The sequence below is a fragment of the Furipterus horrens genome, unplaced genomic scaffold, assembly GCF_987537825.1.
Source record: "Furipterus horrens unplaced genomic scaffold, mFurHor1.1.pri manual_scaffold_11, whole genome shotgun sequence".
NCBI classification, from domain to species: Eukaryota; Metazoa; Chordata; class Mammalia; order Chiroptera; family Furipteridae; genus Furipterus; species Furipterus horrens.
In genome coordinates, this window is record NW_028327181.1 from 51,867,663 (window position 1) to 51,920,199 (window position 52,537).

General features: G+C 50.3%; 1 long non-coding RNA gene across 1 annotated transcript; it reads right to left on the minus strand.

Annotated features, from left to right (window-relative positions):
• Positions 1-13,218: 13,218 nt before the first annotated feature.
• LOC149997570 (uncharacterized) lies at positions 13,219-42,654 on the minus strand. The gene is made up of 3 exons (XR_016514084.1): positions 42,514-42,654; positions 24,304-24,441; positions 13,219-13,313 (listed from the first exon to the last, which is right to left on the minus strand). It is a non-coding gene; the product is annotated as an uncharacterized LOC149997570 (long non-coding RNA).
• Between the last annotated feature and the right edge of the window lie 9,883 nt (positions 42,655-52,537).

Below are 52,537 nucleotides of genomic sequence, written 5' to 3' on the forward strand. Positions count from 1 at the left end.
GCTTCCAAGGTCCTTCCTAACCTGGCCCCATCTACTTCATAGCCTCCCCGTCCTCCCTCTCCCTACCCTGTCTCCTCCCCGCTTGCCTTGTTTTTTCTTTCTGCTTGGCCTGTGCACTTGCTGGTCTTGCTGCCTGGATTGCCCTTACTACACCCCTTTGCCTTATTAAGGCCTGTTATTTTTCAGATCTCAATTTAGATGTCATGGCCAGGAGACCTTCACTGACATTCCGCCACCCCTTCTGGGGCCCTCGTTACTCTCCTAGCTGCCCCATCCATCACCGACCCTACCTCAGTCCTTATCTTGCTGAATTTTATTGACTGGCGCTGTCCAATAGAAGTATATATTCAGCCTCATATGTAATTAAAAATTTTCTAGTAGCTAAATTAAAAAAGTAAAAAGAAACAGGTGAAATGAACTTTAATATATTTTATTTCCATATTTCCATATATTATCATTCTAACTGTAAACAAGAAAAATTATTAATAGTTATTAAAAAGAATTTGCATTCTTTTTTAGCTTACTGAGTCTCTGAAGTCCGCTATGTGTTTTGCACTGACGGCGCTTCTCAGCGTGGATTAACCAGATCAGGTGCTCAGCAGCCTCATGTGGCCGATGTCCCCTGTACGGACGGTGCAGATATGCTGTTCACTTGTCTGTCTCCCAGATTAGACTATGACTTATTTGAGAGCAGGGGCTGCATTTTGATCGTCTTCGTAACCCTAGTTCTTCACCTGGTAACTGGCTCATAAATGGGGCTCAGTAACTTTGTTAAATCACTGAGTAAACAGCCATTGTTTGACAGTGTTACCCCCTTTGTATAGGTGAGGACACTGAGGCTCAGAGATGGGAGGTGAACAGGTCTGGGATCCACCAGAAGTACCTGATTGAGCCAAGATTTCATCCGGGCCTGCTGACTCCAAAGCCGGGTTCTCAGCACCCTGTCCTGCCTTCTGACTAGTTCTCTGTACCCATTCTGACAGGCTTCTGGGAGGATTTTACAGAACTGCTGGTACTTGAACTGGCCTTAAAGACTGGCAGAAATATCCTGAGAGATTGGCTCTCCATTAGGTGGTCACAGAGGAAGGGAAAAATCCATAGACTAAAAATCACCTCATCATCTGCTAATGAGAGCACTCTCCTGCTTGGTAATTTCCAAGCCCCAGTTTTAGAGACTAAACTGGAGTCCAGTTTGTCCTTAGACTTTTGTTGAATTAAGGTTCGTGGTGCGTCATTCTCCCTAAACCCGATCACCTGTGGGTGTCCCAGAGCACTCCAACCTGGTGACATTTAGGCCCAGATCCGGGCCCCGGGGGCCTCACCCAAGCTAAAACCTTTTATTAAGCCCTACATGGTGGTGTTGAAAGAACCTGGGCTTTGTGCTCAAATGACTGGATCTGAATCCTGCTTTAGCCAGCTACTTACTAGCTGTATTGCTTGAGTAATTTACTTAATCCTTCTGAGCCTCCGTTTCTCTTCGGTGACTTTATCTGTGTAGATATTACCGGATAATATCTCTTTTATTTGGGTGTCTGTGTAGATTAATGGAAATTATTAGAGCCCGGCACATACTGGGAGTGTATTAAATGTTAAGTTGTTTTTCTTATATCGCTACCGTGTTGCACTGTTTCCTGGACAGAATCGTCCGATCCTCACCCCTGGGTCAGTGGCTTCGATTTCTTGCCCAGGATTCTGCCTCTCCCTAACTGAGCTTACGAAGACCCGGGCTCAGTTTGTTCACCTATAGGTCCCTCCGTCGTGTGGCCACTAAGTGCTTGCTGTCTGCTTAGGGGCAGACCAACAAAGAAATGTTTTCTTATTAGTTTGTGTTTTCCTAAAAGTTTGTACACGGTTTGTTCTCCATCAGACAGAGGGTGCCTTTGCGGAATTTTGTAGAAGGGGGTTGAGAAAGGGGATGGTGGAAGGGAATTTTCAGTGAAGGCCTACGAACTTGATCCTAGGCTGACCTTGGATCAGGGGTATCCCTAGACCGTGAGGTTTGAGGGGAGCACTCCTCATCACCCGTGTAAACTCTGAGGACAGTGGCACGCCTGGCTTGTTGCCCACTGTATCTTTAGACCCAGGACCATGTCTGGCACATAGAGGCTCAACAAATATTTGTTGAATGAATCAATTTTGTTCATTCTCTGTGTGAAAAGATAAACATTATGTAAATATAGGTCGGTTATTCAGTAGTGAAATGCTGCTTTGTAATCACTGAAAAAGTGCAGTGTCAACTTATACAATCTTTCTGGAACACAGCTTGGCATCTATTAACATTAACAATGTGCCTGTGTGTTTTTAAATAGCTTTTTTGAAATATAATTTATATGCCATAAGGTTCATCCATTTAAAATATGCTATTTAATGACTTTCCAGTATTTTTACAGTTGTCCAACTGTCACTACAATTTAATTTTAGAATTTTTCATCACCCCCAAGATATGCCCGTTAGCAGTTGCTCACTGTCTTCGTCGGCTTGGGCTGTAAAAAAATTACCAAAGGCTGTGTGACTTACAGGCAACAGGAATTTATTTCTCATTGTTCTGGAGGCTGGAAGGCCAAGGGCAGGGTGCCAGCACGGTCCGGTCTGGTGAGACTTCTCAGGGCTGACTTCTCATTGTATCCTCGTGTGAAAGAGAGTAGAGAGGAAGCAGGCTCTCTCTCATCTCTTCTAAGGACACTGTCCCACTCCTGAGGGCTTTGCCTTTATGACCTCATCTAATCCTAATTCCCTGCCCAAAGCCCCACCTCCTAATGGCGTCACATGGGAAGGGTAGGGTTTCAGCTTGAATTTTTGGGGGGACACAACGTTCAGTCCATAACATTCCCCATTCCTCCTCCTTCCCCACCTGAGTCCTAGGCCACCGCACAATCTACTTTTTGTCTATAGAATTTCCTATTCTGGATGCTTCATGTAAATGGGATCTTATGCTCTGTTGTCTCTGTGAGACGGATCCATGTTGTAGCATGTATCGGTACTTCATCCCTTTTTATGGCTAAATGATCGTCGTCGTCGGCAGCCGTCCGTCTCGAGAGATGATGGTGTAGCTTCTTAAGAGTCTATCTGCACCGCCGAGAATGGCTGTGCAGTCCGACTCGGGAGTGACACGGTATCTGTCTCCTCCTGTGTTGAATCGACATCTTGCGATGACGCTGAAGCTACAGAGCCTGGGCAGGGTGATATGGAGGGTCTGCTGTTGCCCATGCAGCAGACCCCCCCTCTCTTCGCAGCTGAAGGATCCAAGGGAAAGACGGAGTCAATACAGCTTGGCTTCAGGTGCGCCGCAGGAGTTGCCGGTGTTGACTACAACGTCAAACCGCCTTAGGGACTCCGGCTCCGGATTTTCTGTCGGGGTTTACTCCCTTAGCCTTTCCCCTGAAGAGGTATGCCGCAAGGCAGCGGAGGTTTTTTGGAGTCAGAGTTTTCCTTCTCTGATGTACCCTGACTGGAAGATCGAACCAGCGACACTTAGCTCGCAGGCCGACGCTCAATCCACTGAGCTAAACCGGCCAGGGCCTGGCTAAATGATACTCCATTGTATACTTGTGCCATGTTTTGTTTATTCATTTATTGGTTTGTGGCATTTGTCTTGTTTCTACTTTTCTGGCTATTATGAATAACATTGCTATGAACATCTACTTGTATACAGGTTTTTATATGGACATATTTTTATTTCTCTCTAGATATAAACCTGGGAGTGGAATTGCTGGGTCATATGATAACACTATATTTAACATTTTAAGGCACTAACTCTTTTCCAAAGTGGCTGCACCATTTTACACTCTGATTGGCGGTGTATGAGGGTTGTTATTTCTCCATACTCTCACCAACACTTGTTACTGTTTGTCTTTTTATTGCAGCCGTCTGTGAAGGTATGGCCTGGGATTGATTTGCATATCCCTAATGACTAATGATATTGAGCACTTTTTCATGTGTTTATTAGCTATTTGTATATTTTCAAATCCTTTGCCTGTTTAAAAAAACTTGAATATGATTAGGTCTCGCGGTTCCCCTTGCTCTCTACCCACAAGAAATCCTCATGCATGTGCACAAGGGGATCTGTATGAGGATATGTGTCCAGCATTGTTTGTAAAAGGCAAACTTGGAACAAATTGAATTATCATGAGGGTATTGTGTAAATACAGATCCTTTCAAAAGTATCTTTCAGACTGTGGCCCATAGCAGCTCATGAAATTCAGTTGCTTAGGTTGCAATCAGAATTTTACAAGATGCAGTAGAATAAAACAGAAAATATTTCAAGAATGAAGGGTACTATGTTTCCTTCTATGGGTTGTGGGCAATAAGTTTGGGGAAAGCGTGCTTTAGAATGCTCTGTGGGAGTGAAGAACATTGAGGGAGATCTGTTCGTACCATCATGAAAATATCTTTTGGACGCATTCAATGAAGAGAAGATGCTGCAGAATAATATGTAAAGTTTGATTGCATTTATTTCTTTTTAAACCACAAAATAAAACTATGTCTGTCTCTGTAAACACAGACAGAGGTCTGGAAGGATACATGTCTGGCCGCCAGCAGCGGCTACCTCTCAGGAGGGGCTGAGATGGGAGTGAGGAGTGGTCAGGGAGAAGTTTAGGCTTATCTGTGTTGTGGTATTTATATATTTCTTCTCTAAGGATACATAGCATGGAAGGACGAATGTTGAGAGGCAGACGGAAGCGCACTTGCTGGCGTGATTGTTTGCTGAAAGGGACGTCCAGACCCATCCGCAGCTCTCACAGCACTTTACCCGTGAAATGCTCAGGCCTTGCTGGGTCTGTGGGGTGAACGGACAATTGTTGCTGCACAAACAGACACAGGAAGAGATCGCTCCTGTCGGGTGGCCGTAGAGCGGGACAGGAGGATGAGATGGAGGAGCTCGGGCGAGTGGCCATTTATTCGTTCAACAAACAGCTGGCAGACAGCAGTCGGGGTGGCTCTGCGCCGCGGTGAGCGAGCACTACAGACCTTCTGCCTCGGTGCATTCGGCCCTTGCCACGGCCGCCGGAGGAAGGTGCGAGGGGTGCCAGGGTGGTTGTAGAGGTTCAGAGCATGGAGTTTGAAATCCGGCCAGCTTGGCTTTTGCGGCTCATTAACTTTACTTGGCCTCTGTTTCCTCATTTAAAAAAATGACAGCATTTAAAAACTGCCACTTTGCCCTGGCTGGTGTGGCTCAGTGGATTGAGTGCCAGCCTGTGAACCAAAGGGTCACCGGTTTGATTCCCGGTCAGGGCACAAGCCTGGGTAGCGGGCCAGGTCCCCAGTTGGGGGTGCATGAGGGGCAACCACACCACACATTGATGTTTCTCTCCTTCTCTTTTTCTTTCCCTTCCCCTTGCTCCAAAAATAAATTTCAAAACCTTTAAAAAAATAAAAGTAAAAACTGCCACCTACCACAGAAGGGCCATGGTGAGGCTTAAATGGGAGGCTGCCTGTCCTGCCCTGTCCTGTTCTGAGTGTGGTGCCTGCTCAGCGTGGGTGCCCCACAGGCTCAGCTTGTTGTGTTTTGCTGGATTTGATCTCAGCTTTGCCACTAATGCTTTGTGATTTTGAACAAATAAATTCCTCCCCTTTTCTGGGCCTTGGTCCCTTCAGTCTATACCGTGATAAAACCATATCTGAGCCCTCTTTTTTGCTTGCATAGTTTTGATATCTTCTGAGGTTCCATGACTCCCCAACCTTAGTTCTCAGGCTAAAAACAAGTCATCAGAATGGGAAGAGCGAGCTACTTAGAGCTGAAGGGGTGATTGGAACCAACTGGAGTGTGCAGGTGACAGATTTATAGCATCTTAAAAGTGGGTAAAGTGTCCATCAATAGACGAGTGGGTAAAACAACTGTGGGACGTTTACACACTGGAATATTACTCCGCTGTAAAAAAGAAAAGTTTACCCTTTGCGACAGTATGGATGGACCTGGAGAACATTATGCGGAGTGAAATAAGCCAGTCAGAGAAAGGCAAATGCCATATGATTTCACTCATATGTGGAATCTTATGAACAAACCGAACTAAAAAGCGAAACAGAGACAGACTCCCAGATGGAGAGCAGATGACAGCTATGGTGGGGGGAGGTGAGCGGGTGGCGGGACTGAGCAAAAAGGAAAAAGGACCCATGGATGTGGACCACAGTGTGCTGATTGCTGGGGGTAGGGGGATATGAAGGGACTAAATGGTAATGGAAAAGAATACAATAAAGATTAAATAAAAATAAATAAATTTTAGGAAAAAAAAAGTGGGTAGGTAAAGCCGAAGTGGAAACTGGGCAGGAACCAGACGGGAATTTCTGCATCACATAGTGGTTTCTTCTAAGAGCTGGGATGTCAGATGTCATTTTTCACACTTCAGTGTTTGCCTGTTGTCTCAGACCGGATTCTTTGGTTTTGCCTACCAGGTAGTTTTCAGTCATGATTGATCTTGGCTTGAGTAATCGATGGACATTTCAGCCAGTGGGAGTCATTCAGTGACCGTGCTGGGGAGAAACCAGAGGGGGAGTGTAGAGACTAGACTAGGCTGAGCTTGACCGTCACCTGGTGTGTGCCCTTGGGCCTTTGGGCCACCATCTGCCAAAGGTGGCGATTAAACTTGATTTTAATTTTTAAGAAAATTCAGTTTAGAAAATGGAGTTTGTCTTTCTAGTGATGCTTATTAGAGGAAATTGAGAATAATAGAAAATAAAAAGAGGAAAGTCTCTCTCATTTCCATAAATTATGATTTTAAATATTTACTTTGTCTTGTTAATATTTTTATACCCCATCTAATTTCCAAGAAGGATTAGAGGTGACTTTAGTGTACATGTATTTTTTTAATTTTAATAATTGAGGGCATATTCTACTTCAGTTTTTTCCCGTTATCTTTATAGCAGACACATTTTATGTAATCATTCTCTTGATGTTGGAATTTTATGATATCCATTTTTTTTTCATTTGCTTGGCACTCATCTTGGAGTTGCACGCCAACTTTATAAGTTTGGTGATCAGGCGAAATGGGCTTCGGAAGAGAATGGATTTAGATTTAGAAGTATGGAAAGAGCAAGCTGCCAAGGAGTCAAGCTGAGCTTCCATTAACTCCTGTTTACAGCTTGGGACAGAGGTGCATCATTGGGGGTTAGACACAAAGGGCCTGGATTCTGGACTTGGTTCTCTACCTAACTACCACACAGCTCTGGATAGGCCACTGAAATTATCTGGGTCCTAGTGCCTTCCTTTGAAAAATGCATGGACCCTCGAGGAATTGGGTAGTTCTTGTGATTGTAAATCCTTTATAAACTATAAAGCGCTGTATGTCTCTAGCTGACAGGGATATTTTGCTTCCGTTTCTGGGGTACCCAGAACATGCAGGTACCTTGCTGGGCGCTTGTGTCTTGTTTAATTGTCAGTTTCTCCTTTCATAGATGAAGCAGGGCCTGGAGGGGTATGTGGCAGAGCTTAGAATAGAATCCAGGACAGTGTCTTTCATGTTAAATCACTCCTTCTGTCATGGTTGAGTTTTCTGACAATGTCCCCAGATCTTCACTGAACCTATTTTTATTTATTATTAAAAAATGTTTTATTTATTTTTAGAGAGTGCGGGAGGGAGAGAGGGAGAAAAACATAGATGTGTGAGAGAGACATCTTTCAGTTGCCTCTTGCACACCCCCAGCTGGGCACCTGGCCTGCAACCCAGGCATGTGCCCTGACTGGGAATCGAACCAGCGACCTTTCAGTCTGCAGGCCGGCGCTCAGTCCACTGAGCCACACCAGCCAGAGCTGAACCTCTTTTTATATCAACATTTCACGTAGTAACACTTCCTGAATCAGTAAATTTTGCATTTTTGTTTGACAGTCTTAAAGCATCTGAATTGGTGTCTGATTCTTGGAAGCTGATTTTTGGTTGTGATAGATATATTAATAATAGTAATGACAAAAGAAATAGATGCCACTTATTGCATGTTTACTATGCTCTTTGTGTTTGTTAACTCATTTAATCTTTACAGCTAGAGGGTGGTATTCGCATGTAACAGGTTAAGAAAGTGAGACTGCATCTATCACATATATGGCATACAGAACACTTGGTGTACGAGTGAGTGAATGAATGAATGAATGACTGGCCTTCCTGAAGGTCACTCTGCTATTAAGTGTTAGAGCCAGAAATCAGCTCCAAAGTCCAAGTTCTTAACCTCTGCACTGCATGCCTCCCAGGTAGCTCAGCTGTGTGCCCCTCCTTGGCCATGGCCTGATGATTGTCATCTGCAGTCTGGTCAGTCTTCACAGTCTCTGTTGTTCAAACACTAACTCATCTCTTATGCATATATTCTCTCTTGGTGGCCTTGTACCCAAGTTACCAGATGACCTGAAAGGCATCAGCCCCATTGCTGGTTTAGGAAATGGTGGTAAGTATGCAAAACTGGGCATGTTTTTATTTTTATTTTTAATTTAAATTTTTATTGAGAACAAGGGAAGTAGATACCAGTCCACGAGGGCCTTGAGGCCTTGAGCCTGGGAAGGGGCTGTGATGTCTCTGGGACCCAAGCCTACCCTTACCTGCTAGGTACTCACCGTAGGTGCTCAGTATTTTATGTATGTGTTGATCCGTTATTCATCGCCTGTCATAAACAATGGACCAGAGGGATCGATGTCCTCTAGGGCATATTTCACAAGTTTTTTTCTTGCTACCAAGCTTGTCGGGATTCAGTCTGTGTTTGCTAAACTGAATGACGGCGTGGAGGCTGGACATGGGGTGGGTGACTAGGGCAGGCACGGAATGTCTGTTGTTCAACAGTATTACTGAGATGTCATTGACATTCAATGAAGTATACATATTTAAAAAGCACAATCTGAGGGAGCCCCTCTCTATTATGCACTAGATGGGATGCTGTCCAATTCATGAATTGTTCAAGAAAGCCCATTAGGTCTCTAAATTCTAAAAATAAAATAAAAAATAGAACGTACAATTTGATAAGTTTTGACATATGTATACGCCCATGAAGCCATCACCCCAATCAAGTCAGTGGCTGTGCATTCATGACCCTCAGAAGTTTCCTCCTGCCCTTTCATCCCTCCTTTCTGCCCCCAGGCAGCAATTGGTCTGCTCCTGTCACTGTAGATTTGTTTGCATTTTCTAGAGCTCGGTATAAATGGAATCACACAACATGTGCTCCTTCTCCATCTGACTCCTCTTGCCCAGCTCGCTTATTCTGAGATTCATCCACATGGCACCTGCATCAGCGCTTCATTCCTTGTTATTGCCAAGGAGTATTTGATCGCATGAATGCACAGCACAAGTTATTCATCGATTCACCCTGTGATGTACATTGGAATTCTTTTCAGTTTGGGGCTCTCATGAATAAAGCTGCTGTAAACATTCATGGACACGTCTTAGGTGAACTGAGCCTCTCTTTCCTCTTGGGTAAATTACCTAGGAGTGGACGGGCTGGCTGATGTTTTACTTAACTTCGATTAACTTCTTTTTTGTAAATCCTCACCCGAGGACATGATTGATTGATCTTTTAGAGAAAGAGAGAGACATCGATCAGTGGCCTCCCATATTTACCCTGACCGGGGATTGAAGTCATCACCTTTTGGTGTACGGGACGATGCTCCAAGCAGCTGAGCCACCCAGCCAGGGCTGCTTTGATTAACTTTTTAAGAAACTACAGTCTACTTTCTAAAATGGTTGTATTGTTGTACATTCCCATCAGCAGAGTCTGAAAGTTCCATTCCTCTATATTCTGATTGCTTTAATTAGCTGTCCTAATAGGTGTGCGGTAGCAGCTCACGGCAGTTTTAATTGCATTTATTTGCTTTTAATGACTAATGATGTTGACCTTATTTTAATTTTTTGTCATTCATATATCTTCTTTGGTGAGATGTCTGTTCCTTTATGTTATTTTATTTATGGTAATTATCAACATAATTCACATGCTTGGATATTGTCTTACCACCCACCATCCATAACACTAAACTGAAGGGTCCATGAGGGCGAGGGCAGGATATGTATGCCCCTGTGCCCCAGCACCTAGAATACTGCCTGATGCTTGATGGGCAGATACCTAGGAAGCACTTGAAAGAGTGAATGAATGAGTTGGGATTCTAGCCCCTGTTCTCTCTGACTCCATGTAACCCTGAGCAAGTTTCCTGACTCACTGGTCTCAGGTTCCCTGCCTGCAACATGGGATGGGGTATTGAACTAAAAATCCTGAGCCCCCCCCGCCCCCCCAGCTCTGACATGGTCTGTGTTTGAGGCACATCCCCTCATCCCCCAACCTTGGTAGACCAGGCCATGGCTCTCCAGATGGCCTCACTGTGTTGACAGGAAAGGGAGTGGTACCCCTTCTGGGTCTCGACCCTGGAGCCCACTGCCCACCCTGCAGCATCCAACCAGGGGCATCAGCCACCCCTGAGGCCCCAGGCCTGCTGCCTTGGCCAAAGGAGCCAGCATGCTGCCCGGGAATTGTTATAGACCTGGCGGCTCCGTACTCCTTTCCTGACTAACAACCCCAATCCCTCCCATGCCTCACGTATACAACCAGAGCCCCCAGGGCCAAAGAGTCTCCCCTCTGCTGCTAGATCATGAGTCATGGCACTCTTTCATTTCACCAGGTAACCCCAGTGCGGGGCCAACAGGCTGGAGCTTGAGGAAGACAGGAAGGGAAGAAAGTCTTTATTTCAGTAATAAGTCAAAGAAAAAGGCCTGACCTGGACATTCAACATCTGAGTTCCAGCCTTTCCTTTCCACCCTGATGTGTGATCTTGGGAAGTCCCTTCCATGGCCTGGCCTCAGTTTCCCCATCAGTGCACCGACACCGAGGAGGAGGACATATGTTTCAGGACCTGTTTCGTGCTGACACCTACCAGTGCAGCTCCATCACAGCTGGAGCCAGAATCGCAGAGGCAGCAAGGTGCAGGGCCTTGCTCACGTGGGGACAGGGACCACCCACCATGTCAGGTCAGGGCTCAGCTTGGCTGGAGAAAAGAGGCCAGGGAGGTGGCCCTTCCAAGAATGCCCAGGAAGCTAGCCACCCGTGGCCCAGTCTGGATGCTGAGAGAGGGTGGGGCCTGCTGCAGCTCCTGGGAACGGGGAAGGTGGCTTTTCCACCTCTTACTGCCTACTGCCTTGAGCCAAGGAAACATGCCAAGGCCCTGCCCAGGGAGGCCGCATGGGTCAGACAGGAGGTCTGGAGTTGGCAACTCGGAACTAAAGAGGATTCCAGCAGCCTGGGGAGCAGCTGCCCTGGCTGAGGGCTGCAATGCTCTGGAAGGGGTGAGATGGGAGGAGGGAGCAGAGGCACAAGGCGGGCAGGGAGTGCTGAGGGGTGGGAGACTGAGAAAGAGATGGGCGAGCCTGGCATCTTGGGGCAGTGAAGAGAAGGAAAGCTGGAGGTGGGGCGAGGGTGGGGGAGAGAAGCAAGGGGAAGGAAGAGACAGAGATGGAGGGCCTCCAAGAGGAGAGGCGAGAGGGATGCGGCCAGTTGGGAACTGCAGACGGAGCAGGGAGATGACCAGAGGGGAGGACAGAGAGCCGCGGGGGGCAGTGCTGGGCTGGGAGGAGGGCAGATGCATGTGTCCACTGCCGCTGGCAGGTGAGCAGGGCCTCCCCACCCCGACGCCGCCCCATGGCAGCAGAGCTGACCGGCGCCGCCCACACAGGCCTCCGGCGGGGGCCATCACCGTCCTCTGGGAATGTGCAGCCTTAATGAACTGCACAAATATTTTAAATAAATGTGCTAGAAGCATCAAAGTATTGAAGCCATTGTTGTCACACACACTCTGGCTTCGTTGCTATGGAGGAACTCAGCCCTGGCAGCCTCCAATGGGAGACAGGAAATGGGCCCCAAATGGGCTGGTTTAGGAGGGCTCCTGGGCCCAGAGCTGAGAATGAGGGAGGCTGGAGCCAGACAGCATCCCACCCCCCAGCCGTGCTTCCCGAAAATCTCCAGAACTGGGTCTTCTCCATTCCTGGAGGCACAGAGCTAAGAGGGAAGCTGAGGTCCAGAGAAGGTAAAAAGACTTGCCCAAGGTCACAAACAAGTCCATGGCGTGGATGAGCCCATGTCTCAGGTGGTTTGCTCTGGGTCCAGATATCTTCCCAGCAGAGTCTTTTTCTCTTTCAAGACCCCATTTTGCCAGGCATTTCAAAGTTGGCCCTGTCTCGGGAGGAAGTTAACCCCCAAATAGGGTGACTTCCCAGAGGGGGACCAAGCCACCCAAGTGAGAACTGGGGACCCTCCTGGGACATAGAGGATGCCCTTGTTCTCCTCACCCACGCCCACGCAGCCCACGGGAGCACAGCTGTGAGGGTCCTCTCTCCTCAATTCCACACAGACCCTGCCTCCCGCGGGTCCCCACACCTGCCCTGCACGGCCTCCCCTCTGAGCCTTTGCCCAGGCTGATGGCTCTGCCTGAAATGCCCACCCGGTCTGCTGCCCTCACATCCAACGTTCACAATGCTGCTTGTTCTCCCGTGGTCGCTTAAAGAGCGCCCCTGGCTGAGTCCTGTGGGCTGGCCAGACTCGGCCCTGCGGCGCAGAGGCGACACCCTGCCCGCCATCATCTCTCATCTGAGCAACCGCCTTTCTAAACTGGTCCCTGCTTTCATCACAGCTCCCCTCCCGTCCATGAGCTAATCTTTTGAGTCACTTACTGGGTCCCAGGCAGCCTCATGTCTCCTCTTCCCTGCCCCCTGGGCCTCCTTGTTCCTGGGTTGCCCCCATATTTCCTGCTTCAACGCCGTCACACCTGTTTCCTGTCTAGAAGGCTCTTTCTCCCGCTCCTCACCGAGCCAACTCCTTCCCTCTGTTCCACAGAGAGGATGTTCATGACGTCCCCACCCCTCCCAAGTCAGGTGCCCCGGTCTCGCTCGTTCTATGAGCAGCTGGCACTTGCTACGCAGTGACATTGTTCCCCATTTGGGACTGCGTTTCCCTTTGGGTAACTGTCTCACGTGCACGTCTCCCACCAGACGTAAGCTGAGGAGGGCACTGAGTGAGCCCACCCATTTACTGCGGCGGCGTGAGCACCTCGCACAGCTCCTGGAATACACCAGGGACTCAGCAAATACCCCAAAGAGTGCGGGAGTGGGTGAGAGCCCTAGCCCTCAGGGAACCCACGGACTGCTAAGAACGAAGTGTGCAAGGAACTGCAGTGTCTGAGTGGGGAGAGATAATAGCCCCCAGTGGAGATGCTTTCTTGGGGCTTCCAAACAGATCAGCCAGCCAGTGATGGGAAGGTGGGGTTCACTCACCTCTTGCATCAAAGAATTCATCATCCGAGCTCTCCACTGAGTCACTGAGGACATTTTGAAGGTGCCAGGGGGCACCGCCGCCCGGGGTAGGGCCACCTGCCAAAAGGAACACATCTGTTAACCAAGCCTGTGACTGCGTCCTGGCGTGAAGGAGGTAAGCCAAGGCAGCCTCTGGACCAAGGGTCAGTCAGTGCCCTGCACGTCCCTGCCCTCTCCCTCCTGGTGCTCAGTCCCTCAGAGCCCTGCTACAGCTGTGGTTTCTTTTCAGCCGCCACACCTTCCTGAGACAGCTCCTTGGGGCAGCAGAGTTTTCTCCTCTATGGAGCAAGAGTCTGGAGGGAACGGGGGGGGGGGGGCGGGGGCGGGGGGCACCTGGGGCTCAGGAGAATTGTTCCAAGTAACTCAGATCTGTTGGAAGCCAAGTTGGCAGAGCAAATGAAAATACAATAGATAGCCAAAGCTATTAATCACCGATTAGTTCCTAAATCAGGGAATTAATGGGCATTTAAATGACATATTTATGAGATACCAGCAGGTCTTCAAAAAGCATATTTTTCCCAAAGCAACTGATTTGGCCAGCTGTGTGCTGCTGGGAGCCCAGGATTCTAATCCCACTCCCCTTGCTCCCCTCCTCCTCCCCCAACCCCAAGGAGCCTGACAGTGGGCAGTTCAGCTTCCTCCTGGAGCTTCCCTCTTCTCACCTGCAAACAGGGGTCAGGGCCCTTCCTCACTGACCCCACTGGGCCGTCGTGAAAACACTAAGGAGTGAAGGCCACGCGAATCCCTGGCAGTGGTGGGAAATGCCATACAGATGCCCAAGAGGGTCAGGAAGCCTCCTGAGGGGCAGGGGACCAGGCCAGCTGTACTAAAGGCCGCGCACAGCCTTGAGTGTCAAAAAAAGTTGGCACCATGATCCCAAAATAGCAAGGGAAAGGCCCAGAAGCTCAGTCACCTTGAAGCAGGTCACCACCCTACACGTCTCTGCATTTTCTTTTCTATTTTTTTATTGTTTTTCTATTACAGTTGCCCCATTTCCGCCACTGTCCCCTGCCCACCCCTCCCGCACTCGATCCCCGCCCTGTTGTCCGTGTCCCTGGGTCCCTCACGCCACTTCCTTCTCTGCATCTGCTGTGTCCGTTGTCCAGGCCCCGGGGGAACAGAGCCAACAAGTGTTTTTGGCAAACAAGCAAATTAATAACAATGATCTGATGAGTAAATACACTCTGCTAGTTGCTTCACAGGTATTAGCCATCCTAACCAAGCCCCACGGAGTGAATGTCATGCATCCCCATCTCACACCCAAGGAAATAAAGCCTCACGGATGGGAAGTCTTCTGCTCAAGGTTGTAAAGCCAGTCCTCACGTGATGGAAGCAGGATCTGAACCCAGATCCTTCTGACTCCAGGGTCTGTGCTCAGGACCACTATGCTGGGTACTCAGCATCACTGTTCAGGGTCCCAGATGTCCTCCTCACTCCTGGCCAAAACAGCCCTCCCACCTGCTGCTGGCCAGCTGGGCAAGGGGCTGGAGGCCTGTCCCTGGCTGTTCTCGGGGAACCCAGCCCCGGGAGCCAGCTGTCCTACTTCTAGAACCATCCACCCACCAGTCTGCAAATCAGTGTGTGCGTATCCTTGCGACTGTGTGAAAACCTAGAGGTGTGTCCAGATCCTAGCCATGGGTGAAAATTTAGCAGAAAAATGGGCTTTGGAGCAACACAAACCTGGGTTTAATGCTACCACTTACTAGTTTATGACCTGAAGCCAATGAGCCTCTCTGAGCCTTGCTCTTCTCATCTGTAAAGTGGGGGTCATAAGTCTTGACTCACCCTTCGGATATCTAACTAGGATCACCCACCAGAGGGCCCAGCACGCTGAGCACTCGGGAGGCGGCAGCCTCATCAGCTGCAGGGCCGAGGTCTGGGCAGGGCCCTGGCGCCACCCGCACCCAGCAGGCCTTTGAGTAGCCCCCACGGGCCCTCCCCAAGGCTGCAGTTCCCTCTGTATCTTCGGAGGCCCCCCTACACCCTCTAGCAGACTGTCCTTCTGTCCTACCTTCACTAGCACACTTTTTTAAAACTCAAAACCAGGATGAGAGAGAAAGAGGACTATCTCGACCGTGCCCAGCAGTCCAGAGAGAAATAAACGATCCTTCCCTGCCCATGGTGCCCCAACCTTCCCTCGGAGCTCCAAGCTGGAGCCCACCCTCCCCCTCCCGGCCCACCAGCACACCACCCGCAGGTCCAGTGTGCTCTCCGGGACCTGGTCACAGGCCTGGGTCTCCCCACAAGCGGGGGCAGCTGGGGGCGGCCGTAGGCCCTGGCTCAGGCCCTCCAGCGCACACGCCTGCCTCGCCCGTATCAACCCTGGCGCCCAGGCACACAGGAGCAGGCAGGGGGAGGGGAACCTGCTGGGGGTGCGGCGGCACCCTAGACCAGGACCCCAGCCTGAGGGCAGAGCCCCACCAGAAGGAAGCTACCAGCTTGCTCTCAGGAACCCGGTCAGAGGGCAATGCCATGTCTCAGCAAGACAGGCCCTGGCACAGCAGAGAAAGGGCTACAGGCATTGGCCGACTTCTCCTGGGCCAGACCTCAGACCAGATGGTGTGAGAGGAAGGAGCTGGGGACAGAGCTGAACTGGATCGGTCCCTGCCCCTGGGGTGCTAGCCTTGGGGCCCTGTCCTGCACCACCCCTGCACAGAGCACAGGCCAGACCCCTAGGCTAAGAGGCACACACACCTTGCACCCCACAGGCGTGGAGAGCACCTCTCTGAGGCAGAGACCCCGCAGGTGGGGTGCGGGGAAGCAGGCCTTCCTGGGGAGGGGGTCGAGCCGAGCCTCAAAAGAAGGGTGAGCAGAGTTGGCCAGGCTGGGGCAGGGTGGAAGAAAGGACAGACACAGGTCAGAGCGATCAGGCCACTTCCAGGAGAAGCTGGATCTAGAACTTTCTCCTCCAGGGTAAGAAGTCTGTCTGGCTCATCAGAGCCAGGGAGGGAACATGGGTGTCTGCTATGACAGCCACAGCCCTGAACTACTCAAGTAACACCTGCCAGTTCCCAGGCCTCCAGGGATCCAGGGTGCCTCTGAACGGGCCAGGCCTGGTGTCCCATGCTGGGCCTTCCCCCCATGATGACGGCCACAGCCCTGCCTGAGGCTGACTCTGAAACACTGGCCTGGCAGGCCTGCTGGAGTCCAGCGGTCGGTGCCTCAGAGGCGACAGGGCTGAGGGAGAAGAGCCTGGGCTGCTTGGTGTAGGCTCATCCAGGTGGGCCCACATCTTCCCTGTCGCTGTCGCCGTCACCAGCCTCACACACAGTCTCATACACAGCCTCACACTCACATAACCTCACTCATACACAGCCTCACACACACACACGCAGCCTCACACACACACACAGCCTCACACACACGCACAGCCTCACACACACACACACACAGCCTCACACAGCCACACACACAGCCTCACACACACACGCATGCAACCTCACATACACACACAGCCTCACACACACACACACGGCCTTGCATACACACACACACAGCCTCACACAATACAGCCTCGCATACACACACACAGCCTCACACACACACAGCCACATACACACCCATGCAACCTCAAATACAGCCTCACACACAGCCACACACACACACGCGTGCAGCCTCACACACACACACGCGTGCAGCCTCACACACACACACACAGCCTCACACACACACACGGCCTTGCACACACACACACACAGCCTCACATACACACAGCCTCACATGCGCACGCACACACACACCGCCTCACACACACAGCGTCACACGTGCAGACTCACACACAGCCTCACATACACACACAGCCTCACACACACACGCGCAGCCTCACATACACACAGCCTCACACACACACACACACGCGTGCAGCCTCACATACAAATACACACAACCTCACACACACAGCCACACACACAGCCTCACACACACACACACAGCCTCACACACACACACAGCCTCACAGCACACTCTTAGATCACCCTTCACTGCGTCTCAGGTCTGGCCTGGTGTCCCAGAGGCCCAAGTGCAGGATGTAGCACATGAGATGGTGGCGTCCGTGTGAGGCTCCACAGGCAGAGGGCCCCTCAGGGCCGTCCTCCTCTCCGCAGCCCCTCCAAGAGCCCGGCCGGCCTCCCCTGTCACGGGAACCACTGTCCCACTCCCACTCCAACTTGCGGCTAGCTCACACCCCAGCTCTGCCACTTAACAACTGATGATTGTAGTAAATGTCACTCTGCACCATGCTGTGCCTCAGTTCCCCCCTCTGTAAAAGGGGAGTAATGGTCCTTACATAGTCCTTGCATAGGGTTGCAATGAGGATTAAATGAATGAATATAGAGGGTCTGTTAAGGAACATAAGTTATCATGATTATCCACAGGCCTTTCTTTACTCCTTTCCTAGGCAGAAGCTCCCCTTTCCTCCTCAGGCCCCTGGAATGGGAAGCCAGAGGGCAAAACTGGAACAGCCTCCTCCCCCTGAGGCTGGGGGTGCCTGTCCCCCAGTGCCCACAGGTTGCTTCCTGCTGCGTGGCCAGTCCCTCTCTCCTCTCCCCAGCATAACTTCCTAGGGCTCTGTCCTATGTGCCTGGAGCTACGTCCCAAAACATCCTTTGCCTGTGCCCACCGGGTCCAAGCCTGCCTGCCCCATGGGGCTGCCTGCACCCCCAAGACAGGCAGGGAGCTGGCAGGCATCTTTTCCAGGCTCATAGCCTTAACTGGTCCAGGGATAGGCACAGAGAAGGCTCTTGTTATGCTCAGCATGGCCGAGCGCAGGGTAGATCCAGGAGGGCCCCCTCGAGGAAGTGTCCCATAGAGCAGGTCCTCGGCCTCCTCTCTGGGTCAGGATGAGTGTGGGGACCAGACCGAGCCAGGGCCAACCAGCCCATGCTCAGACTTAGAGGGGCTGTGGGGCCCACCCAGGGAGGGAGAAGAGGCCCGGAGAGATGCTACTTCCAGAAAAAGGCATTACTGAAGGAAACCAGTGCTGGTTGGGGGTTGGTTGCTAGAGAAACACGTCCTAACTATCTCCCAAACTGCTGTATGCGCCACTGATGAGCGTGTTTGCTCAGCTGTTTCAGGGTACATGCCAGGAGTCCGAGAAGGACCTGTCTGCTGCAGTACAGGAGCCCAGATCCTGAAGGACTCGAAAGGAATCCTGCTTCTGCGGCGACCGGGCTGCTCCGTCGGTCCAGGCCTGGTACTCAAGGATTGCGGCTGTGTCCCCAGGCTGCAGGTTATCCTGAGGTTACCCACAGCCCCAACCTGGACTTCAGCCGCAGCCTGAACCTTGAGCTCGCCACAGATCAAGTCCCGACCACGATCTGAGAACAAGCTGAGACCCAGCTGCAGACCAGGCTGCGAGCCCAATCTCAAACCGAGCTAGGAAGCCACAAATTGAGCCTTTACTCAGTCACAGCCCCAGCCACACATTCGACAACCACCAAGCAGTGACTGCAGCCACCAGCTTCATCCTGGCCCCCTTGGCTATGAACAGCACAGGGGGCCAGATTTCGTAACTCCAAGGATGTTTTCAGGGCTCACACTAAATTCTGTACAGCATTTCCCACCACTGCCAGGGATTCGCATGGCCTTCACTCCTTAATGTCTTCACAAGGGCCTAGTGAGGTCAGTGAGGAAGGGCCTGACTGTTTGCAGGTGAGAAGAGGGAAGCTCCAGGAGGAAGCTGACTGGCCCCCTGTCAGGTTCCTTAGGGGAGGGGTGGAGTGGGATTAGAATCCTGGGCTCCCAGCAGCACACAGCTGGCCAAATCAGTTGCTTTGGGAAAAATGTGCTTTTTGGAGACCTGCTGGTATCTCATAAATATGCCATTTAAATGCCCATTAATTCCCTGATTTAGGAACTAATTAGTGATTAATAGCTTTGGCTATCATACTTTCATTTGCTCTGCCAACTCGGCTCCTAACAGTTCTGAGTTATTGGAACAGTTCTCCTGAGCCCCAGATGCCACCCCTCTACCCCCGGCCCTCCAGACTCTTGCTCCATAAGGAGGGAACTTTCTCCTCCCTCTAAAGGGAGCTCCCATAGCATCTGCTACTGATGGCTCTGCCACCTGCAGGCTCCTCAGGAGGGCAGCCAGGAGCAGGGGGAGCCCCAAAAGAGGGGACAGAGGGCCCCCTCTGCCTACACAGAAGGGCACCCCCTCCCATCATTCCAGGACCCCTTGTGGGACATGGAGATCAGAGGCTAGGGACTGAGGCACCCAATAGGGAGGCCCAGTTGGGGCCACAGACTCAATGGAGGGTGCTGGGGGCGCTTTCAGAGACCCCCTACCTCAATGACTGGCCAGCTCTCTGGTAAGCAAGCAGCAGGAAAGCAGCCCCTCCCCCAGCGGGGTCTCCGATGACTCCCCTGGGATCGTTCCTACCACCTGCCACTCCAGGCTGCTGCTGTTAAGCAAAGATGGGGCCCAGGTGGCCTCTGTCCCCAGGCTCCCCATTTGGTGCCAAGCCCCAGCACCAAGGATCAGGGCCGGGACCTGCTCTCATGACTGCTTCAGGTCACACTGTGCAACGGAAACAAGCAGGCAGCAAACGGGGTAAACACCACCACCGCCCCCCACACTGGGCAACTATGGGAAAGCTGAAAATAGCCTTTTTTTTTAACCACTAGGGATGATTCCAGGGTTGCTCAGCTGGGACCAGCCCCAAGGGAGGCAGGAGGCGGCAAGTGGGGGTGGGGAAAGGAGAAGGAAGCCACAGGCCAAGGGAGGCCCCAGGGAGTTCTGATCAGGAGGGTAGTGATCGAAACCATTCTGGAGCAGTCCAGAAAAGGTCAGAGGTGGGTGAGTGATGGGCGGCCCCAGATGCCCCACGCCTCGCAAAGGCAGACTGCCAGAACAGCCCAGCCCCTGAGAGCTCACAGTCCGCAGCCGCACACCTAGGTCCCTCCCCAGGAGAGGAGGTCAGGGGCGCAGGGCATGATGCGCTCGGCAAACACTGAGAGCCAAGCAAACATGGTATCAGCAGCAGACGGCTCAGAAGAGGCCTCTCCATCCACCAGAACTCGGCGCCCCTCCCAGACACAGCCCGACGCGTTTCTATTTTTGCTTTCAACCCTTGTTCGCCATCCCCAGCTAACAGTTGGCTAACTGCCCCTCCCTCCAGAATAGCAGGTCATCTGGGAAGGAGAAACGCCTCTTCGCTGGCCTCCCCTGCCCCAGGTCTGCACACAAACAGGCTGACCCTCACAGAGGAGAAGCCCTCACACCCCCCCCCACCGCAGGCACCTTCCGTGGACAGAGCCGCAGCTCTGAGCCCCCCAGCACGCCAGTCCTGGAGAGGAGCCTCACCAGGACGCTTGGAGAGACCAGCTTGACACTCAAGAACTCTGGTTTTCAGGTGCAAAGGCGCCTGCTCCCTGCCAGTCCTGGCCGCACACACTGACCTCACTCCCCAGAGCCACAAAACCTCCCCTCACTGTCCTGAATTCACCCCAAAGACAGGCTACGGCCCAAGCCCCTACATGCCACCCCATCTTGAACCAAGCCCTCTGTGGGCCACATGCCTGGGCCATGGTCCCATCTCCAAGTGAACCTTACAGATGCAGCCCTGGACAGAGCCTGGAGGAAGCAGGGTGGGCCCCTCTGCGAGGACCCAGCTCCCCCACCCCAGAGCCACTGACGGGCAGGAGGCTCCCCCACTCCTCCTCCCTCTTCGCACATGATCTCCACGGGGGCTGGTGGCCACACAGCTGTGCGGGCCTGCGCGGGCAGACGCAGAGCCCTGGAGGTGGCGTTCACCTCCGGAGTGACTCACTAAGGCTCCCATTCCTTTGTGAAAGGGGGTGCAATTTAGCATTTTCTTTCTCCTTAGAAAATAAGAATTTTAAAAGCAAGAGTGTAGAGGGATTCAAGGGGGGGGTGGAGCTCAGATCTCATTTGATTTCCAAACTCACTTGTTACGCATTCTCTCCTGCCCCCTCCTTCCCCCAGCCCTTCCCCTGGGGAGCTCTGGTCCCCCTTCCACATGGCTCCTGCTGGAGATCTAGTGATGATCTGGGGCCTGGAACCGCCAGTAGGCCCTCTATGTTCCAATCCTCAGCGTCCCAATTGTTCCCCATCCCTACCACCCTTCTGGGAGGGTCCTTTGGGGTAAGAGATGGGAGGAAGTGGGATCCCTTAAGGCAGAGTAAAGTCAGCAGGGAGAGGAGCCAAAAAAAGAAAGAGCAGTGTTAGAGCTGGAGCTGACGTAAAGCTCATTCTGGCTCCCCACCTCTTCCCCTTTTACAGATGAGCAAACCGAGGCCCGGAGGGGCAGTTCAAGGTCAGCCAGTGACAGGGCCAGGCCTCTTCTTTGTTACAGGTGGATCAGGCCGACTTTATTAATTCAGGACCACTAAGCAGAGATTCTGGACCTGACGTTGTAGCTCGAGGGGTTAGAAAGCATTCTCAGTTAGTTTGGTGCGTTGGACCAAAAGGGGATGCACACTAAGTGAAGGTGAAACATCGAGGGAAATTAGCCTGTTAGAGTGGGTTTGTCATGTAGGACCTGCCCACCCATGCCAGGAGGACCCAAAGGACGCACTTCTCATAACTGGGAAAAATACATGTGTGAGGGGAGCTCCAGGGTCCTTGAATAGCCCTGGGGCTCCTCTTTTCTGTAGTGAGAAGTTACAGTGAAAGCTAGGGCCACTGAACTGGGATCCTTCATCGCAGGAGGGCTAATTGCGTCTTGGAATGGCAGGGGCCAAATAATGGTCCTCACCGGTCAAAGACAGAGGGTGGCGGAGCCAAACACATCACCAGGACAATCTCATTCACAGACGCCTTTGGCTCTGGCTAGTGGATCATGGTGCTCCTGGAAGAGAAGCAGATGAGCTGTCTGTTTGGTTCTTTTGAAGATTTTCATTTATTTGTTTTTAAAGAGTGGAGAAAGGAGGGAGAAAGAGAGGGGAAAAAGATGTGAGGGAGATACATCCATCAGTTGTCTCTCACACACACCCCCAGCCAGGGACCTGGCCTGCAACCCAGGCACATGCCCTGACCAGGAATTGAACCAGCAACATTTTGGTTCACAGGATGACACTCAGCCCACTGAACCACACCAGTCAGGGCTAACATGGGCAGTCTATTAAACTCCTACTTAATCTATATAAGCAGAAGAGTCCTAGGTCAAATAAGCAGAAATATCAATTGAACCACCAACACAAAGAGTCATGGCTCCTTAACTGTGTTCCTGACTGAGCCAGTCGGCAGACCCCTTGAGGAAGGACCCCAGTACACTACCCAAACTGTATACTGTTAATTTTTCTCCTGGCTTTCCCCCAAGGCACCTACAGTCTTTCACCCATGTAACCCTGCCGTGGGGAAAGGAAAATAATCAGACTCGGGAAATTCCTGGCCCCTGCCATTCCAAGACGCAATTGGCCCTCCTGCAATGAAGGATCCCAGTTCGGTGGCCCCAGTTTTCACTGTAACTTCTCACTACAGAAAAGCGGAGCCACAGGGCTATTCAAGGACCCTGGAGCTCCCCTCACACATGTATCTTTCCCACTTGTGACAAGTGTGTGGTCCGCGCGGCTGCGCGGCGAGGCCCGACGGCCCGGTGCGGCGCGCTGCGCGGCGGCCGGCGGCGGCACCATCCACGGCGGGCTCGGGAGACGGAGGCCGGGCTCAGCGCGGGCTCCCCGGCATGCCCCGGCCGGCCGCCGCCTCAGAGCCGGGCCGCGTACGCAGGGTGGCTCCGCAAGCGCCGGGATGCGGGCCGGGCCTTCCCTCGCACCACGGTGCTCCGATGCACCGCGCGCCCGGGCACCTCCGCCCCGTGCCCCGCGCCCCCAACAGAGCGCGCGGTCCCTGCCGCCCGGCCGTCGCGGGCCCATGGACGCGGCCTCCTGGGCCCGCTGCCTACCTGCGCTCGGGCCCGCCTCTCAGGTGCCGGGCCGCTTCGGGTCCCTGCGGTCGGGGCGCCACCAGCGCCCCGGGCGCCCCGCGGCCGCAGCAGATGCTACTGGAGCCTCTACGCACTCCCGGGGCGGGGCAGTCTGGTGGGCGGGCGCAGGGGAAGAGGAAGCCAGAGGGGCAGTGATCGGCGGCCCTGTCGGCCAATGGCAGCGCCGATCTTCGCCTACCAAAGGAAGCCCTCGGCCAGTGGCAGCCAGGGGCGGGGACAAAGGGCAGGGCGTAAGGTCACTTGCCTACGGTGGGGCGCGGGGATGGGGCCTTCAGGTTGGGTGGGCTATCCACTATCATACTGTGTGATCTTGGGCAAGTCACTAAGCCTCTCTGAGCTCCACTCAGCAAGTATTTATGAAGCACTTGCTATGTGTCAGTCACTGTGTTAAGTTCCAGGAAGGAAAGGAACTCACATTGTGGTAGTTGAAACAGACATGTAGCAAATATACACGACAGAACATAATACAAGTTGTGATTAGTTCCATTAAAGAAAATAACAAATTATGCAAAAGAACAGCAAGCAAACTGTATTTTTCAAGACAACCAGAGAAAATTAGGTGTGGCCTGAGTAAAGACAATGTTAAGGCATCATTGCTGGGGGTGATAAGACATTGAAGGTATATTTTAAAGACCCTATATGTTAGGGATTCATGATTTAGTATTTACAGGTAAGTGACATGAGTTCTTGGATTTGCTTTAAAATACGTAAGCTAAAACAATTGGTTGGGGAATAGAAAGGCATGCTTTTAAAGCTGATCTATTATGTTATCCTCTCTATGTCCAATAATTCTATAATAAAAAGTTTCAAAAGAAAGGGAGAACAGACAGGACAGGGAGCCTAATTCCCCCTGGGCAGTCAGAGGAGCCCTCCGACATCTGGGCTGACACTCAGTGTTGGGTAGGAGGAGGCCAGGGAAGAAGATGAGCAAATGCTTTTCATGTGCAAAGCCCGGAGGTGGGAAAGAAGGCAGCATGCGCAAGGAAATGCAGAGAGGCCAGTGTGGCCACAGCAGAAAGATGAGGGTAGAGAGATGCCACACCGTACGTGTCCTTCCACAACCCCTCCTCAGGCACCCAAGAGCAGTGGGGCCGGAGGGGCCGCTGGGAAGCCATCCCCTTGGCTCAGGCCCCAGAACTCACTGCAGAACGCTGTACAGGAGCGTGGAACTGGATGACTGCACATGGACTTGCAGGAGACGCAGATGTTCAGCAGGGTGTCCCAGCATTGTTCTTTGGGGCACAGCTCCATGGTGACCCCCATCAGCAGGCCCTGTGGAGCTGAGAGGCAGCGAGCATGAGGACAGCTGGCACCCCACCGGAGGTGGAAACAGGCAGCCTCTCCCGTTCACGTCCACACTCTCTGTCTCAGTGAGCAAAAGGAGAACTAGATAATACTGGCTTCCACCCACTGCTGCAGTTGCCAGGGGGTCTGGGGCAGCCACCTCAGCTCCCTGAGCCTGCGTCTCCAATCTCCCCTGCATCACCAGTGCCCTGCTTGATGCTGCTCGCTGCCCTCTTGAACGTGGCGTGCCTCTTCCTACCACAGGACCTTGGCACATGCTGTTCCACTTACATAAAATGTCCTCTTCCCCTCCTGGCTGGTTATTTCCTCCTCATCCTTTAGATCTCTGCTTCAACTTCATTTCCTCAGGGGAGCCTTTCTGACTCCCCCACCCAGGCAAGGAGACACCCCTTCTGCATACAGATATGCCCTTTACTTGTCACTTCACTTTTATGAGTGTGATTATTTGATATTAACTGTGAGCATCATGCAGCAGGGGCTCCGTCTAATTTTTTGTTCACTGCTGGGACCTGAGGACCTAGATAGTGCCTAGGACAAGTAGGCGCTCATTAAATGAATAAATGAAAAGAAAAGCAGACCTAGTGTCCAGCATACAGCAAGCACTCAATAATTGACAATGTCCCTCCATTTTTTAACTGGGTATGAAACACACGCAATGTTGTGTGCAACACACACAAATCTCAAGTGTGCAGCTAGTTAAGTTTTTCTTTATGTATACAGTGGTCCCTCTTTTTCTCTGGGGGATACATTCCAAGACTCCCAGGGGATGCTTGAAACTGCGGAGAGTACCAAATCCTATATATGCTGTTTTTTTCTTACACACACATACCTATGGTATGTGTTTAACTTGTAAATTAGGTACCGTAAGAGATTAACAATAACTAATAATAAAACAGAACAACTATAACAATGTACTGTAATACAAGTTACGTGAATGTGGTCTCTCTCAAAAGGTTTTATTCTACTGTGCTCACCTTTCCACTTCAAGAAACAAAGTTACGCGTCTCCTCGCTGTGTCTGCCTGGTGGGCGTCACCGCCTTTGTGCTTTGGGGCCGTTACTAACTAGAACAACGCAGCTGTGCAGCGCCGCCACGGCTGCTCCGCTAATCCGCGTGACCAGTGGGTCAGGAGTGCGCTCTGCGGAGATGCTGGGCAAAGGGCGGTTCGCGTCACAGCAGGACGGAGCTGCGCAGTGTGAGAGAGCATCACGCTACTCAGAACGGTGCACAGTTTGAAACTATAAATGGTTTATTTCTGGAATTTTCCATATAGTATTTTTGGACCATGGCTTACTGAGTGGTGCTGAAAGTGCTAAAAACAAAACTCTGGGTAAGAGGGGCCACCGCACGTCTCTGACGCTACCACTCACATGAAGGCACAGAGCATTTCTTGCACAATAAAGAGTCCCTTGGGCCCTGCTTCCAGAGGTAACTTCTCTTCTGTCTTTTATCACTGTAGGTTGTCCGTTCCTGAACTTCTTGTCTGTTTGCATTGTCCCCACGAGGGATCAGGGACTCCTTCCTGTTGCGGTCGGTCAGCTTCGCATCTGTGCTGGCGCTGGTGAACTTCCCCATGGTACGAACGCGTCGCCTCCACCACAGTGTTCTGTCTGATCCCACGACAGTTGCTTCCCCAACAACTTGGCCTTTTAAACATTCTGCAAGGTGCTTGTTTATTTACTTACTTTTTAATGAAAGGAAGCTGAGAAAAGGCCGGTGGCTCCCTGTTTAACATAGCAACTCAAACACACGGGTTTACCTTCCTGCCCTCTTGAAACCCTCCTAAGAGAACAGAAAAAATATTTGTTCTCAAAGGCAATGGAAGAAGTTACTACAGCAGGGGACAGATAGCAGCAGCGTTTTGGAAGCTGGGAGGCAGATGGTGGGGTGAGTGACTTCAGTCTAAGATGTCTCTACTCTGATGTCCTAGAGGGGACGGAACCCTAGGAGCTTTCTTGAACTGAAGGCACCAAGTATCTCTGACAGTGGGGAATGGGAGGACAAAGTAATGAAAAAAGTATTGGTTAGATATTTACATAAAGAGGGCTTGCCCTCAGTCAGATTCTCATCTCCTGGCAGGCAATGGCCCTTGTCCCCCAGGCAGAAGATCAGGGGGTCTCCTCAGACACTCTCTCCCAGCCACTAGGGGACCAAACCCACAACCCAAGCATGGGCCCCGAGTGAGAATCCAACCGGAGACTTTTCTCTTTGCCAGACGACGCCTAACCTACCGAGCCACTTCACACCAGCACAGTGCGGCCAGGCTTTTAAAAATGTCTTCTTTCCTGTCCCACTGTAATGGTGGCAAGGCCCCTCCGCCTGCAAATGGGGAGGGGTGGGGAAGCACTGAAGACTGCGGCGCATGCGTGCGTTGCACCGCCCCAGCAGAACACAAAAAAGGCGTGCTGCAGTGGTACCAAAACCCAGGAAGGTGGTTGGAAGAGAGGGACATACCCTCCTGTCCACTTCCACAGCACAGGGGTTTATGGGGGCGGGGGGGGTGTCTTTCACATCCTTGGTTCCATTTATTCCTAGGTATTTTGTTCTTTTTGAAGCAATTGTAAATGGGATTGTTATCTTAATTTCCCTCTGATAGTTCATTTTTGGCATATAAAAATGCAACTGATTCTGGATATTAATTTTGTATCCTGCTACTTTATTGAATTCATTCATCAGTGCTAGTAGTTTTTTGGTGGAATCTTTAGGGTTCTCTCTATAAAGTATCATGTCATCTGCAAATAAACATAGTTTCACTTCTTTTCCAATTTGGACGCCTTTTATTCTTCTTGTCTGAGTGCCATAGCTAGGAATTCCAGTGTTATGTTAAATAAGAGAAGTGAAAGTAGAAAGACAACCCACGGACTGGGAGGACATATTCACCAATATATCTGATAAGGGATTAATAGCCAAAATTTATAAAGAACTTGTAAAGCTGACCAAAAAAAAAAAAAAAAAAAAAAAAGCAAGCAATCCAATTAAAAAATGGGCAAAGGACCTGAATAGACACTTCTCCAAAGAAGAGATACATGTGGCCAACAGACATATGAAAAGATGTTCACTAATCATCAGGAAAATGCGAATTAAAACCACAATGACATATCACCTCACACTGGTCAGAATGGCTATCATCAATAAATCAGCAAATAACAAGGTCTGGCAAGGGTGTGCAGAAAGGGGAGCCCTCATGCACTGTTGGTGGGAATGCAGGCTGGGGCAGCCACTGTGGAAAACAGTATGGAGATTTCTCAAAAAAATGGAAAATGGAACTGCCTTATTACCCACCAATTTCACTTCTGGTAATTTATCCAAAGGATCTCAGAACACTAATTCGAAAGAATATAAGCACCCCTATGTTCATTGCAGCGTTGTTTACAACTGCCAAGATCTGGAAGCAGCCCAGGTGTCTATCATAGGTGAGCGGATAAAACAACTCTGGGACATCTACACAGTGGACTGCTACTCAGCCATAAAAAAGAAGAAAAGTTTACCCCTTGTGACAGCGTGGATGGACCTGGAGAACATTACACTAAGTGAAACAAACTAGTCAGAGAAAGAGAAATACCATATGATTTCACTCATACGTGGAATCTAATGAACAAACTGAACTAAGAAGCGAAACAGAGACAGACTCATAGACGGAGAGCAGGATGACAGCTCAGCTGAGCGGGGGGGAGAGGCGGTGGAGGGATCAAGCAAAAAGGAAAAAAAGACTCATGAACAGGGACAACAGTGTGGTGATTGCAGCAGGGAGGAGAGGGTATAAGGGGGCTAAATGGTAATGGGAAAATTACAATAAAAGAGAGCAAAATTTCTTTTAAAACTTTCAATTTTGAAAAAATATAATACTCAGAATGAAAGCATCAGGAGAAGGTCTGTAAAACGTAACTGAAGTAAGTTCCCAGAAAATAGGGATAGAAAAGACAAAAAAATATGGAATCATTTCAAGAGGTCCAAAGCTTGACTAACAGGAATTCTGAGAAAACAGATTTAAGGGACATTAGCTTCCAGATTCAAAGTGCCAATCAGGGATCTGGTACAACAACTTCTCACAAACCAAGATTCATTATCATGATGTTTAAGAGCCTCGGGTATTTAGAGCAGATTCTAAAACCTTCTTGAGAACAAGCAAGTGACCTACAGAGCTTGGATAGCTAGGAAGTAAGTGGCCACCTCAAGTCAAAACTGAGCTGTGAAGAGAATGTTGTCAGGAAAGATGGCAGAGTAGGACGCTCCCGTGATCTGCCCCTCCACCTACTGGGCTGGTAGCATCTGTCTGAAGTAGCTGTTTTGGAGCTCTGGGATTGAGAAGCTAGCAAAATTTTGGTGCATTTCAGCCTATTTCATGGTGGGGGTTAGCTCTGTCCAGCTCCCAACATATAGGCATCAATGGGGACAGCTGCTCATGTTCCTGGTGCAATCTGCTGGAACCTGAATGGGCAATAAGGATGTTGTCCTCCAAATATCGGGGTTGTAAGTTCTGATTGCCTTTGCTGCTTTTGATTTCTGAGGGACCAGCACAGAGGGTGGTGGCCATTGTTTCAATCCCTAACAGCTGCTGTGGCTTCCAGGCTATTAAAGAGATACTACTCAATCCTCTATGCACCTTTCAGGAGCCGGACATTTAAAGATATTTTTGTCGCATCACCAGCTGACTACAGAGATAAAGGAACAGAAACTTCAGTGGCCACACAAAAGGAACACATACTTGGCAAAAATAGTTTGGAAAAGTCGCAAATGAAGCCCAGCCCTCAGCAATCCCTGAAGAGTGGGAGAACTAGATGTCCAGAGTTACCGCAACAAAATGTCTAGTTCTCAACAAGGTGCAAAGTATACAAAGAAATAGGAAAACATGGCACATTCGCAGAAAAAAAGAATATGTCAGAAACCATCCCTGAGGAAGTCTCAACAACGGAAATGTTGGTCAAAGATATTAAATCACCTGTCTTTAATATGTTCAATAAGCTAAAGAAAACCATGGACAAAGAACAAAAGGAACTCAGAAAAATATATGAGCAAAGTGAGAATATGAATTTAGAGGTAAAAGTTGCATACAAGGAACCAAAACCTCTAAGCACCCTTCAGTAGGTGAATGTATAAATAAACATATATCCAGACACTAGAAGGAAATGTTAGCAAGTCATGATAAGACATGGAGGAGTCTTAAATGCATATAGCTAACGAAGAAGCGAAGCTGAGAAGCTACTGTATGATGCTAGATATATGACATTCTGGAAAAGGCTAAATTATGGAAACAAAAATCAGTGGGGGTCAGGGATTGAGGAGAGGGAGAGATAAAGGCAGAGCACAGCGGATTTTGCAGGGCAGTGAAACTATTCTTTATGATACTATCATGATGGATCTATGTTATGCATTTGTCAAATCCCAGAGAATGGACACCACCAAGAGTGAACCCCAATGCAGACAATAGACTTGGGATGCTAATTACGTATCATTGTGGGTTCAACAATTGTAACAAATGTACCACAGGGCACAGGACGTTGATAGTGAGGGAGGCTGTATGTGTTTGAGGGGAGGGGATATATGGGAATTTCTGTACTTTCCATTCATCTTTTTTGTTAAACCAGAACTACTCTTTAAAAAGTCTATTAAAATGGAGACAAAAAGAAATTCTGGAATTGAAAAGTCCAATAACTGAAGTAAAAAAATCTCTCTGGAGGCATTCAATAGTGGATTTGAGCAGGCAAAAATAGGGTCAGTAAACCTAAAGGTAAAACATTTGAAATTATTTAGCCTGAGAAGCAAGTGAAAAAAGAATGAGGAAAAATGAACAGAACTTGAGGAACTTGTGGGGCCTCATCAAACACACCACCATATGCTCATAGGAATTCCGGAAAGAGGAGAGAGAGAAAAGGGGCACAAAAATTTAAGAAACAATGGCTGAAAGCCTCTCAACTCATAGGAAAGTCATAAGTATGTATACACGTTTAAGAACCTCAATGAACTCCAATCAGGACAAACTCAAAGAGACCCAAACTGAGACACATCATAATAAAACTGTCAAAGCCCAAAGAGTAAGAGAAAGTTGAGAAAGCAGCAACTTGTTCTCTACAGGGGATTCTTAATAAAATGAACTGATTTCTCATCAGAAACCACTGAGGCCAGAAAGCAATAGGATGATATATTTAAAGTCCTAAAAGAAAAGAAAAAGAACACTTGTCGATCAAGAATTGTGTATCCAGCAAAACTAGTTTTCAAAATTGGAGAAACTGAGACATTTCCAGATAACCAAAAGCTGAGGCCGTTCATTACCAGTAGATCTGCCCTTCAAGAAATGTTAAAGAGCGTTCTTCACGCTGAAGCCATTAAGAAAAATAAGGAACACTGGTGAAGGCAACTATACAGATAAATATAAAAACCAGTGTTACTGTACTTTTTGTGTAGTTTGTATCTCCTTTTACTCTATATGACTTAAGGGACCAATGCAATGCATAAAACCTATGTCAGTGGACATAAAATGTACAAAGAAACACTGTGTGACAATAATACAATCAGAGGGGACAGAGATATAGGAATAGAGTATTTGTAAACCACTCAAACTAAGTTATTATTTTTCAAACAAGATTCTCATAAATCGAAGATATTAATTGTAACCCCCAAGTCAATCACTAAAAAATAAATTTAAAAAATACAGAAAAGGAAAGAAAAAGAGAATCAAAATGGTGCACAATAAGTAATCAACTAAACACAAGAAAGGGCAGTAATGGATGATGTCAAAAGCATGGTGGTGGGAGAGATTCTGCTGGTCTTTCCCCTTGAAGTTACAACAAGTTGAACATCTATAATTCAGCAAAGGGTTCCCTGCTCAGCACACAAACACATCTGGGAGATCCACACATTGAAACATCCGAAGGTGGGTAAACCAGAGTGAACAGGGGAGAAAGAAAGAGAGAAGAGCAGAGACGGGCAACGGACACAGCCAGGAGCTCGCTGTGTGTCTCAGGAGAGGGGAGGAATCAGATTGCAGCAGGCACTCCCTGAAAACCTGTGGAGCAGAGAGGGAGAGGAAGCGCCCCTGCCTGCATGGTCAGCACATACTGACCCAGTGACCGGGGCAGAGATGGAGAACAGAGGTGTGGCCATGGTTGTCTGGTAGCTGCCATTGCCAGGCACAAATGCAAAGCCACAGGTCCTGGCTGCCTCCCATCACCCTCTGAGAGCTAGCAGCAGGCCCCTAAAAAGCTGTAACAGCCCTGAGACCTGCAGAGACAGAAGCATTTCTCCTTGGGTGGCAGGCACATGCTGTGGCTAATCCCAGGGACCGGGTGGAGCTAGAGAGGTCTGGCAGTCACCATTAGTGGGAGGAGAACAAAGCCAAAAAGGCACAAGCCAGTCTCTCCCCACCCACCCTTCCCCAACGCACCTGTCCGTGCGCGCCCAGGGCGAGGCCCATGGGACAGCTGCAGCAGTGCCGCACTGCTGGCAGCGTCCAGTTGCAGAGGACAATGCTGGCACGTCATGGGCTCTGGACCTCATGGGACACAACATTCCCCCCCCTGGGGGTGACACTATGAGACAAAGCCCACCTGGTCACAGAGAAGATGCTCACCTCCCAGGGAATACGGGGCATTTTTCTGCTCCCCTGCTGAGATCTGAGACGCCAGAGCAGTGCAAGAGAAACTTCAAAACTTGCGTTTCTGTGTCACCTACTGGGAAATAACAGAAAGACCTCTTCTAATCAACTTACTAAATACAGAAGTGGCACTCTTACTTTTTTCTTTTTTTTAAAAAGCAGATTTCATTCTTATAAATACCTGTGCAGAGAAAGAATCCATCAAATACCATGGTAACCAAGGTGACAAGGCAGCGCAGAAAACATGAAAACGCTCCAGAAAATAAATTTAAAGATGTGGAAATATGTGATTTTAATGACAGAGAATTCAGGATTACAGTTCTGAAAAAACTCAACAAGAGGCGAGAAAACACAGATGGGCAGTTTAATGAACACTGAAATAAGATAAAAAAACAGAAGGAGTGTTTTGCCAAAGAGATTGAGACCTTAAAAAAGAAGCAAATAGAGATTCTGGAGATTAAAAATTCAATAAGAGAGATGAAGAATGAATTAGAAAACTTAGGAAATAGAGCTGACCAAATGGAAGAAATAATTAGTGATATCAAAGATAAAACTCTGGAAGTGATGCAGATAGAAGAGAGAGATTTTAGAGTAAAATAAATAAACAAGTAAATAAATAAACGCTATGAGAACTACCTGACTCCCCCAGAAAAAGCAATATAATAGTTATACCAGAAGGGGAAGAGAGGGAGAAGGGAACAGAGAGCCTACTCTAATGAATGATTGATGAGAACTTTTCAAACCTATGAAAAGAGCTAGATCCTCGAATCCAAAAAGCAAGCAAAGTACCTAATTATCCAAATCCTAAAATGCCATCTGTAAGGCACATTATACTGAAACTGTCAAAAGTTAATGGCAAAGAAACAATTCTCAAGTTAGCCAGGGAAAAGAATATAATAACCTATACAAGAAAGCCCATTAGGTTACTATTGAATTTTTAAGCAGAAACCCTACAAGCTAGGAGAGAGTGGAATCAAATATTTAACTGATTGAAAGAGAAATTACCAGCCAAGGATAATATACCCAGCAAAGTTATCCTTTAAATATAAAGGAGGACTAAAGACTTGTCCAAGCATACAGAAACTGAGAAAGTTTACAACCACAAGACCTGCCTTTACAGGAAATATCGAAGGGGGTTATTATAACTAAAACAAACAAAAAAACAAAAGGATACAGAATTATGAGTAAGAAGACTAACAGAAAGAAGCAGGGAATTGCAACCCTGATTCAGAATAGGGTATTATACACTTAAATATAAACATAAAAGGGGGAGGAGGTAAAGGTCTGAAATTGCAAAGGGGAATGGAGATAAGATGCACATAGAAGAAAAGAACTACAGTATAGATGAAACCTTCTTTTGCATAAGCCTAAAAGTACCCCCCCACACACACACAAAAAAAGTTTTTTTTAAAGCAGTACTGAGACACATGACCTAAAAAAGAGAAAACATAGGGGAAAAAAATCATAGGATACCACCCAATTAAAACACACAGAAACACAAGGGAAAAGAAACAACGCAGACACAGAGCTATCAGAAAACAAAAGATAAAATGGCTATAGGAAATTCTCATACGTTGAAAATCACCCTAAATGTAAAGGAATTGAACTCTCTGATAAAAAGTCATGGAGTAGCAGACTGGATTAAAAAATAAAATCCAACCATATGCTGCCTAAGAAGACACATCTTAGCTCTAAGGAAAAATATAGATTCAAAGAGAAAGGGTGGAAAATGATTCTCTCAGCAAGTGGCACCCAGAGAAAAGCAGGTATGGCCATACTTATATCTGACAAAAGAGATTTCAAGATAAAAAGGTAACAAGAGACAATGATGGATACTTCATAATGATAAAAGTGACAACAGATCAAGAAGACACAGCAATTATCAAGATATATGCACCCAACTCAATAAAGGCAACCAACCAAATGGGAGAAAATATTTGCAACCACCTTCCATAAAAGGACAATATCCAAAATAGATAAATAAATCATACAATTCAACAACAACAGAACAATTTAATTTTTTAAAAATGGGCAGAGAACCTAAACAGACAATTCTCCCAAGAAGGCATACAAAAGGACAACAGATATATGAACACAGCTCAACTTCATTAACTATTAGGGAAATGCAAATCAAAACTAAATGAGATACCAACTCACACTGTTAAAATTGCTGTTACTAGTAAGACGAGTAGTACTAAGTGGTGCAGAGGTAGTGGAGAATAAGGAACCCACATACACTGCTGGTAGAAATGTAAATTGATATAGCCACTATGGAAAACAGTATGGAGGTTTCTCAAAAAAATCGAGTCATTACCATATGAACCAGCAATTTCTCTTCTGGGTCTCCACCCAAAACATGTAAAAACATTTATTCAGAAAGATATATATGTACCCCTATGCTCACTGCAGCATTAGTCACAGTAGCCAAGACGTTAAACAACCTAAGTGTCCTCAGATAGATGACTGGATAAAGAAAACGTGGTACATACATATAATGCAATACTACTCAGCCACAAGAAAAGATGAAGTACTGCCACTTGCGACAAATAGATACATCTTGAGAATATCATGCTAAGCAAAATAAGTCAGCTGGAAAAAGTCAAGAACCATATGATTTTATTCATGTGGGATATAAAACTGAAAGCAACAAACAAACAGATTAAAAACTCATAAGCACAGACAACACTACAGTGGCTGCCAGAAGGACAGGGGCTGGGTGGGTGTGTAGTAAAGGGCAATGGGGTTCAAATACACGGCCACAGGAAGGGGTTTGACTGTGGGTGGCGAACACACATACAATGTACAGATGCTGTGTTATAGAACTGTACACTTGAAACCTATACAATTTTATTAACCAACGTCACCCCTATAAATTTTTCTTTAAACAGAAGTCTTCGAGAATTAAAAAGAAGAGAGGACGTCTGGCCAAGATGGAGGCATACGTAGATACACCTTGCCGCCTCATACAACCATAAGAAGGATCACAGCTGACCCCAAAACAAAAAACAGAACTGCCAGAAAATTGAACTGTATGAAAGTCCAACAACCAAGGACTTAAGGGAGAAATATTCATCCAGATGGGTAGGACGGGTAGAAGCAGGGAGCTGGGGTGGAGAGGAGATGGTGTAGTGGTGGTGGCAAGGCAGCTGCGGCATCTGGCAGAACAGGCGGTCCCACATTCAAGTCTGGTGGATAAAAGCCAGGAGGGACACCTGGGGAGCGATTCCAGACCCAGACGAGACTCTGCAACCCAAAGTTCCAGTGCTGGGGAAAAAAAGCCTCATAGCTTTTGGCTATGAAAACCAGTGGGGCTTGGGGTGGCAGAAGAAACTGCCCATCTCTCAGGAGAGTCTGTTTAGAGGGCCCCCACAGTCCCAGAATAATTGCAAACGCACCCACTCTGGGAACCACCATGTAGGAAACAGCTAGAGAGGTACCAGGTGCATATGGGAAGTGGGTAAGGTGACTGGAAACAGGCTGAGTGCTGAGCAAGCGACATTGTTCCCTCTCTGACCCCATCTACATACAGTGCCACAAAGCGGTGAAACAGAGGGCCACCCCTTGGCAATACCTAAGGCTCTTCCTCTTACAACATAACAGGTGCGCCAAGACAGGGTGTCAAAGCAGCTCTACCTAATACACAGAAACAAACACAAGGAGGCTGCCAAGTTGAGGAGACAATAAAATATGGCCCAAGCGAAAAAACAGATCCAAACTCCGGAAAAAGAACTAAATAAAATGTAGACAGACAACCTGTCAGACACAGAGTTCAAAACTCTGGTAATAAGGATGCTCAGGGAACTCATTGAGTACAGAAAAGGCATAAGGGAAAAAAAATGAAGGATACACTAAGTGAAATAAATAAAAGTCCACAGGGAACCCCTAGTAAAAGGAAGAAAGCTGGGGTTTAAATCAATGATTTGGACATAGGAAGAAATAAACACTCAACCAGTACAGAATGAAGAAACAAGAATTAAAAACAACAGAGAATAAAAAGTCTCTGGGACATCTCCAAATGTGCCAACATCTGAATCATGGAAATGCCAGAAGGAGAAGAGGAAGTGCAAGAACTTGAAAACTTATCTGAAAAAATGATAGAAAATTTCCCTAATTTGGCAAAGAAAATAGACATACAAGTCCAGGAAGCAAAAAGAATCCCAAACAAGATAGACAAAAAGAGGACCACACCAAGACACATCATAATTAAAAATGTCAAAGGTGAAAGACAAAGAGAGAATCTTAAAAGCAGCACAAGAAAAGCAGAGAGTTACCTACAAAGGAGTTCCCCTAAGACTATCAGCTGGTTTCTCAAAAGGAACTTTGTAGGCAAGAAAGGACTAGTAAGAAGTAACCAAAATGAAAAAAGCAAGGACCTACAACCACGATTACTCTAGCCAGCAAAACTATCATTTAGAATGGAAGGGCAGATAAAGTGCTTCCCAGACAAGGTAAAGCTAAAGGAGTTCATCATCACCAAGCCCCTATTATATGAAACGTTAAAGGCTCTAATTTAAGAAAAAGGAGAAAATCAAAACGATGAACAGTAAAATCACAACAAATTCACAACTATCAATAACTGAATCAAAAAAACAAAGCAAACAACCAGAACAGGAAGAGAACCATGGATGTGGAGATCATATGGAGGATTATAAGCAGAGAGGGGGGAGGGGGAGAACGGAAGAAAAGGTACAGGGATGAAGAAGCATAGTTGGTAGGTACAAAATAGACAGGAGGATATTAAGAATAGTAAAGCAAATGGAGAAGCCAAATAACTTATATGCACAACCCATGGACACGAACTAAGGTGGGGCACCTGTTGGAGGGAAGGGTGGTACCAGGTGAGGGGGGCACTGGGAAGACAGGGGCAAAGGGAAAAAATTGGGACAACTGTAATAGCATAATCAATAAAATATACTTTAAAAAGAATTTTTAAAAGAAAGCTAAATAATAAATGGCAGTAATGGAGGAATTGAGGGACAAAAAACACATAAAACATACCAAAAACAAATAGGTAAGTGACAAAAGTAAATCTTTTAACAGTAATCATGTTATCGTGAATGAACTAAACTCCCCTATTAAACAGCAGAAACAGGCATATTAAATTTAAAAAGAAAATAGTATTCATCTATGTGCTGCCTGCAAGAGACTTACTTACTTTAGATAAAAGAACACAAATAGATTAAAAATAAAACAATGAACAAATATAGTCCATGGAGGTAATAACCAAAAGAGAGCTAAGGTGGCTATATTTTTGTTCAACAAAATAGACTTTAAAAGAAGTTAAAGGAGACAAAGAAGGACAATATATATTGATAAAAACTTGATACAGCAAGAAGATAAAACAATTATAAACGCATATGCACATAATAACAGAGCCCCAAAATATATCAAATAAAAATGACAGAATCAAAGGGAGAAATAAATAGTTTTACAATACTATTTGGACACTTCAATATCCCATTTTCAGTAATGGGTAGAAAAAAACAAAAACATCAGTAAGAAAAGAGGGGACTTGAACAAAACTATGAACCAATTACATATAATAACACTATAAACCAATGATATACAACAGACATATACAGGGCACGACAGTCAACATCAGCAGAATACACATTCTCCCCAAGTATACACAAAACAGTCTCCAGGACAGACAATCCATCAGGTCACAATAGAAGTCTTAATAGGATTTAAAAGATTGAAACCACCCAAAGTATTTTTTCTGATCAAAATAGAATGGGACGGAAAATTTGTAACAGAAGGAAAACTGGAAAATTCACAAACATGTGGAAATTAAACAATACACTTCTAAACAAGTCAAAAGGGAAATTAGGAAATATCTTGGGATAAATAACAACAAAAACACAACATACCAAAAGTTATGGGACACCGTGAAAGTAATCCTAAGAGGGACATTTATAGTTGAAAATACATATACTAAAAGAGGAGAAATTCTCAAGCATAACCTAACAGTACACCATGAGGAACTAGAAGAAGAGAGCAAACAAAACCCAAGGCTATCATAAGGAAAAAATAGTACATATTAAGGAAAACTTCCCAATTTGGCAAAGGAAGTAGCCATACAAGTCCAGGAAGCACAGAGAGCCCCAAACAAGCTAGACCCAAAGAGGACCACACCAAGGCACGTCATCATTAAAATGCCAAAGGTGAAAGGTAAAGAGCATTAAAACCAGCAAGAGAAAAGCAGAGAGCTACCTATAAAGGGGTGCCTATAAGACTATTAGCTGATTTCTCAAAAGAAGCTTTGCAGGCAAGAAGGGACTGGCAAGAAGCATTCAGAGTGATGAAAAGCAAGGACCTACAACCACGATTACTCTAGCCAGCAAAGCTACCATTTAGAATGGAAGGGCAGATAAAGTGCTTTCCAGACAAGGTAAAGCTAAAGCAGTTCATCATCACCAAGCCCTTATTACATGAAATGTTAAAGGGACACATTTAATAAAAAGATGATCAAAACTATAAATGGTAAAATGACAACAAACTCATAACTATCAACAAATGAATCTAAAAACAAAAACAAAGCAAACAACTAGGACAGGAACACAACCATAGATATGGAGATCATATGAAGGACTGTCAGTGGGAGGGGGGAAAGGGAATCATGGGGGAATAGGTGCAGGTATCGAGAAGCATAACTGGTAGGTACGAAATAAACAGGGGGACGTTAAGAACAGTATAAGAAATGGAGAAGCCAAAGAAATTATATGCACGACCCATGGACATGAACTAAGGGAGGGGGGGAGTTCCTGGACAGTAAGGAGGTACTGAGCAGAGGGGAGCAAAGGGAAAAAATTACGACAACTGTAATATCATAATCAATAAAATAGAAGCAAATGTAATGCACTTGATGTCAACCCCGTCTTTTTTTTTTTTTTTTAAGTATTTGCCCCCAGAGAAATACTTGCTTTCACGCAGGCACAATGCACCCAGAAGCATTTAGAAAGCTGTTCACTGAAGCATTCACTGTTTATAAGCAGCAAAACCGAGAAGTAACCTTGCTGGCCACCAATAGAGCAAAACTGTAATACATACCTGGTGGTACACTCTACCAAATGATCTTGGTATATTTGTACTTAATAACATAAAAAGAGAAGTAAGACATGTTGCCATCCAGAAAAAAATAATGTTGCAAATACGTACCAACAGGTTAGGTTAAAAAAGGTTTTAAGTGTGCATTTAAATCCATATATGTGCAGAGAAATGCACAGGAGACCTGAAGGATAAATGTCACCCTGTGAACAGGGGCTGGGGCTGGAGGATGCCATGACAAGTAATAAAGGACTGTTGCTTATTCCTTATCCTGGATCACTCTGAATTCCAGTGGTGAGGAAAGAATCAGGAACTCCTCTGCTCCAAACCAGTCATCTCAGGGTCCCTGGTGGGATCCCCGAAGCCTGCCCTCCGAGGCACCTTTTGTAACATAATCCTCTTTGACACAACTCTCCTCGCCATGTGTTTATGGGGTGGCCACTACAGACCCTTAATGTGAGTAGGGGAGAGAACAGTGGCTGAAGAATCCTAACTGTGTCCCTGTACAGGCAAGGGTCTCTCTTCTCTGGGGTTCAGTCTTCTCATGGTTAAAAGTGGTTTAGCTGATCACAAATCTCTTCCAGGTCTGATGCTAGGATGCAGTCCCTAGGAGAGGTTTCTGTAGCACTCTGGGGGAAAAATAAACAAAACCCACGGCTGTGGAAATAAGCTCAGAGCAGAAGGCTCAGAGAAATGTCTGCCCCTGGGACGATGACATCCCAGGGCAAAAGGCCTTCTCACTGCCTCACTGATCTCAGTGCCCTCACCTCTTAGAGAGGGGGTGGCCTCAATTATCACTGCTCTATCTCCCTGGCTTGATGGCCTAAAATAAACTCAGGACCGAGAAGGCAGCAGGAAGCAGGGGCTTGCAGGAGACTGATGAGAACCAATTGGCTGAGCTTTTCTAAAGGATCCACGAGGATGAGAGGAAGAACTAGGGGGAGGGGTGGGAAGGGGAACAGATGCAGAGAGCAGCAAGCAGCGAAGGCTGTTGGCAACATCCCTGAGTCTCCCTCCTCTTTTCAAGAGCAGTTTTTTCCTGAAAGATCCCAGAAGGCAGAGGGCTGACTTAATCGCACCCACCACAAATAACCCCACTCATTATTTCAGAAACTACCATTGCAGTTGTGCCCTGGAACTCAGGTCTGTTTTAAAACCCACAATTCAACGGTCGATACAGTGAAAGCTAACATACTTTAAATTTGTGACCCCACTCATTTGAATCAAATTAATAATGAACAGACTTTTCAAAAATTTTTAACAGGTTCAACTCAAATATGCAGATTCCATTCTAGTTTATCTAAACTTAAGGATCAAAAAATAAGACCCAATCTACCAATTTTGGTAGTTGCCTGAAATAACCAGGAAACCCTCAGAATAACCCTTGCTGCCCTGGTGGGTAGCTCGGTTGGTTACAGCGTCATCCTGATACACCAAGATGCAGGTTTGATCCATGGTCAGGGCGCATACAGAATCAACCAATGAATGAAATGCATCAATAAGTGGATCAACCCTCCCTCTAAAAATATATATATGAACAATGCTTGCCAAGCTCAGGAATGAATTTCCTAAATCCAAGTTTACTATTCTGTAGGTGATTCTTTTTTTACTGTACAAAAAGTCTGATAAGTTATCAGCCCTTGCTTTTCACAACAGCCTGGTGAGTGACGTAAGTCAGGGATCTCTAGTCCCAATGTACAGAAAAAGAAATGAACAATACAGAGGCAAAGGGACTGTTCAAGGTCACGCAGCTGCGAGTGACAGCCAAGACTAGAAGCAAGGTGTCCTGACTGCAGGCCCAGGACCCTCATCACCACACCACTGCTTCTCAGAAAAAGGCATCCAGCCAAGAAGAGGGAATCTCCCTTGCAAACCCTACCCGCAGCCCCAACACCTAACCAGGAAGCAGCTCCGCCTTCCCGAGAGGACCTGGCCCTTTGGTCCTAACAACCCTGTGACTTTGCAGCGGTCAGCGTCTGGTGACGCAGTTCTGTTTTGGGTTTTTTGGTTTTAGATGAAAGGAGTCTTTTCCTGGCCAGTGGGAACCTGACCTCAGAGGGAGGCACGAAGTCCCAGGCCGTGAGCCCTCCACCCAACCCTCCACTCTCCTCAGCCCCGTGAACGCGCGCGGCCCTGTGGGCACTCAAGGAGCACTCGAGACAGCCAGGCGGGTGCACCTGAAAGCAGCGGCTTCCTTCGAAGGGGTTCTTCTGGAACAGCAGCGGCTAAACCAGCCCCCACACTCCCCGGAATGTGAAAGGAGCTCCCTGGGCTGATTCAGGGGTGTGGCAGAAAAATCTCTGAAGAGGATGCAGGCAGGGCAGAGGGCAAGGACACACCCCACGGGGACACAGACGAGGCTGCATCAGGAAACCCAAGAAATCAGCATGTGCCAAAGCCCTCCCAGGGTCCAGAGACTCCAGGACACTGGCTCCCGAAGGCCAGTGGGGTCGACAGCCCCACTTCTTGGGGAGCTGCCACCAACACAAACGCCCCATGTCCCACGTCGCCCCAGGTGTCGGCCCAGGGCTCTGTATTCCTCAAGGCTGCGACTCTGATGCACGTTTGGGAGCTACTGGCCTCCCCTAAAGCCCTCGCCTGGCGGATAGAGCAGGAAGGGAACGACTCTCCCCAGGACCCACAGGCTCCTCAGTCCTCGAAAGTGACTGGAGAGCTGGGCCCCAAGCGCAGAAGAGGAGCCCCAGGTGAAGTTCAAGAGCAAGGCCCTCCCCCCAGACCTCAGGACCCCTCAGCTCTGCAATCCCCGACAGGGGCGATGACGCGGAGCAAGGGCAGGCTGGGTCTGACACGAGGGACACCCCGGGCCCGCTGGGGGACAAGTCTAAGTGCGGCCCTAAGTCAGACTCGGGGGGTGGGGGGGCCGTGAGGCAGCAAGACCTCCTAAAGCGCCTTGTTCCTACTAAGAAAAACCAGGCGTTGCTGAGTCACCCAAAAAGCACGAATCACACGGCAGGGCTACGGGAACGGGAAAGGATGTTATTTCTCGGCACACTCGAGCATCTTCCCTTTGTCCCGAGTCTATCAATACACTTCTCGCCCTCCCCCCGCCCCCTCCCCCAAGGACTCACGCACATTTTTTCTGTTCCTTTTCCATTTCCTTCAGATGCACCCCCACCTCCGCCCGCCTCGGGCACAGGGCAACGTCCGCTCGCTTGTCCACAGCAGGACTATGGTCTCACGGGCGTCGGGACCGGGGGGGGGGGGGGGGGGGTCGCCGGCACCCCGGGCGAGGCGCTCTGCCCGCCTCAGCCGGCCCCTCCAGACCCTCAGCGGGGTGGCCCGTGCCCGGGAACTTCCAGCCCGAAGGGGACGCCCGGGACGGCGGCTGCACTGCGCGGGGCCTGGCTCTCCGTCTCTGGGGCAGCCCTGGGACCCCCCGCCCGCTCACCTGCGTCAGGTCCTCGTCGTTGAGCAGATGCGACTCGCGCGGCTTGAAGCAGTTCTGACACTTGCTCTTGTTGAAGATGTTGGCCTGGACTTTCCTGCACGGGTTCTCCTTGGCCGCCGACAAGGTCGGCGCGGCGGCGAGGCCCGACGGCCAGCGGAGGGAGGGGCAGCGACATCATCCACGGCGGGCTCGGGAGACGGAGGCCGGGCTCAGCGCGGGCTCCCCGGCATGTCCCGGCCGGCCGCCGCCTCAGAGTCGGGCCGCGTACGCAGGGTGGCTCCGCAAGCGCCGGGATGCGGGCCGGGCCTTTCCTCGAACCACGGTGCTCCGATGCACCGCGCGCCCGGGCACCTCGGCCCCGCGCCCCGCGCCCTCACAGAGCGCGAGGTCCCTGCCGCCCGGCCGTCGCGGGCCCATGGACGCGGCCTCCTGGGCCCGCCGCCTACCTGCGCTCGGGCTGTTTAGTTAGGGGTCCGATTGCCCGCCGCCAGAATTACAACTCTGAATACCAGAGTTTGGTGAAAAGGAAAAGAATTGTTTATTTACACAACGTCCTGCCTCCCCCTCCCAGACCTGGCCAGTCTTACGGAAGTCAGAAACACCGTTTCCCTACTTCCCAGGCACAGTTCAGCTTTACCAGCAGCTGCCAATCACTCAGTTCTGACTGGGGAGGCCCTTTCTGTGCTGTGGTGCCCTCCAGCTCTCAATGCAGGACCGCCTGGATTCTCAGCCTCCTTGGAAACTGCCTTCTTCCTGCAAATCGCACGGATCTCCTCTCCTTCTCAAAGCAGTCTGGCAAGAGCCTCTTCTTAAAGCCGCCTGGAGATCCCTTCTCCAAGCCAGATGGAGGGAGCCCACAAGAGCCAGAGAGTGAGGGCGTGAGGGCCAGAGAGAGCCTTAGAGTGAGCCTCCTAGAGCCAGAGCCAGCCCAAAATATGTCCGCAGCTGCTTCTCTCTTCCTCCCTGCCTCCTCTCTCTCCCCGCGTCCTCTCACAGTGGGTGTTGCAAACCGTCCTGACCATTCACAGAACCCTAGTAGGCTCGGTCTGCTTCTTCCATACCAGCCCACAGTCCAAGATCCCTCCCATCTCCCTGAGTCTTGGAAGTAAAGCGGATCTTTGCAACAATGTATCCAGCCACTAGCTCCAGGCATGCAAGGGCATCCTGAAAGCTGCTTCCTGCTGCCTATCTCCCAGCTGCAAACTCTGCGCTTTGTTTTTGGACTCTCCTGTTTCTGTAACAGGAGGGCCTGGGCGGCCGGTGCAGGATCAGTGGCTGCGTAATTGGCAGAAGCCGTTCGCGTGCGCCTGCCCCTCCCCCAGCCCGAGATGGGGAAGCCCCGAACTGACCTCAAGAGGCGTCTGGGCGCGCCCTTCCCACAGAATCTGGGCAAGCTGGAGCACGCGCCTTCCTCCTGCCGGCCCTCCACGTGGCCCCCCTCCCCGAGCCCCCCCCCCTCCGGGGAGTTCCAAGTGTATCCAGGCAACAGCCCAACGGATACTTCTTGGCGAGCTCTCTCTGGCTGCTGAGGACGGTTTCTGTGCTCCCGGCCAGAGCTCCCAGACGCGCCCAATGGGCAACTGCCTGAGTGCACTCTGCCCCCACCCCCCGCCCTGGGGACCAGGGGGCCAGCTCAGAGCTCCCCCAGGTGGCCAGTTTCCCTTGGTCCGCCAGCGGCACCCAGTTGTCCCTGCTCCTCCACCTCCTGCAGGGCCAGCCCGCCAGCACCTGCTCACATGCGGTGTTGCAGCAGCCTTCGTGAGTGTCTGTGTGAGGATCCCCCAGAGCCTGTGGCGTTTGCTCGGGATCCTCAGGTCCCTTTACCAGTGGGCCTGTGGGGGGCACGGGGAGGAGGTAGGTGAGGAGGGGGGGGAGCCCACTGTGCCAGAGAGTGAGGCTGAGGGCTGTGAGGGAGCCCCGCCTACCTGCAGGCTCCCGGGGGCCCAGGGAGGCCTCCGTGCCTCGGTGCTCAGGCCTGGGCCCCTGCAGGGCACCCTCCAGGTGCAGGGCCGGGAAGACGGAAGGCGCGGTAAGGCCCAGGCCTCCGTGAGGGGCTCCCCCTGCCTTTGCAGGAAGAGGAACCCCATCACCAGCTCCTATAGCTCCACCCGAGGCTGCCCTCCGGTGGAGAGGGGGAGGCGTGCCGGCCCTTGCCACGCCGGGCTGCCCCAGAGGGCCGGGAAGACGCTGAGGCAGCAGCGCCCTGGGGCTCCCTCCTCAGCTGCCGCCCTGCCACGGAGGCTGAGCCAGCCTGAGCAGGGCCGGGGTGCCACCAGAGGGGACACAGCACCCTCCAGGCGCCGCAAAAGGAAGGTCTGCCTGCTCCCGCGCAGGCGAGGGCCCCCTCTAAGCCTGCCACCAGGTCCCGACCCCGGGTACAGGGTGACCCCAGAAGATTTGGACAGAGACCGAGAAGCGCGGTGGCGGACCATCCTCAGGGCTCTGCGTGGTGAGGCGTGGGCCCTCTGGGACTGGGGGGCTCCAGAGCCTGTGCCTTCCTGCCCGCAGCCTGTGCCTGCCCTCAGTGCCCCTGTGTCCGCCAGTGCTCCAGTCACCTCTGTGCTGAGCGCCAGCCCCTCGGCCTGCACATCTGCAGGCTTGGCTGCCAGGCCAGCCTCTGACAGCGGGGTGACTCCCATGGACACCAGCCCACCTCCCAGGCCAGCCTCTGACAACGGGGTGACTCCCATGGACACCAGCCCACCTCCCAGGCCAGCCTCTGACAGCGGGGTGACCCCCATGGACACCAGCCCACCTCCCAGGCCAGCCTCTGACAGCGGGGTGACCCCCATGGACACCAGCCCCGCTCCCTATGCACTTCCCTCGGGGGCTCCACCCAGCTCTCGAGGCATAAAACGGGCAGCCTCAGGCCCAGCCCAGGTCCCAGTCTCCACTGTAGGCCAGCCAGCCCTGGGCAGCATCGCCCAGGCCCCCCCGGGAACGCACGCCGGCCCCAGGCCTGCCTTGGCCGCCTCGTCATCGGCTCCAGGCCCGTCTGGCACGGCCACCCAGCGCCCTGGGGGAAGCTCCGCACAGAACACGCGGAAGCGAACTCGCCAGGGCACCCTGGTCACGACCCCTGGCGCCAGCGCTGGGAAAAAGCGTACGCTGGGAGGCGCTGCTGCGCCCGCCGTCATGCCCACCCACGGACCTGCACCCAAGCAGAGCTCCCATGCTTCCAGCCAAGGGCTGGGCACCACCACCACCAGCACGGTGGCCTCTACCGTGGTGTCCCTCTCAGCCTCCACCCCCAGGGGCCCTGCCTCTGCTGGGCACACGGCAACAACTCAGAAGACCACAAGCCTACCAATCCCTGGGGCAGTCGGTGCGGGCGCCAGGCCAGCCTCTGACAGCGGGGTGGTCCCCATGGACACCACCCCAGCTCCCTAGCTCTCCTCTCTGAGGCTGCATAGAGAACAGGAGGTTGGAAATGAAGGCGCGGTGCAGGCTGTTAAGAAGGAGGAATCCTTGTGGGCTTTCTGGGAAAGGAGGAAGCTGGGAGCTGGAGAAATCAAGGAAGAGGAGCACAAACGGTAAGGATCTGCGTCCCTGTGATGGCCGACTTTCTCCTCTTACATTATGTCATGTTGTATGACTTGAAGGGACAAAAAAGTAGAGCACAGTCTCCCAGGTGCTGATGCCAAAGGTGCCCCTTGGGTTTGGCAGCCGGGCCAGGACCCCTGCTCCCCGGAGTGGCCTTCAGCCTGACGGCCTCCTCCCCTCTTCAGCACTGCAGTTCCTGACTTCTGGTCAGAGGCGGATTAAGGCGGGTGGAGGCCCCGGACGGGGAAGTAGATATTGGTTGGGCCCCTTAAAAACAAGGAGAGAGCCAAGGAAAAGAAAAATCCGCATTTCCCATATTTTATGCAGCGTAGTAATGAAAGCAAACTTGGTGTCATTAGAGGAAAGTGTCAAGTTGGGGTTTTGCGGGGCCCTTCAGAAGTCGGGGCCCAGGGTGCGCGCCCGCTGCGCCCACCCTTCAATCCGCCTCTGCTTCTGGTAGGGCTGCAGGGCCCCAATTACTTGTTTAGAATTGATATTTTAGAAGAACTCAGAATGATTCCTTTAAGATTCATTCCTGTTTAAATCAGTAGTGTGTTACTTTTTCTTGTTGACCTGTATTTCGTCGCATGGCTGTACCACAGTTCGTTTATTCACGTGCCATGAAAGGTCTGACAAGTGTCAACATTTGTTTTTTATGCCAACTCTTCTCATAGGTAACCACTGGTATCTCCTTGGGGTATGGATTTGTAGCTTCCTAGTGATGAATGAGGATTTTCTTTTCCTATGCTTATTAGCATGCACAGGTTTTCTTTGGGGCAGAATCTTCAGGCGTCTTTCCCACTTAAATGGGCGGTTTTTGTTCTGTTGTTGTTGTTTTCATTGAAAGGTTTTTCACATATTCTGGGCACATATTTATCAAAAGTGGGAGCCCTTTAATTTTGTTGTTTTTCGACTTTGCTTTGGCTATTTTGGGCTCCTTGCAATTCCATGTGAATTGGATGACCAGCTTTTCTATTTATGTAAAAAGGGGGATGACATTGTGATTGAAATCGCATCGAATGTGTCCTCATAGTATTGCTATCTCGATCATTTGTCTTCTGACCCATGAACACGGAATACCGTTCTATTTATTTGGACATTTTAAATTGATTTCCTGCATTCTTTATAGTTTTCAATGTACAAGACTTTCATCTCCTTGGTTAAGCTTATTTCCAGTATTTAGTTCTTTGAGATGCCATTGAAATGGAATTGCTCTTTAATTTTCTTCATGGATTGTCACTGCTGGTGTATAGAAACACACAGATTTTTGTATGTTGATCTTATGACCTGCAAATTTGCTCATTTCATTTGTTGTTGCCACAGGTAGATCTCTGGTAGATTCTTTGAAAGATTATATATATATATATATATATATACACACACACACACACACACACATGTGTGTATATGTATATATACATATATGTATATATTGATATATATATAGATATAGATATAGGTATAGATATATGGAATCATACCATCAGTGATATAATTTTACTTCTTCCTTTCCGATTTGGATGCCTTTTGTTTCTCTTCCCTGTCTACTTGCTCTGGCTAGAAGTTCAGTGTAGTAATGAATAGCAGTGGTGAAAATAGGAACCCTTGTTTTGTTCCTGATCCTGGTGGGAAAGCTTTCAGCCCTTCAATATTGATTTTGTTGTTTTCTGTGGGGTTTTCATAGGTCACCTTTATTATGTTGAGGAAGTTCCTGTCTGTTCATGGTTTCCTCAGTGTTTTGTTTTGTTTGTGTTTTTTAATCTACTTATGGTTTTCTCACTTTTATTTTTTCAATCATGAAAGAGCATTAGATTTTGTTAAATGCCTTTTCTGTGTCTATTGAGGTGGTCAGTAATTAATTTCATTCCATTAGTGTCTATTGTATGGATTGATTTTCTCATACTGACCTTCTTGCATTCCTAGGATAAGTCCTGCTTGCTCACGGTATATAAACCTTTGTACATGCTTCAGATTCAGTTTGTTAGTATCTTGTTGAGAAGTTTTTCATCTATGCTCATTAAAATGTATCCTGGCCATTATAAGTTGGGGGGGCATGTCTTTATCTGGCCTTGGTAGGAAAAAGAACTGGTGATCTCATCGAATGAGTTAGGAAGAGTTCCCTTCTTTTCTGTTTTGGAAGAATTTGAAAGATGTCAAGGTTACTTCTTCTTCAGTGTTTAATAGTGTTTTTCAAGTCTTTTATTCTTTCTTTTTTTTTTATATCCTCCCTTGATGATTGTTTTATTGCTTTTTAGAGAAAGACAGGAAGGGAGAGAGAGGGAGAAGCATCCATTGGTTGACATTTTGTACGTGCATTGACCAAGAAATGGACCCACAACCTAGGTGTGTGCCTTGACCAGGAATCAAACTCATGACCTTTCAGTTATGGGATGATGCTCCAGCCAACTGAGCCACCGCAGCCAGAGTTCAAGTTTTTTTGTTTTGTTTTTTTTTGTTTCTTAGTGTAGGTGTTTACTGGCGCACATTATTTCTCACAAGTGCTTTTTCTTCATCCCATTAGTTTAGGTATGCTGTGTCTTAATTTTTTGTGGTCTCTAAGCTCTTCCAGTGTATTTCGAAGAGTTGTTTAAAGTCTTTGACTAGTCTGTTTCCTGAACTTTCTCAGGAATTGTTTCAGTCAGTATATTTATTCCTGAATGGGCCATACTTTTTAAATTTGCTAATGCCTTGTGATTTTCTTCTTGAAAATGGCGTGTCTTACTCTTATGCTGTAACTTTGGAAGTCAGATCTTCCCCTTGTCCAGGGTTTGACTTATTTTTTTGTGATGGTCGAAGGTTATAGTAGTCCATTTTTCAGGGGTTTACTGAACTCTTTTTACAGAGGATGTATTTGTTGCTATGCGTGGTCACTGAAGACTGCTCCTCAGCGTATGTTCGGGTAGTGTTTGGACAGAGATCTCCTTGAATACCAGGAGCCAGAAAACGAGAGAGTAAACTTTTTTTCAGTCTTTGAAGATTGGCTGTTAGGGCTGTCCCTCAGCACTCAGCCGGGTTTGCACTGAGCCCAGGGACCAGCCCAAAGTGAAAGCTTATTTCTTCCAAGGTAATTTTTGAGCAAGCCTCTTCCCCGACGCATGCATGTGGCTTTCTGAATTCCCCAAATATATGGGTGATTTTGAGTGCTCTAATTTCCCAATAAAAGCTCTCTCCCCAATTTCCGCCCATAGGCATTTTGCCACCTGTTGTATTATGCCTCCACCAGAATCTTTTGGTCCCGGCAGCTACGGGTTGTTGGACAGCTTAATGGTTTCAAGCAATGCCCGTAGCTTTTCCAGCCTTCAGGGAGCTCTCAGACAGCTTTAGAACAGACCTACCTACACGATCATTAGCAAAGAGGTCTTGCTCTGCTTTCTCCAGACCTAAGGACCAGGATCCCGCCCTGGGAACTGGGGGATGCAGTTTTCATGCCTACAGCCAAGCTGGGCAGGCAGCTTTAGAACAGACCTACATGATCATTAGCAAAGAGGTCTTGCTCTGCTTTCTCCAGACCTAAGGACCAGGATCCTGCCCTGGGAACTGGGGGATGCAGTTTTCATGCCCACAGCCAAGCTGGGGAAGGAGTGGCACAAGGGCAAGGAAAACCGCCACAGAGCTTTCCTACCGTTTTCCAGTAGCCTTTTAAAAAATTCATTGTTTGCTTGATTGCTGTGAACCTTCGACCATTTATAAAGTTCTAACAAAATAGAGTTGTTTAAAAACAATTACTGTTTAGTAGAAATGATTTCCATTTTATACTCTTCTTGGAGATTGTTCCTGACAGGCTGGAGAACTGCTGCGTTCTTTATTAAAAGTCTTTAAAGTATTAAAAGTCCTAAGCTCATTGTAGACTCTACGGGTGTTATCTCTTTGTTGTGTTTTGCTTTTCTGATTTGTTGGTATGGGAGATGAAAAGGGATAGGTGTTGGAATTCAATATGAAAGAGTCATAATTAATATAACTCTGTTAAGCAACATAATTGATAGGATGAATTCTTTTATTCAGGCCTGCCTTTGGTCTGTTTATTTTAGTGTAAGTAGGGAATAAAGTGAACTAAATGCCTCAGGTAGTCTACTTTGTCTTGGGTTGCCTAGGAAAGCTTTTAAAATGCACACACTTGGTTTGTAAAGACTTTCATTTATTTTTATAGAGAGACGAAGGGAAGGAGAAAGGGAGAGAAACATCTACCGTTGCCTCTGGAATGCAGTCCCCGGGGTTGCGAGCCAGGCCTTTTCTGCCACCACGGTACCCGGATGCACCGCGTGCGCCCTCGGGGACCTCCGCCCCACCCACGGACGCGGCCTCCTGGGCCCGCTGCCTCCCTGCACTTGGCCCGCCACCAGTGCCCCCCGACGCCGGGCGCCTGCAGCCGGGCGCCCGCAGCCGGGCGCCCGCAGCAATGGTACCGGAGCCTCACGCACTCCCGGGGCCGGGCAGCCGGGTGGGCGGGAGCAGGGATGGAGAAAGCCAGCGGGGCAGCGCGGGGCCGGGATGGGCGGCCCTGTCGGCCAATGGCAGCCCAGAGCTTCAGCTAGCAAAGCCCTCGGCCAATGGGAGCCAGGGGTGGGGGCAAAGGGCAGGTCACTTGTGTGAGCAAGGAAGGTGGGCCGCGGGGATGGGACCTTCGGATTTGGTGGGCTGGTGTCGCCGGCGGCAGAGGCAGAGTACTTACAGCTGCGGCGGCGGCGGCGGTGGCGAGGCGGTGTGTGACAGCGGCCGGAGCGGGAGCGGCGGCGACGGCGGTGGTTCCAGTGGCGGCGGAGGTAGGAGAGGCCGTCGGAGGGTCGGCGGGAGCGGGAGAGGCGGCCGTGGGACCCGGAGGCGGTGTCGGTGGGACCCGGCGGGGGCGGCGGTGAGATCCGGGGGGCGGCGGTGGGATCCGTGGGGCGGCGGTGGGACCCGTGGGGGGGCGGGGGGCGGTGGGACCCGGCGGCGGCGGCCGTGGGACCCGGAGGCGGTGGCGGTGGGACCCGGCGGCGGCGGCGATGAGACCCGGCGGGACCCAGAGGCTGCGGCGGCGGCGGCAATGAGACCCGGCGGGAACGGGAGGCGGCGGCGCCGGCGGTGGGACCCGGTGCGGCGGCGGTGCGACCCGGGCTGCGGCGGTTGGACCCGGCGGCGGTGGCGGTGGGTCCCGGCGGGACCCGGAGGCGGCGGCGACGGTGAAACCCGGCGGGGCCCGGCGGGGGCGGCGGTGGGACCCGCGGGCGGCGGATGGACCCGGCGGCGGTGGCGATGGGACCTGGGGGGGCGGCGGTGGGACCCGGCGGCGGCGGCGATGAGACCCGACGGGACCCGGAGGCGGCGGTGGCGGCGATGAGACCCGGCGGAACCCGGCGGCGGCGGCGGCGGCGATGGGACCCGCGGGGCGGCGGTGGGACCCGGGGCGGCGGCGGTGGGACCCGTTGCGACGTCGGTGGGATCCGGGGGCAGCTTTGAGACCCGGAGGCGGCGGCGGTGGGACGCGGGATGCGGCGTTTGGACCCGGCGGCTGTGGCGGTGGGTCCCGGGGGGCGGCTGTGGACCCGGTGGGCGGCGGTGGGACCTGGCGGCGGCGGCGATGAGACCCGGCGTGACCCGGAGGCGGCGGCGGCGGCCTTGAGACACGGCTGGGCCCGCGGGGGCGGCGGTAGTATCCCGGTGGCGGCGGTGGGACCCTTCGGCGGCGGCGATGAGACCCGGCGGGACCCTTAGGCGGCGGCGGCGGCGGCGGCGGCGGCGGCGGCGACGAGACCCGCCTAGACCCGGCGGCGGCGGCGTTGAGACACAGCTGGTCCCGTCGGGGGCGGCGGTTGGACCCGGCGGCGGCGGCGGTGGAACCCGGTGCGACGGCGGTGTGTCCCGGAGGCGGCAGCGGTGGGATCCGGGGGGCGGCGATGAAACCCGGAAGCGGCGGCGATGGGACCCGGGATGCGGCGTTTGGACCCGGCGGCGGTGGCGGTGGGACCTGTGGGGCGGCGGTGGGACCCGGCGGCGGCGGCGATGACACCTGGCGGGAACGGGAGACGGCGGCGGCGGCGATGAGACCCGGCGGTACCCAGCGTCGGCGGCTGCAATGAGACCCGGCGGACCCCGGCGGGGGCGGCGTCGTCGGTGGGACCCGCGTGGCGGCGGTGGGACCCGGCGGCGGTGGCGATGAGAGCCGACGTGACCCGAAGGAGGCGGCGGCGGCGGTGAGACCCGGCGGGACCCGACGGCGGCGGCGGTGAGACACGTTGGGGCCTGGCGGAGGCGTCGGTGGGATCCCGGGGGCGGCGGTGGGACCCGGCGGCTGTGGCGATGAGACCCGGCGGAACCCGGCGGCGGCGGCGGCGTTGAGACACGTCTGGGCCCGCGGGGGCGGCGGTGGTATCCCGGTGGCTGCGGTGGGACCCGGGGGCGGCTGTTGGACCCGGCGGCGGTGGCGGTGGGACCTGTGGGGCGGCGGTGGGACCCGGCGGCGGCGGCGATGACACCTGGCGGGAACGGGAGACGGCGGCGGCGG